Here is a 62289-nt window from a genome sequence, read left to right as displayed (position 1 = left end):
TTTTTTTTTTTAAGCAATCGGGGTTAAGTAACTTGCTCAAGGTTACACGGACAGTTATTTCTGGGTGTGGTGCTGAGTATCTGAGCCCAGGATTCGATCTCCAGGTCATCCCGACACTGGAGCCGGAGCTCTTACTCGCTGAGCCACCTGGCCGCCCCTAAACACTGAAATTCTTATCTCCACTCTCCTAAATATAGGGAAGGTAAAAAAAACAGAAGAGTAACCAAATTAGGTATTGAGAAGGTTCACAGAGTCTCTAAAAACCCTAGCACAGTTCAGAAATCAAGACTGGTGGAGAATTAACCATGTTTCCACCACATCAATGACACTGGAGAACATAGAAGCCTATCAGTTGGGGAGAGATGATGGAACATAACAGCAGGCAATTATTAAAATGATGGAATGGAATCTTGAACTGAGTGAGCTCAGATACTGCAAGCTGACCACTGGAGTTGAAGGGCAGAGAATTATCATGTAGGGTGAAACATAACACAAGTTGGAAAAATTAGTCTCTTGTAAAAGACAGAAATTTCCTTAAAGCCAGAAGGGTCTGCTGTTACAACAAGCAGACAGTCCTTTTCTCCAGAGCAACAACCAAAGTATTTGACATCTCTGACCCTGCAATTGTCTAAATATTGTTCCTGTGAAAACTCTCACCTTCTAAACAATTGATAGGGTGAAGTCTGTAATACACTTACCACAGGAAGAGTATGTTATCTCTGCATCTGGGGTGTTGCAGATCCACATATTTTTCACTGATTCAATGAATATGAAAGTTAACAGGGTGGAGAAAAACACAATCTGAAACATAATTAAGTAGCTTTTAAAGCTTTCAGAATGAAAATATGAGACCAGTGAATTAGTATCTTACTCTTCCGGATCAGTAAGAAGAAAAAGTTTGACTTAGTCATCAGTCATGTGATTTCTGGCTTCCAATTCAGTTTTATTTCCTGTTTTTCTGATTTTCTGTATTTGTACTGCCTTCCAGTAAGCAATTCCTGTAAGATGAGAGGGGAAGAAATAATGCCTACATATTTGCTCTAGTCATTTTTATATATACAAAGAACAGCCACTTAACATTGAATGTGCAAAAAACCTAACCCTAATGCAACAGTTCACTATGCCTAGTAAAACTGAATGTCAGCCATCCACATCCAGAGAAAGAACTAGAAAGTCAGAATGCAGAGCAAAGCAGACTATTTTTTTTGTTTTGTTTTCTTTCCCATATTTTCTCACATTCATTATAATTCTTCTATGCATCCCATATTTTCTCACATTCATTATAATTCTTCTATGCAACATGACTAATTTGAAAATGTATTTAATAGGAATGTACATGTAGAATCTATATCAGATTGCATGCTGTGTTGGGGAGGGGGAAGGGGAAGGAGGAGGAGAAAATTTAAAACTTATGGAAGTGAATGTTGAAAACTAAAAATAAATACATTAATAAGTTGAAAAAGAACTGAATGTCAAAAATAATAGTGATCTGAGCTTTAAAAAAGAAAGAAAAAATAACTGGCCGTGTAACCTTGAGCAAGTTACTTAACCCTGATTGCTTTAAAAAAAAAAAAAGAAAGAAAAATTTTTCCCATTACCAGAAAAAAATCAGTAGTCACATATACATGTAGCAATTTTGTAGAAGAGAGAAATTAGGCCAGGTAAGAATTGGGCAATTTGTTTTGAAGAGACTGTGCCCACTCCCTTGGTTCGCCAATAGGACCAGTTCTCTGAATTGTCAATCACATTAGACAGGCAGGGATAGTTTTCATTTCTCTCTATTCCTTGGACAATTAATTTTACCTCTCTAGGCCTCAGGTTTTTTTGTTTGTTTTGTTTTTTAAGCAATTGGGGTTAAGTAACTTGCTCAAGGTTACATGGCCAGGTGTTTCTAGGTGGGTACTAAGTGTCTGAGCCCGGATTTGATCCCCAGGTCATCCCGACACTGGAGACGGTGCTCTTACTCGCTGTGATACCTGGCCGCCTGCTAGTCCTCAGTTTTTTCATCTTATAAGGGAGGTGGAGTAGAATCACTAGATGATCTTTAAGGTTTCTTCCAGCTCTAAATCCTATGACCTTGGATAGTGGCCGGAGAATGTGGAAAAGAGCAATTCATTCTACTTCAACATGGTTTTTAATCTGCTAAGGATAGATAACATATCTAGCTAGGTATTTATGAGAAAGCCCGGATCTGCTTCTTGTGCCCACCTTCTGGCGTGAGAAAGCATTCAAAACAGCATATTGGGTTAAACACTCTTTTTGAGTCCTAATAATGAAGCAATTATGACTTTTAAATGCCAAAATCCTTACTTTATTTTTAGAAACATAGCAAGGAAAAAAAAATCATAGCTATCTTTTCAAGGAATCAACTACTTAAATAAGAATATTTTGATGAAAAAGTTCTCAAAAAGGAAATAGAATATATAAAGATATGTAGACAGAACTTGATAGGCAGTTTGACATAGTGAATAAAGGGATGGCCTTGAAGTTAGAAAGGCCTAGATTCAATTCCTGCCTTGGACATTCGCTTTAACATGTACTAGCATGTGACCATGGAAGAGTCACTTAAACCCTCAGCTTTCTGTCTGGGGGAAAGCTCCCAGGAAACTTTCCAGGACTACAGATTTAAAATGACTTCCCTATATCATTGCTATGTCACAGGTTTGGAGCAAGCACTCCCCATCTTCTACCCTACATACACATAAACATACACATGCATACATACATACATACATACACACATATAAGATGGGAATTAACTGGAATGTGTCAAAGGAGAAACATGCAAGTGAACTTTTTAAAGAAGAGTTTTGCTCTTCAGGTATACATAGGTTTACATTGTTTTAATTATACACATAGAAAATAGAAAGACATAAAACCTAGGTGTATGAATTACAAGAATAAAAATTTTAAAATAAATATGCTAGCTAGCTAGTCCTCTTGGGAGTCTATACTACATGACACAATAAATACCACACCTCAAAATATTTTTGGAAGTCGTCATCTGGAATTGTTTTCAGAACTTTACAAGCTACACAAGGATATCTTCTAGTTATGCTATATACACACATAAATATATGTATACACATGTACATATACATAGGTGTGTATATATATACCTATATCTAGATATATTATTTAAAGCTAGAAGGGACCTCAGAAGTCAGTCCAATCCCTTTATTTTATAGATGAGGAAACTGAGGCACAATGAGGTTAAGTGACTTACTCAAAGTCACATAGCTAGTGTTTGAGGCATGATTTAAACCCAGATCTTCCTGACTCTATGTCTAACATTCTACCCACTATACCAACTTGCTGCCTCTTACCCATAAATATGAAGTAATGAGGGCCCACATCAAACATGAAAACTGGATGAGATCTATGGGAATTTTCATAATGAACACCTCACCATTAGCCATATTTGGATTCAGTCACAATCTATATGCCCTTAAATGGGACTAAAGAAAGCAAAGAAAGGAAGAGCAACTATGACATACTCAAAGTTGATTGGCACTGGGGTAGATATAATTTTGAGGGCACTGAAGGCTAAATTCTCAAATTTATTTAGATAGCACCAGAGGTGAGGGGAAATAGACCTCATTACCACAAAATATCAATAACTCCTAACCCATAAGTCTATTATTTCATCTCAACATAATTTTTGTGAGTATAATCCCTCGAAGGAATGAGAATATATTCTACAACAAAACAAATCTTTAAAGTTACCCAACTCACCAAAGAGTGTAGAGACTACAAGACCTCATTATCCTTATTGACTATTTTTAAAAGAATTTAATTCAGTAAGGAAAATACCACCTTAAAGACTTCTCCAAGAAGGTCTACGCATATCAGAATCAGATTCTTTGAAAGATGTAACAGCACTAATTTTAGTGACCAACTGATCACTATTGTCAAGAAATGTATAAAACACAAATTATACTTGTCTAAAGTGTTTGCTGCTATCACAGAGAGCATCCAGCAAAGAGTATAAAAGGAAGTGAAATTCCTTATAAATGCTTAAATCCCTCATATACTAAGGTTTCTGTATGATTGTTGCAGCCTTAGGACAGGGGTTCCCAACTTTTTTCAGTCCCTGTACCCCATTCAATATGAAAGGAAATATGCATGTTTTTTTTTAAATAAAGCTTTATTCAGTATATAAATTCTTAACATAAAATTGGTTTGTCAGAAATCATATAACTATTCCTCAGTTCCTTCTTAACATCTTTCCATATTCCCCTGGAGACATGTATGTGTCCCAGGTTAGGAAGTCTTACTTTAGTATGAAATTCAAATTCCTGTTTTCCATTTAAAGTCTTTCACAATCTGGTTCCAACCTTTTTGGCCAAGCTGATTCCACACTACTTTCCCCATACATTTTGTTCTACCACAGGTCTGGCACAAATAGTCCATGTGAACATTAGGGGTGGATTCTCTAAATTTGTGGTTACTTGATGTTCTCCATACTTGATATCCTATCTCCCACCTTCATGTCTTTTAATCCATCCCTCTTACCTGGAATACTCTTCTTCCTGACATGTGTCTCTTGGAACTTAAAACTTCCCTCAAAGCTCAGTTCAAGAAACGGCTCCTTCAGAGAGTCTTTCCTCACTCTATATCCAGTATTTATGAACATGTTGAATTCCCATAGCAGAGTATAAGTTCCCTAAAGGCAAAGACTATCTCTTTTATATTTCTAGTGCCTAGTACATAGTAGGGGCTAAATAAGTGCTTGTTGATTGCTTCAAGCTCATAAACATGTCTAAGCCTCCTAAATGAGCTTATTACTTAAAAATTCAACATCGTTATACACAGAGGGAAAAACAATTGAATGAATGTCTTGTTCAGATTATGACATGCCCATCAAACAGACAACCTGGAGTTGATCTATCATTACATATATTCGACTAGACACTATCCATGGATGGTACCAGGTCCAGAATGAAGCAGAATGGATTGAATTGCCTAGAGGAATTACACAGCACTTCTGATGATTCCTAAGCTTCAACTGAAAACAAAAAGGCAACTTTCTAACATCAATATTCTTTGCTATTGACTGTCACATAACACAAAAGTCTCTGAAGAATTAAAGTTGTGGGTCACCTAAGGATAATTGAGGGGGTACCTGGTGGGTATGAATAGACAACACATTACCATAGAAGAATTGTACATGAGAAACAACATAAAGGATTTCATCAGAAATGTATAAAAAAAGAGTTGAACTGACCTCACAGGGTCATTGTAAGGATCTAAGATGTATATAAAGCACTTTTAAACCTTAAAAATAGTATAATTGATATATGTTGAGAAGATATTTTTAAGCTATCAAACTAATGGAATTATACAAAAATGGATTTGATTATATAAAAATAAAAGAATTTTACATTAAAAAATAGTATAATTGGGGCGGCTAGGTGGAGCAGTGAACAGAGCACCAGCCCTGGAGTCAGGAAGACCTAAGTTCAAATGTGGCCTCTGACACTTAACACCTAACTAACCGTGTGACTTTGGGCAAGTCACTTAAACCCAATTGCCCCTCAAAAAAAAAGGCAAAAAAAATAGTATAATTGAAAGGGTTAGGGAAAGGTTTGAGGAGGCATCACATAATCTATACAGTTCTCATTTTCAGCATATCTGGCTTTGCAAATAACAGTTTATTTAACAACAGTTATGTAACAGTTTCATACATAAATCTCTGCTTTGTAGATAGAAACATTCTTTTTTCTGATTTGTGAAGTTCTGAATTTTTAAAAAAACATATCTAGCTTTCAATAAAAGAACTTCTAACTGACTTATTATAAGTAAGCTAACACTGTATTTTATATGCTCCAAATGTTTCATGTTTTTTTTTTTTAAATAAGCCATTATTTTAAAAGTAAGATTTACTGGGGTGGCTGGGGGCTCAGTGAATGGAGCACCAGCCCTGGAGTCAGGAGGACCTAAGTTTGAGTTCAGCCTCAGACACTTAACAAAAGGACTAGCCACGTGACCTTGGGCAAGTCACTTAACCCCAACTGTCCTCCAAAAAGCAAAAAAAAAAAAAGTAAGATTTACCATCAGTGTGGTAACTGACCTTGATGCCGTGTTTGTCCTCATTGAAGGCATTTAACAACATGGCTGAAAACATCAAGCTAAAAAGCATGGGAGCAAGCACGCAGCCTTGTTTCGCTCCACTAGTGACTGGGAAAGCACAAGAACATCGTTCATTATTTAGAACCTGAGCAAGCATACCATCATGCAATTGATGTACAACTTCTCCAGGTAACCAAATTTTGACATAATTTCCCATAAGGTATCACAACCAACAGTATCAAAGACCTCGGTCAGATCTACAAACATTGTGTACAGACCTCTGTTCTGCTCCTGGCGCTTCTGGAGTAGTCAGGTGGCAAACACCCTATTGATCATTCCTCAGCCCCACTGGCTCTCAGATGACCATCTTCCAGGTGAAGGATCAGCCTATTAAGGATGACTCTGGCAAGAATCTTGTCAGCAATAACTAAAAGAGAGAGGCACCATTGTCACAGGACAATCTATTTCCTTTCCCTTTGCAGAAATGGGCAATGGAGGCACCTTGAACTCCTGGGAGAAAACCTCCTCTTGTCATATAACCCAGAAAATGTCAACTTTTGTAAATGCAATGGACCCCCTACCTTGTAAATCTCAGTTGGAATAGAATCAGCACCAGGTGCTTTGCTACACAGGAGGAGTTTAATGGCATTCAAAACCTCTTCTTCAGTTGGAACTTCAGCTAGGGAAAAGATTGACTTCAACCGGAGGTATTGAGTCAATGACTTCAGCATTGATTGATAATGGTCTGTTAAGAATACTATGGAAGTGTTCTGCCCATATCTCTTGGATCATTCCCTTATCACTAGTCAATGTTGCTCCATTGGCACTGAGTAGTTTAGATGCACCATAGGTCTTTGGTCCATAAAGCCAAAACCAAACTGGAGGGAGTGTTTGTGCATGATTTTCTATTTGCAGATGACTACACTCAGTGCAGCCTCTGAAACTTAGATGCAATAAAGTACTGATCGATTCTTGGCTGCTAGTACTAATTTTGGCCTAACAATTAATACCAAGAAAACATAGGTGCTCCATCAGTTACCACATCATTCATATGTGGAACCATTGGTTACAGCAAATGAAGAAGTTTTGAATGCTGTGGGTAAGTTCACTTACCTTGGTAGTGTATTTTCTAGGAATAAACACATTGATGAGGTTGACACATGCATTGCCAGGGCCAGCTCAGTGTCTGGAAGGCTCCAAAGGAAAGTATGGGAGAGAAGAGGTAATAGACTACCAAACTGAAGGTCTACAGAGCCATTGTGCTGACTTCAATAATGTACACTTGTGAAATGGACAATCTACCAGTGCCATGCCAGGAAACAGAATTGTGGTTTAAACACAGGGATACCAAAAACTGTTGTGGTGGGGGCTCTGCCCACCCAAAAACTATTGGGGTTTCATGATGTGTTGTGGTGGAACTCTCTTAAAGAATTCAGTCAGACCACCTCTAAGCCAAATATGGGCATTTATTGAGATTGATTCCTCTCATGAAGTGGGCTAAGTTCCAAGAGGAACTAGTAGCTTCAGAGAGCAAGATGGATTTTTACAGGGTAAAGATGCAATTACATAACAGAAATTTACATAGAATATAGGAATATGATTAATATTAAAAAGGCAGGAGTTAAGGGATTAGGTAAAGGAGAGGGGCCCACCTATGGTTCAGTGGTTAAAACATTCTGGTCATGCTGCCCTCCAATGGGCTAGCTATTATGGTCCTGTCTGGTCAAGAGAGATAAGTAGATATTGTGGTTTTGTCGTGGGCTAGATGTATGTCATTGTGATTGAATACAAGAACACACCTGTTCCAGTGGGAAAAGGTCTGGGGGCAGTGACTACATAGAGGCAGCAGCTAGGTTCCCATCACATGGACACACCTGCTGTTTCTGTGGGAATTAAGAGTTCAGAGCATATGTCAAATATATGTTCAGGGCAAAAGTCAGATAAATGAGGCATATATGAAGAAGTTAGGACATTGGTGGGGTGGGGGAGCCCTAGATAAGTACAATGGGCTTGCTGTTCAGTGGAGCCAGGTCTATAATGAAGTTAGACTACTGGGGCTATGGGCAGCTTTATTAGGATTCCATCAGAATTGCTTCCATTTAGGGAGGCTAGGGGCACTGGCCGGCCCTGGAGTCAGGAGGACCTGAGTTCGGTTCCAGCCTCAGACACTTAACACCCACACAAAAAACCTAGCTGTGTAACCTTGGGCAAGTTACTTAACCTCAATTGCCCTCCAAAAGGCAAAAAAAAAAAAAAAGAATTAAGATCACCTGGAAGGATAAAGACCAGACACTGAGGTCCTTTCTCAAACTAAACTGCCAAGCATTCAAACTCTGCTTCAGAGAGTGCAACTCCAATGGATTGGGCACATTGTTCAAATGCAAAACATACATTTGCCAAAAAGACTATTTTATGGAGGAACTCACAGACGGCAAGGGTTCACATGGTGGTCAGAAGAAGTGATACAAGGACACTCTTAAGGTCTCTCAAGAACTCTGAAACTGATTGTGTGACATGGGAGATACTGGCACAGGCCTGCTCAGCATGGCATACCTTCATCAGACTAGGTGTTTTGCTCTATGATCAAAGCAGAACTGAAGCAGCTCAAAAGAAATGCAAGATGCACAAATGTAGAGAATCCACCCCAAACGTTCACACGGACTATTTGTGCCAGACCTGTGGTAGAGCACTCTGAGCTCACACTGGTCTGATCGGCCACAGTCAGGCACACTGTAACTTGACTCTAGCATAGCGATATTATTTTGGTCCTCTTCTAGAACAAAGGATAACAACCAACCAACCACATCAAAAGTCAGATACTAACAATAAAAGGATAATTTATTACTTTACGATACAAAAAATATACAGTTGAATAGCCACACAACAGCAAAGAGGGCCACATTTATCTTCTTCATGCTATTTATTTTCATTGGATTCTTCAATGTCAAAAGTAAAAGGCTTGTCATAGCCCATAAGATGGTTATAATCTTGAGGATGTGGAAAAAGCATTGGATTAACAAGCATTGATTTTGTTTTTGCATAAAATGAGGTAAATATACTTTTGATATCTGGAACCTTTACATCATTCTGATGAAACACTGTTCTCTTTTCTAAAAGAACAACATTATAAGTAATGGCTGTATAAGTGTCTGTCTTGGCTTCATGGTACAATCGAACCACATATCCCTTTGTAATAAAGTGAAGCAGCATTGGAGTAATTAATGTAAAAGTTCCCAAAGCGCCATAAAATGCAATTTTCAGAGGCAGACTTCCAAGTTCAATGTTAGTTTGTCCAAATATATATGGGAGCAATGCAAGGCTGAGCAGGCTTGTCGAATAAGAGAAACATTTTACACCTGAATTTTTAAAAAAGAACAAAAAATGGTTAGTGTTTTTATAAGGTACAAAGTAATCACTTTATCAACTCATTTTTTACTGTTCTTATATGACAAAAATTGCTCAAGAGCTTATTCATCACTAAGGTTTTCAAATTTTTATAGGATCTAAGTTAATAATGAAAAATTAAGAAATAAAACTGGTTTTAACATTTTATTGAATGGAATTCTATTAAATAGCACTCATATCTACAGCATCCAAAGTAAAGATCTTAAAACTACTTTGAGGCCTCAAAGTAATTGCCCCCTGGATTATTAGATACTAAAGTATTCCTGACGGTTGTTTTTTTGTGTGTGTATTACAAAGCATATGATTGTTCTTTAGAGGAAAGAGAATACTCAATTCTGCAATCATACTTAACAACAGATAATTACTATAGTTAAACTATAGGATCTTTTGGATTATACACTAGATTATAATTTCACACTTCAATAAGTATAATACTAAATAAAATATCCTATCCATACCAATATTAACGTACTTGTACATTCATCTTAACAGAATGGAGCAAAGAAAGAAAAATAGGCAAATCCATCACAAACTTTGAGGGGAGATTCTCAGTGACAAGACAGGTGAAGCCAAAGTTAAGCCTACCAAACTAAAATGTACCTGAAGCATACATAGTATTTAATGTTTTTTCATTCAAAATAAGGGGTGGGGGGAGGTAGGAGATCTTTGATGAGCAAACTATTACAGCTAGAATTTTATAACTTCTATTAGTTCAAAACCCTTCAACTCATTAACTGTTCATTCAAGTGCTTGACTCCCTAGGGACTATTTTAGATACTCATTTATTTTTATAACCACTCATTATTCTAACAAACAGTGGCTATGGTCAATCTTTCTCTCCAGCTTCAAATGTTTGCTCATTCTATGACAATGTTCTGACACAAATGGATTAAAGAATGCTGGCATGCAAGTTGCTTTAAAGATAAACATTCTTACTAGGTTTACTTCATTTCAGTTAGGATTTCCAGAACTTTACCATACTTGGGCTTCTTTATATCTCTAGAACTGAGATATAAAACACAACTATCTGTCTGGAACTCAGTTTTCATCTTCATAGACAGTTCTAACAGCAAAGACTTCCTAATTGCCAATGTCAATGGTCTTGTTTTCCAGTTCTCACCTTTTTCTAATTTCCTTGTAGTTTATAACACTGGTACATTCTTCTTCCTTGGCTTTAGATACCACATTTTCCCCAGTTCACTTCTTGCCTCTTTAAATCTTTCCCTAGCTCTTTATCTTCTTCTCAACTCATTTATGTTTGCACTTCTTAAGGGTCTGTTCTTGACTCTCTCTCTCCCAAGACATCAACTATCACATGTATACAGAAGACTCCCACCTCTTTACCTCTAATCTTGAGCTCTCTTCTGGGACCCAGATCTGTATCTTCAACTGCCTATAGCACATCTCCACCATTACCTCAAACTCAACATGTCCAAAATTAAGCTAATTTATCTTTGGCCATAACCGTACTTTTCCTTCTTAATCCACTATTTCTATCTATAGCAACAACATTAACTATGTTTCCCATGTACACAACTCTAGTGCTGCTTTTGACTCTTCCCTCTTATATCCCATTAGTTCAACATTTCCTATTGACGATACTCCCAATTCTCTTGAATTCATCTCTACTTTTCCATTCCAAGTACCACCACCCTGGCATAAGCCTTCTTATCAGTCCAAAGGGCTTTTAATAGAGCACAGAGGCCTAAAAAATATATGATACCTTCTCAGTTTTGAATTGTTGTGTGCTTCACAGCCCTTATATCTTCCTGTGTTTACACAACTCAAATAAATATTACCTGATCCTCCTGATATGAATGGTAAGTCTTAATTTTTACCTATGTTGTAATACTTGATCTCTATAGGGCCATTCTCTAGGAGTACTGGACCAGAACTAGAGAACCTGCTGCCTTGAGGCCACCTGCGGCTCTCTAGGTCTTCAAGTATAGCCCTTTGACTGAATCCAAACTTCATAGAACAAATCCCTTTAATAAAAGGATTTGTTCTGTAAAACTTGGACTCAGTCAAAAGGCCACACTCAAGGACCTAGAAGACCACATATGGCCTTGAGGTGGCAGGTTCCCCACCCCCAGATAGACTGATGTATTTGTGCCAACTCATAGTGCTACAAATGCAACATTTATTAAGTATTTATTGCATGCTGAGGATTATGCCCCAAGGAAGAGATATTTAGATTTAGATAAAGCACAATCTCTTCCCTCAGGGAACTTGTAAGGGGATAAGAAACCAACACAGTGAGCTAGACACAGTATTACATGAATGCATTAGAGAGTAACGAAACAAATGGTTATGTGAAATCTAAAAAGGAGGTTCATTTCTAACTGAAATGGAGGTATGGCAGCCTAGAAAAAAACTTCTAGGGAAAGGTGGTATTTGAGTTAGGCCATTTTTTGTTTTCTTTTGTTTTGCAAGGGGGATAGGCCTGGACATATGATTTTTCTAGTGTAGACAACATGCAATGAAGAAACTCCCTCTACCAATATAAATCAACAACTACTATAGAACATGCAATTCTATTAAGTGCCTATAAGCCTTAGAGGTTAAATAAACACATGTTCTTTCATGTATTCTTTGCCCAACAGCTGGCCTAACATGATCCATTAGCACAAAGTACAGTGGTATATTCTACCTGAGACACAATAATACTGGCCTAACTGAAATACACTCTCATTTCTATCTACAATTATTGCAATAGCAGTAACATAGATCTTCCCACCTTCACTCTTTCTCCCCACTATAATCCATGCTACAACCAGAAAAAGCTTTCTTAGGTATATATCTGGTTATGTCATTTCTATGTTCAAAATCTTCAGTGGCTCCCTACTATCTACCAAATAAAGGCTAAGGTTATCTTTCTTGGATTCAAAAACCTCTACAATCTGGCACCAAGCAGATTTTCTAATCTTATCTCATACTGCTTTCTTCCACACTCTAGTCAGATTATATCACACTCTCCGCCCCTAAACACATTGCACTATGCCACATCCATACTTTTGTTCACACTGTTCCTTAAGCTTATAATGTCCTTCTTCCCCATCTTTGCTGAGTTTCTATCCATCCTTTAAAGTTCAAATCAAATACAAGACTTTTTATTTAAATTTTTCCTGGGTACCCACACTCATATCCTTCCCTTTTGCTGACTATAAAAAAGAGGTATATCACCATCTAGCCCTACATTTTGTACAGAAACATGAGAACAAGATAGTAAGTAATACCTGGAAAGATTTTTGAGTTTTGATATTTTGCCCATTTCTATCTCCATGATAAAATATTATCTTAAATCCACCCACCCAAAAAAAGTGATTATTGTTAGCATGTAATTATCTGAAACGTATTTTAAAGGAATGCTTTAAAAAAATGTACTTACAAATGCCCTATTTCCAGCTTATGGATTTAACACACCCACACTATGATCTCCAATCTCTTGACTCTTCAATTCTCTCCTAGGTCATGTCCTCTGCACTAACCACTCTTTCTTCTTTTCCCTATCTTGACCCCTTGGTGAACCTTTCTTGAATTCCTGGCTCCTTAACCTTGGATCACTCTCACCTTTTGCCATCTTCACTCCTACACACATGCTGCTGAACAAAGATGGAGAAAACCACAAAACTATTCCTATTGAGTCCACTACAATTAATGTTACAAAATCTCAACTGACCCCTTGTTGCTACTAAGCAATCCTACTATAACTCCCTCATCAAATCACTATCCCAGTCTGCACTGCAGTTCTTATAAGCCTTTTATTCCCTCCTCAAATTTCCCTTCCTCCCCCCACCCTCTCAGATGGTCTTTCCCACATATTTTACCAAAAAAATTGAGGCCATTTGCCATAAGCTCACTCTTCTCCCTTCTTTCTCATCTCATATCACACAGATATCTCCTTCTGCCACTATTTGTTCCTTCACCCCTTGTCTCACAAGATGAGGTGTCTTTTATAGCTTACCAAAGCTACCTTCTACCTGGTCAATTAACCCTATTCCATCCGTCTCCTCCAACAGATTACTCTGTCATCCTCACTCTATCACTTATTTTTTATTGTTCCCCGTCTACTGGCTTCTTCCCTACTGCCTATAAACATGACCATATCTCCCTATCCTCAAAAAACTCTCACTTAATCCTTCTATCCTTTGCTGGATCCTCATCCACATAATACCCTCTAAGCATAAGTATCCCGTAGGATTCTGTCCTGGGCCCTCTTCTCTTCTACCTCTACACTACTTCATTTGGTGATCTCTTAAGTTCTCAAGGATTTCATCAATATCTGTGTTGATGATTTTCAAATTTAGCTATGCTGCCCTAACCTCCTGCTAACTTCCACTCTTGTATCTCCAACTGCCTTTCAGACATCTCAACCCAGAAATCCAGTAGACATCTTAAATTCAACATCTTCAAAACAGAGCTATTTATCTTTCCCCCTAACCCTACCCCTTCACCCTCACCTTCATTATTGCTGTAGAGGGTAACAACATCCTCCCAGTCCCTCAGGCTCCTCACCGAGGTATCATTCTCAGTTCCTATTTCTGACCCTCTATATCTAATGTGTTGGATTTCACCTTTGTAATATTTCTGTAATACACCCTCTTCTCTCCCCTAACACTGCCACCACTGTGATGCAGACCTTCATTACCTACACAGGAATATGGGTCAGCCTGCCTCAGGTTTCTCTCCACTCCAATCCATTCTCCATTCATCAACTAAGGTAATTTTCCTAAAGTAAAAGTCCAACCACATCACCCCCCTAATCAATAAACTCTAGTGGCTTCCTACTGATTCCAGGATCAAATAAAAAATTTGTTTCACATTCAAAACCCTTCATAACATACCCTGCCCCTCTTCTGCCTTTCCAATCCTTACACTTTATTCCTCACCACAAATTCTTCCCAGTGATATTGGCCTCCTTACTGTTCCTCAAACAAGACAATAGGCTGTCTGCTCCAGGCATTTTCTAACTATCCCTCATGCTCTCCTTCCTCATGTCTACCTGAGTTCCTTTAAGTCCCAACTAAAACCCCATCTTCTACATGAAGCCTTTCCTAAACTCTCTTAATTCTCCTGCCTTCCATCTCTTATTTCCTATTTATCTTGTAAGATAGCTTGTTTGTATATATGTTTGTTGTCTCCCCTATTATTAGCTCCTTGAGGGCAGACAACTGTCTTTTACCTCTTTTTGTATTCCCATAGCTTAGCACAGGGCCTGGCACATAATAAGTGCTTAACAGATGTTTACTAAGAAGCCCCTAATATCTAACCCCAGTTACTGCACTAACCAATAACTGGTCTATCTCCAGTTTTTCCACTCTTTTAATTCTTCCTACATGCAACTGTCAAAGAGATATTATGAAATCACAGGTCTTAGTAACACGTAGCATAGAGTTCAGCACATAACAGCTGCTGTTTCATTGTTGACTGACCACATCACTGCATGACTCAAAAAGCTTCAACTTCAGTTCCCTACTATCATTAGGAGAGAGTACAAACTACTCTGTTTGGCATTTAATGCTTCTGACAATCTAGTTCTAGTTTACCTTTCCAGGCTTATAAGACAATGTTACCCTTCATGCTTTCTACATTCCAGCTAAACTGGTCTGCCTGTCATTCCTCACATACAAAATTCTAATTCTAGTATTCAAGCCTTTTCACAGGCTGTCTCCCTATGTTTGGAATGTAAATGCTCCTCATTTCTGCCTCTTTGAATCCCTAACTCTTTTCAAAGTTCAGTTCAAGTGTCATGCTATACACTGAGGAAACTAAATGGTGTAACAGATAGAGCATCAGACTTGGAATCAGGAAGACCTGAGTTTAAATGAAACCTCAGACCCTTCCTAGCTATGTGATCCTGGACAAATCACATAACTTCTATCTGCCTCAGTTTCCTCATAAATATGTTCAATATTTTAAATTGTAAAGAATCTACCTCAAAGGGTTATTGTGAGGATTAAATGAGATAATATTTGTAAAGTGCTTAGCACAGTGCTAGGCACAGAGAAGGTACTTAATAAATACTTAATTTAATTCCCTTTCCTTGTCCCCTTCCTTTCCTGATCCCTACAGCTATTAGTGCCACATCCCCAAATTGCTTTGTACATACATTTACTCGTGTACCTGTTTCCCTTGATAGAATATAAGTTCTTTCAGACTGTTTTCATTTTTGGTTTTACATATCCTGAACCTAACATCGTGCTTGACATACAAAATAAGATGCTTATTATCTGATTAAAAAAAAAACCCAAACTTTATAAATATTAAAAAAATATATATATATAATGGGGCAGCTAGGTGGTAGGTGGTACAGTGAGTGAAGCCCCGGCCAGGAGTCAGGAGGACCTGAGTTTGGTTCCGGTCTCAAGACACTTAATACCCCCACAAAAAAACTGGGGGAAAAAAAAATATATATATATATATTATATATGTGTGTGTGTGTGTATATATATATATTTAAACCATCACCTTATTCCATTCCTATCAACAGTCTTCTATAAGCAATGGAATAAAGAGACAGTACTTATATAATCGATATCCCGATCTAATCACATACCAAATACTGCTCTTGCCATATTCCCTGTATAAATCAGTCTTCCATCTTCTGATTGCTCAGGATGGGTACGAGTATGAACACATCGAACACATTCACCAGGAGAAAAAGCTGTCTAATGGATTAGAACACATTGCAATGTTACACAATCAAAAAAAAAAAACTGTTCACAGTGTATAGTGTAGTATCTAGTTATTTTGGAAGAGCTTTCAATTATTTAATTATCTCAAAACTCTCCCCAAAAATTTGCTTAATCACTACAAGAAATAGCTGTAAGAAACAGAATTTGAGGTGAATTTTCAAAAACAGAAAGAGGGAAGTTCAACACCTACAAAGACATCCAGGAATAAGGGTACCTACAAAACCCAGATTATGATCAGAAAATCAAAAGGGACATGAAATCATCATCCGTTAAATTCTAATTGTAAATAGTTATATCTTCCTTATTTGTAAGCCAAAAAAGGCAAAATTAGAAATATGTCAAACTACTAAAAATAACTATGTTTTACTGGTATTGAAAAGGAGGGCAATAACTTTCCTAAAAGCCTTGTAAGTACAACAGTTGGATCCCCTATGTTTTATAATCATTTTATCATCTCTTTTATTTGATACTGTTTGAAATTTCAGGAAAACTGGAGGCTGCAGCACATTACGGCAATGACTTCTCTTGCTAAAAAAAAAGCTGAAATATAATCAGGAAAGCCTGTTTCCTATGAGTATAGGATTAATTTTAAAATCTCTCCAAAACGTAAATCTTGTCCTATTTCCCTATTTAACCGGTCACTTCCCAGTCCCATTTAGAGTCATTTCCTTTCAAATACAATCATAAATCCAACTGCAGCACCTTGGGACAGGCAAGTGATGAACTTTCATACAATGTAATTCCTGGAAATGGAAATCAGTAATTAGAAAACAGAGCCAATGTCTGAAAACCAGAGATGGGGAGCTGTACTCTGCCTAGTTCAGGGTTCCAAATTGCTTTTACATTGCCTTTCTGGGCCTGTGCAGGAGGGAGGGGGAGGGGCACGGGCATAGATCTGAAAAGGTCTTTGGGCCACCTTAAGAAAACAATTTCTATGTCCCACGTGGGTCCCGTGGGCAAAACGGAAAACGAACGAACAGTCCCCGCCTCCAAGATCAGCCTCAAAACTAATCAGTTGGATTTTGCCGACACGTGTCTGGTCGGAATCAAGACCTGGGGCCCCAAGAGACCTTCCACGCCCATAAAATGGACTCACGTTTGCAGCTCCCACGGCCTCATTATTTATTTATTTATTTATTTTTAGGGTTGACCCAGCGGATAATGCGAACAACCATAGGCCCCAGTCAACCCCAGAACCTCCTCCCCCCCCCCCAGCCGGTCCTGGAGGCCGGAGGCGGCACCTGTTCTCGGCGGGGCGCCCAGAGGGCGAGGCCTCGCGCCACTCCCGGGGGTGCTGCGCGTGCGCTCCGATCGCTGCCTGCGCGCTCAGGGTGGAAGCCAGAAGCCTCCCAGGGATCTCGGGCGGACCAGCGACTCCGTAGCGCCGCCGCAGCCCACGGTCTAATTCTCGTCCCGCCGCCGAGCCTCAACTGCCCACTGACGGCCAGGAGCAACATGTCCCTTGCGCTAAAGTGACAGTGGACAACTTCCGAACTATGGCCCCACAGCGGCCTTGTCTCACCAGCAGAAACACCCCCTCGGGCCCGCGCTTTCCCTCCGCCCCCTGACCACTCAGCCTAGCGATTGGTTTCCTGGCTGGTATCTTACTTTCCTGTCCTCTCGGAAACTGATCCCAAAACAAAAGTTCCCAAGTCCAGAGAGGAGAGCTGCAGCCTGGGAACAGAAAAGCCAAGGCGCAAATGTAGCAGAAAGAGAAACTAGGAGCTACTGTTGCTAGTACCTGTGCTTGAACTAAACGCCTGGAGCCTGGAGAAGAGAAGAGTTCAAAGAACCAGAGCCCGGAGGCAAAAGAAAAAAAAAAAGCCGCCTTCTTTGAGGATTTGAAGAGTTGTCTTATGGATGCAACAATTCTACTTGGTCCAGAGGCCAGAACTAAGAACAATGGGTGGAAATAGCAAAAAACCAAATCTAGGCTTGATGTCAGGGGGAAAAAATACATCCTAGCAAAATCAGAACTGTCCTATGAGTGAAACGGAATGCCTTGAAAAGTAGTGGGTTTCTTTCTCACTTGATAACCTTAGAACAGCTGCAGTATCTCAATTTTGCCCCCAAACTAATCTGTTTGTGGAAACCTCGATTATTTTTGTTTATTCCTCCCACTTTCCTAATCCCCACAGTTTAGAGACAACTGGTCAGGGAGAATAAGGCAAAGGCTTCTGTCACATTGCCCTTGCAGCACTGAGTTCATCTAACAGGAGCATGACGTCAACCTAGACCTCAATGTAAAGCCTTTGATTATATTTTCCTTGTATTAGTGTGTCCATTAATTCAAAAGGAGAAACTACCTGTTCTAGGTGGGCTTTTCAAAAGTTAGTCTTTTCTTTACACCCTCAGCTTGTAAATTTCTGTAATTTCTTGTCATCTTTTCCCTTATGTTCTTGTGTCGTTTTTACTGGGTAATTTTGCACCTCTTCTGACATTTAATAGTCCTCAAATCTGGCTCCAGCCAACTCCTTGCAGGGTGCTTATTACTTTAGACTACATATTATTCTCCTTCACACACTCTACTTTCTAGCCACATTGGTCCACTAGCAATTTCCAATACATCTTCAAAGTGCCTTGGTGCAGGCAATATCCATTTTTTTAAAGACCTCCTCCTCAACTCTCTCTGAGTATCCATGGTAGTTTATTCCAAGGATAATGGAAACTCATACAAGACAGTCAGTCAAAAAACACTTATTAAGTGCTTACTATGTGCCCTACACTGTGCTAAGCATTGTGAGTGCAAATAAAAGCAAAAAGAAAGCTAGTCCTTGCCCTTAAGGAGCTTACATTCTAAGGTGGGAAGACAACACAAAAGATGGCTGAAAAAAAGATTGGCATGCAGTTACCCTGCACCTGGGTATAGTAAGGAAAGTCCTGTGGGAATGAGTCAGTAGTGCAGCCCGGAAAATAATGAAGATTTTCAGTCCTAGGCCTCATGCCTTACGTTGGAGATTTCAGGAGGAACCATCAAATCAGGAGATTCTGCAGGAGTGGAGGAGATTTCCAATGTAAGCAGTAGTCCAGTAGATATTATTGCATATTTTAGAAATGTATATATCCCTAACCCTGAATCTCAAGGAATAAATTATGATTACTACTATGATTATTGACTTGTTGCTAAAGAAGCCAAAATTAAACTGACTTTCACCATTGGTTATCCAGTACAAGTAGTTTAGGGGCCAAGTTTATTTACATTGAAAAAGAAGAGTCTGCAAGGAAATTGTAATTTGAAATGACAGTCCCTTTCATTCAGCTCCATTATTTTGTTTTTACTGTATGCCTAAAATATCAAAGCAAAGCTAAAACTTTCAGTTTTGGCACCTACAACAAGTAAAAGTACTCTCAAATCAACCACAGTGGGGAAAAAATCTCTATTCTGGTCCCAGAAATCCCAACAACCCTATGGGGAGATGCCCTGGAACACCATGAGACTTCTGCCTGAAGGAAAAAAAAAAACAGCAGGACCTTTAAACATTTTGCCTGTTACTATCTGGTAGCTTCTTAGTATAACTAATTATTCTTTCTTACTAATTTATATCCTCTCAAAGGACTGAAAATACAAGTAAAGTAAGGTCAGCAAGCATTTATTAAACCCTTACTATGTGCCAAGGCACTATGCTAAGAGCTGGAAGATATAAATAAATATGAAAACATTCCCTGCCCTCATAGAACTCATAATCTAATGGAAATACTGTCAAAATATAAATGTTAATCTTTTTTAAAAAATTGTACAGCCTTTAATTTTCAGTGCCCTCTACTAAGTTCTGATTGTCATACTTGATTGTGATTCTGCAGCAAAATAGATGAAAATTCTTTGTGTTATCTCATGTTCCTAAATTCTTCTAATTCCTTTTTGAACGCTATCCTTTGTTAAAATTTTTTGATAAAATACAACATTAAAAAAACTTCATTATTTCATTAACATAATTCAAAATTTTGTCATTTTGTGTTCAATAGTGTTTTGCTTCTTTTAAAAGCCTCATTACATAGTAAAAGATCTAGGAAGAGCCTAGGGGGCCTAGTTTCAAGTCTTGCCTTTAACAGTACAGGAAGTGTGGCTCAGGGCAAGTCCCTAAATTTCTCAGTACTCTAGGCAACTCTCTTAAGACTATAAATTGCAGAAAAAAACCTCTTTTGGTAGGAGTTTCCTTATGTGGGAGTTAGTTCAATCAGAGAAATCACAGATCCAGTCCCATTTCCTTTTAATACATTACTTATATTAATTCTGTTAACTAGGTGTGTGTAAAGCATTGCATGCCTTAAATGGTTAAATGTTAATGACCGTTGTTAAGTATTCTTGATATCACATTTGTTGAGCACCCACTAGGCACTAGGCATTTATAGCTGCAGCAGGGAAATATACTTAATATTTCCTTGCAGACTCTTCTTTTTCAATGTAAATAAACTTGGCCCCTAAACTACTTGTACTGGATAACCAATGGTGAAAGTCAGTTTAATTTTGGCTTCTTTAGCAACAAGTCAATAATCATAGTAGTAATCATAATTTATTCCTTGAGATTCAGGGTTAGGAATATATACACTTCTAAAGAGAATAATTAAATGAAACATGTTTTCTCTGCCCTTAAGGCCAAAGAACTTATATTCCAAGATGGACAACAGTCTCCGTCTCCCTCAATAGCATAATCACAACATTCTGAGTAGCAAAATAGGTATCTTAAAATGTGCTTTTGGAAAAAATACACGCTGCCAATGCCACATTTTCACCGAATCTCAAGCTGGTGAGGTCACCTAGTCCAATTCTGTGTTGTGTTTATCCTTTTTAAGGTTTCACTTATTTCCATTCACAACTCTGCTTGGAAATGGATTTCAGAATTGGTGGAATTAAGGGAGGAAAGGAGAAAGAAGAGAAAAAAAGCAGACGCTGATAATAGAATGAGAAACAAGGAAGAAATCAGCAGTAGCAGCTGAGATGGGGTGGGAGGGAGGAACTGAAAGAAGTCTCACTATTTGTGCCCATCCCCCAGTCATCTATTCCTAACGGTATATTAAGCAGTTGGGTTGTTGCAGTTAAAAGACTTATTTTACAACCAGTGTTTCAAGCCAGTGGTTTGATCCTGAACCTCAATCATTTTCAAGAAAACTTTGTATTCAATTGAAATGGACACAACGACTGCTTGCATGGAGTTCAGAAAAAAAAATTTCATTCTTCCTAATTACATAAATATTATTTTCCACCAGGATAAATGCCCATTCCCCGCGCATTTTGATTGAGAACGTCTGGGGAACAAACCTCCACAGGCCTTTAAAAAAAAATGGAGGGTGGGAGAGAAAGCAATTTAAAAGAAATGGGGCAGGTCCTGCTAAGGAGTGCAAAGCACAGTACTAGGAAAAGCAAACTAAATGTGCCAGTCTGATTTAAGTAGCTTTATCACAATCAGTAAATGAACGACCAGTACCGGGAAGAAAGAATCCAAAGAAGCTACAGAATCACTCTTGTAGAGTATGTTGCAACATTCCCCAAAGGACAGAAGCTGCTAGTTTGAGAGCAGGATGTTCTCATTAGCACCAAAACCGCGCCCCACGCTTTGCAATCTGTCCTCTTCTCTGAAAGTACGTGACTCCAGCTGCCCCAGCGCCCGTTAAAGGAAACTACAAATTCCAGCATGCAATGCGGCCCTCGACCCTGCCATCCTGTTGTCGGTCTTTTCCTCCCCACCCCCGGACTGAAAAATTGGGTCGTCTTGTTGCATGCTGGGAATTGTAGGAACACATGAATTGGACTCCAATTGGTCACCAGTCCTGCCCGTGCTCCTCCTCCGAGGATAGAGAGTGTTTGTGTGGAAAGTAGAGAGAAGGAAAAACTGGGAAGGGGGCGGGTTTTAGCCTCGTCCAGAGTGGATGGTGATTGGGAAGGGTACGCAGCGCGTGTCCAATTGGTAGAAGACGTCGAGAGGCTAGGTGGATCGGTGCTGGCCTGCTTATACCCTCTCTTTGGAGACGCTTCGCTGACCCGCCGGAAGTGGTTACTTTCGTTGCCCCGGAAGAGACGGCGGCGGGCGGCTGGGGCCCGCGGGGGGGGGGACGGCCCTGGGAGCAGGGGCTGTGGCGGTGAGCGGGGACCGAGCTGCGGCCGCTGCAGAACTGACAAGTGAGTCATGGGTCTGGGTTCGGGGTGAGAGTTCGCTTCTGGGCCCAGGCGGGTAGGCAAGGGAGGCAGAGAGAGAGTGCTCGTCTTCCCTTCCCGGCCTCGGATTTGGGCGGGGAACGAACGGAAACCATTCCCCCCCCGCCGGCGACCCCTTCCCTTGGGGCTGTCGCTGGGCGCGGGGAGAGGAGGGCGGCGGGGCCTCTCCGAGGCTCCCTTCGCCGGGCTTTCGACGTCTGAGAGGTTCCCGTAGCGGCCCCTGTGACCGGGCCGGACGCCCCGCCGCCTTGGTGGGTGGAGTTGGGAGGGGGTCCTTCTTTTCTCTTGGCGTTGCTGTATCTGACCCTGGCTGGCTTTCCCAGGGGTGTCTGGACGTAAACCAGGCTCTCTCGGTGCCGTGTCCCTGGAAGTTTGGGTAAACTTAGGGGATCTCTAGGGTTTGGGATGGGTGAAGACTGGCATGGGGCTGGTTCAGCAGACGGGGACTTTTGTGCACTCGTTTGAGTTTTTCTCCACCACCAGCTCTCTGTATATAAATGGTGGTGCCAAGTAACACACTTATGGTGTTGCTGGAGTTTCCCTTAAGGTGCAAAAAAAAAAAAAAAACAAGCAAATGCCAAAACCTTATTTAAAATGCGTATTATTTATTACTTTAGAGGTTGTGTTTATGTATGTATACGTATCTCATATCCTTCGTGAATGTTTTTAAAATCCTCAATTCCAATTTTCTAATTCACTTGTTTGTAGCACATACTCAATTAGGTAGAAAATCGAAGGTTTACTTAGGATGCCTAAGATTATTAGGTCTTCTATATGCATTCTTAACTGACCCCTAGATAATTGTTGTTTAAGTGGTCTGCAGTGTGAGAACTTCATTTTGAACTATCTTGTACTTTGGTACTCAGAATTAGAGCCTGAATACTTATTCAGTATTAAGTACTTTTTATACTTGTCAGGCTGCTATTGCTTTTTTGCTCGGTATTTTTTAAACCATTTGTGTTTGTGTATTATCTCCCCTAATAGACAATGGCCTATTTTTGTGCCTGCCTACCACCATGCCTTATACACAATGGGCTTGGAATAAAGGACTGGTACTTTTTATTAACACTGACAGCAGATTTGAGTGGCATTGGGTTTTAAATGTGGCACTTAGCAGTTTTCCCTCCATATTTATCCAAAGGCATGTTTTAACCAGGAACACACATTACTAGGAAAGAAGTGAATACATATATTTAAATAAAATGGAGGCAAGCAGCTTCATTACTGGTAATTTAAGGGTGGAATACAACTAGGCAATAAGCTGTAGTTGGGAGGACTTCTGGTCGGGGCTACTGACTGTTCTAAAGTAGTCTTTAATCCCTTCCAGTGATAAAGCAACCTATGCCTGAACAGTCAATTCTCCAAATGTATGACCGAGTTTCAGATAAAACCTGTTTCTGAATGTTACTTACAAAGTGTATTTCACAGTTGAAGGATTAAAAGGAATGAATGCCAGTATTAGTAGCAACTGAATATCTCCATTTTGAATACCAAAATAAACTTGGAACTTTGTTTGAATTATTTAAAATGTCCTCTTTTTTGTGAACAAGTAATACTGATCTTCACCTAAGCTTTTGTCATTAATCTGAATAATTTTTTTCACTCTTTATTTTACTCTTCATCCAGCTCTTAGCATGACCTTGTTAAAAAATGCTACAGATTGCTTTTTTTTTTGGTGGTACCTAACCATTTCCACTGAAACAAAACTCCTTTAAAAAAAAAAAAGTAGAACTTGCAGTCAGGTTTGGGCATAATTAGCACAACTGTTTTGTTCCTTGATCTTCTTTTGAATACTGTTCTAAAGTTTATGTTTTATCTATTATGCCATTTGTGAATAATATATGGCCTAAATTGATCTCTTTCTCCATTTGTTCTAAGTATTTTGTGCGGCATGCTCTGCTTAAAACACATACAAAATTGTTAAATTATGAAATGAATTAAGGATATTTGCTTTTAAAATATTAACTAGAAAATTTATTTGCTGTTTTTTGGAAAGTTTTCCAGTAGATGATAAGATGCTATTTTGTAGTACCAAAATTCAGAATTAAAGCAATTCATGGGGTGTTTCTTGACTGGGGCCCATGGGGAGAGAAACCCCAGACAAGTTACCATTTGATGAAAAATGAATTCTCCTCTATAAAAGTACACTGCACTTAATCTTTTGTTTAATGTCCTGCCTCCAGAAACTTAGTTCGCTTGAAATAGTACCATATTTGTAGTCAGAGGACCCAGCTTCCAAAATAAGGTTCTCTACTTAGTATTGTGTTGTCTTGGGCCTCAGTTTTGGTATTTCACAAAAGAAGAGAATGAACAAGTTGGCCTCTGAGGCCCTTTCCAGCTCTGAATTATATAGTGAGAGGTAAGGGATAAAGAGTATCTAGTTTCAGATACTTTGTATACATATATATGCATATACATACACACAAGGTGGTATAATGGATAGATAGTTGGTCACCAAGCCAAGAAGATTTCCAGTTCAAGTCCCACATCTGACATACTGGTTCTAGGACCCTGGGCAAATCACTTAACCTCTCACTGCCCTAAGATAACTCGGACAATAAATTGTAGAAAGGCTATTCTGTGCACTCCTAGGAATTTCTTCAACAGGGAATTCCCTATGTGAATAAAATTGCAGGCCCATACCTAATCTCTATTTTTAACTCTAGCATCACCATTCACCTATGTCCTAAGTGCCTTCTCTCTACCTTTTGATACTGATAATCACCCTCATCTGGTTACTCTCTTCTCTTGGGTTTTCAGGACACAGCTTTCTGCTATTTATCTTCTCTTTCTCCTCCCTCCAATTTCTCCAGACTGACCATTCCTTCTCAGTCTCCTTCGCTAAATATTCATCTAGGTCATACCCACTACTGTGTACTCTTCTATCTTTCTTTGTGGTCTCATCCGCTCAAAATTATTATTTCTGTGCAGATGGTTTCTAGATTTATGCGTTCAGCTCCAGTCTCTCATTATCAGCCGCCTTTTAGACATTTCAAAGTCAGTGTGTCCAAAAGATAATCCATCTTTCACCCCAAATTCTGCCTTCCCAATTTTCCTACCATGTTTTGTCTTAACATCGTTTATAATAAGAATATATTTGTTCTTTCTCTCCTGCTCTTAGAGCCATTCCATTGAACAGAGTAAAAAAGAAACACTAGAGAAGCTGTTGAGCAAAGCTAACCAGTACATCAGCCAAGCTTATACAATGTTTCACTGCCATAGACTCACACCTCTGAAGACAAAGAAGAAAGGGAGGGTCCTTGTTTCTTATTGTTTTTAGGGCCAGTCTTGGTCATATTTTTTTGCTGTTCTTTCCATATGTTATTGTAGTTGAGTGTATGTTTTTTCCTAATTATGATTACTTTGCTTCAGTTTATAGAAGATGCTTCTGAATTCTTAATATTCATCATTCTTTTATGGGGCATAAAAGTTGTTATTGTGTGACCATGAGCAAGTCACTTATCTTCATATTGTACCCTTATAAACTTCAGTTTCCTTTCTCTATAAAAGGAGATTAATACTACTACTCAAGATCACTAGGAGCAAGCAAGATAATGTTAGTATACATGTTATTTCTGTGTAACTCACTTGTTATCCAATCATTTACCATTCCTGTACCTTTCAAATCTTTATTTTACTCATCTGACCCCTCCTGAACTAGTATAATATGGTTTTTTCTTTTTAAAAACTCAGAATTTAACACAAAGAAAAGAGTATTCTATAAGAGTAGTTAAACAGAAAAAGAGGATTGTACATGATCATCAATCTCTGTTTTTGTATAGAGTTTGCTTTTCTTTTTTAAAGATATGACAATCATTTAGCTTTCAAAGCTGTCCAGCTTTTGTTTGCTTCTTTCTGGCCTCCCTTTTGCTCTGTGCTTTTTTTTTTCTCCCAGAAGATTACCTCCACTAGCCAATTAGGTGGTGCAGTAAATAGAGCAGGGTCCCTGGAGTCAGGAGGACCTGAGTTCAAATGTTACTTCTGACACTTGACACTTACTAGCTATGTGACCTCGGGTAAATCACTTAAACCTAATTGCCCTGTCTTCCCCCCTCCAAAGACAAAAAAAAAAAAAAAAGATACGTCCACGACTTGCTTTTATTTTCTTTGTTTTTTAGCTTCCTTAGCCCTGTGCTTCCTTGTCTTCCCATTCCACAATTGGGTAAAAAGGAAAAGAAAAAAAGTCCTCAACACATATACATAGTCAGCTCCCACATTGGCTCTGACTGAAAATGTTTGTCTTGTTCTGCATCTTGAATCTATCACTGCTATGTCACTAAGTATTATACTTCAGTGTCAGTCCTGGAATTATATGATTATTTCCTACATTAAGCTTCTAATAAGTCTTCCTTCCTCTGCTAACTTGCTTGTTAGATCATCCTTCATAGGGTTGCAGGACACAGTCCATAGAAACAGATCTAGGAATTCTGGCCATATCGTAAAGAGCGGTACACTTGGGAGTCCCAGGACCTGGGGTTTTTATTGTTGTTTTCATTCTGATTATAAGTGAAATGTAAAGATTCCTACTTTGTTTAGCTCAAAGGATATTTAGAGCAGTTGAGATTGATGCTAATTCTATTAACATAAGCTATTTTGTATGCTCTTGTTTCTTGAATTACCTTGCTTTACCTGAATATGATCTCCTTAAGAGCAAGAACACTTGGGGGATATCAAGTCTAGCACCTACTATAGCCCCTTGCCCCTGAGCACTTAATATTTATTGAATTGAATCTCTTAAACACGGATCATGAATTTTGTATTATAGGTATGTTTTCATGTGCTGCATCCTTTTATTAGGCTGGAAGTTCTATGAGAGCAGGGGCTAATGAAGGGAGGGGCTCGGAAAAAGGATATGCCCCACAATATACCTGACAAGTGGTCAGCCTTAGCCTAGGAGTGGGGAACCTGCAGCTTCCAGTCCTCAACTGTGGCCCTTTGAATCCAGACTTCAAAGAATAAATCCCTTTAATAAAAAGTTTTGTTCTGTTAAACTTGGACTGAGTCAAAAAGCCCAAGGGCCTATTAGGCCGTATGTGGCCTCAAGGCTGAAGGCTACCCATCCCTAGCTAGCCTTTCTTAAAAGATGAGTGAGAAGTGCCTGAGGCAAGCCATTCCACTTTAGATATTCAGTTAAGAAATTTTTCTTTATCTCTAGCTTCTTTTGCATCTCTACCCTCTGAAGACTAGCAGAATAAGTCTAATCTCTCTTCTACAGGAGGGGGTACTTTGAAACCCCCTATCAGGCCCACCTTTAGTTTTTTTTTACTCCCAACTAAATATCCCCAGTTCCTTCATTTATAGATTAAATTCAAGGCTCCTCACTATACTTTTTGCCTTCCTGGATGTTCTCTAGCTTATCAGTTTCTTTACTAAAATTCACCCTGAATTGAACATAATAACTCCAATTGTGGTATGACCAAGTAAAGGATCCAATAGGACTCTCAACTCCATATTCTTGGACACAGTGCTTCTCAGTGCATTTCATTAGCTTTCTTGACTGCTCTATCAAATTGTTGACTCATTATGAGTTTACAATCCACTAAAATTCCTGTATCTTTTTTTCTTGATAGTCTACTTTTTGGTTTATTTTTATTTAAAATAAAATTTTATTGATAACTTTTATTTGTGTATTTCCCAGTGTATTCCTCCATCAAAGAATAAAAAGGTGAGGGAAAAGCCAACCAGCATATTCCAAAAGTCTGACAATTTGCAGTGTTTCATACCCACTTTCCCTTAGTTATGCAAGGAAATGAAGGAATTACTTTCTTATAGGTTTCTTTAGGTCCTGACTTGTTCGTTATGTTTTTGCAGTTTCGATTATTTTTTCTCTACTTAAGTTAATATTATTTAGAGTTTTCTTGGTTCTGCTTATTTTATGTCAGTTTATATGTCCTTCCATGTTTTTAAATGTTCATTATTTCTCACAGAATATGAGAATATTGCCCTCACAGTAATATTCTACCCCTCATATCTTTTTCAGATGAGTGGTTGGCTAGACATGCTTCCCCATCTCGTACTTGTGGAATTGGTTGTTTTTTTTTTTTACCCCAGCTTCAGTATAGTGTTTTTCTTGTTAAGACTTTTTTGAATCCTGACTCATCCAGTGTATCTGCCATTTTTGTGCTATCTGCAAATTTGATAGTGTCTTAAAGAAACTTTGTATTTTACTCCAGTTTCTGGTAGGTACACTGTGGACCTTAAATGTTTTATTTCATCGGGAGAAGAACCAAATATGTCTTTTTTTTTGTTTAGTGTTTCTGTTTCTAGGGTCTTGTACAAAGTAGACAGTTCATGAATTCGTGTTGAATTGTTTCATAGAGGGGATTTGTGAAGGGAGGATGTTAATGGGAAGGGAGAAATGATAAGCTTAGTTTTGGTCACAGAATTTGGAGACTGTAGCAGTGGAAAATATTGAGTTGGGGGACATGGCCAGGAAGACCTGAGTTCAAATCAAGATTCAGACATTTACTAGCTGTGTGACCCTGGCTAAGGCACTTAAATTCTGTTTGCTTTTGTTTCCTCATCTGTAAAGTGTTGATAGAATGATCACATTTCTGGGATGAGAGAAAGGAAGGAGATAGACTAAAGAGGTAAAAGGGAGAACCAGGGTAATAATAGTATAATTGTAAAATTCAGGGAAAGAAATAGAACTATCACAGTATTAGGTGCTATACCTGTGGCCATACATTCTAGATTTTCCAGAACAGTTTTAATTTCAAGGGGAAAGAACCACAATTTTAATAAGATTTTGAAAAAGCAGATGTTTTGTAAACTTAAATCAAATTTTGTTTGGCAAATGATGTTGCCCTAACTATATATACTTAATTCAGACATGGATGACCTTCCTGCCTTTCCATCCTTTTCTTTCCTTCTTTCTTGTTTCTGCCCACAATGTACCATAGACCTGAAATTCATCTTTCCCATTCATTTTCTAAGCAGCCTTCAAGGCACAACTCCAGACACTTGCGTGAAAGCTGTCCCTTGTGTTTTCTGGCTTGTGAAATGCTTTATTCTAACTCTACTTACTATAAGCTTCTTACAATCAGGGATTGTGCTCTATATCTCGTAGCACCTACTTTAGGTGCCTTGCCATCATTGATGCTTGATAATTACTGAATTAATAGATACATGAATTTGCTTACCTTTCATTCTAGTCTTAGAATATTAACCAGTATTTAAACTTTCTTTGTATTTAGTAGACAATTAGAAATCTACATGACAGATTGACTTTGACATGTTGATCAGGAATCATAGGATGCCTCTTAGTTTTCTGAATTCCCTGATATTGTGTAGTGTTCTTATCACCATGGACTGCTGACTTGTTACACTAAAGATTACCCAGAAAATCTACAAGTAATGGGAAGAGGAGCATTCTAGTTAGTTGAAGGGATTTGTATTAACGGAGAACCTTTTCATCATTGGCATCTTTTATACATCTCTACCAATTAAAATATTCACTGTATAACCAGTACTTTGAGGACTCGATTTTCAGTAACCTCAGTCTAGTGGGCTCCTGAATACCATCAATAACAGGTAGGTTTGCCATAGAGGTTGATTTCCTCAGGAAGTGCTTTAGAGGTCAGGGTGGGGGTGCTATGATGTACTGAGCTGTAATTTTCTCCCTAAAGGGTTTAATAAACCATTAACAGAGCTGTGAATGGTGGTCAATTTCAAAATGATATTTTAGTTGCTTCAACTATAGTGATCAGCTAGGTACTCTAATAATTATTTTGGCCTCTCCTGCTGTAGCAGTCCTGGAACAATATAGATTCTGAGGGACCTTGAGACAGTGGAGAGTTGCAGATAGGCTAAATTGTGTTATCCCTGTAGTGTAAGATTATCATCCACTGATTGGAAAAATATGTGGTCTGGTTATATAATAAGAGCAAGGACAGTGTGAGTACTGCTTTGGTACTTAAGAAATGTTAAAACCTGTTGGGTAGATTCTCTGAAGAACTCACTGGAGCTCAATAATAACTAACTTTGATATAATTCTTCAGAGATTGTAACGTTCTTGAAATATTTGCTTATTTGAGCCTCCCAACAACATAGTGTGATATATAATACAGAATTAATTCCCATTTTACAGATAAGGAAAGCACAGAGAGTCTTGCCCATGGTCACTCAGCTTGTTAGTGCCGCAGGAAGGCAGTTGAGAGGAATGAAAAATGGTACCATCCCTCCTCCATCAAAGATCCATTGAAATGTATGACTAACTCAAAAAGTTGAGTAAGCATATTTGTACTTTCCCTTGCTCAATCTCTCTGCCTTACCCTTTTGCCCTTTCCTCCCTTTCTTGCTTATTCCTTTCTATATAACCATGTATACAATGGAAAGGAATCTGTGTTTTTAAAAATTAATCATATCTATTGCTTGAAGGTCATTCCCCTGTTTAAGAGTAGGTGAATTAAATGTAATATTTTATAATAGGAGATTGGTTTCCATTGTTGACTTTACTCACAGGAGTCCTCAGCTATTATGTCTTCAGGAAAAGTAAAATAATTTTTTTAACCTAGTCAGTATCATTTGGAAGGTAAATGTGAATAGAGCACCAGCCCTGGAGTTAGGGGGAACTGAGTTCAAATCCAGCCTCAGACACTTATAAAAAAAACTAGCCATGTGACTTTGGGCAAGTCATTTAACCCCGATTAATCCCCACCTCAACCCCCACAAAAATTAAACTAGAAGGTAAATGTGGTCTACAAATTTATAGCTAGTGTATTCTGGATGCAAATATAAATAGTTTTAAAACTGCTTTATTCACACTGTTCATTTGCACAAAATAGACTGTTGAAAGCCAAAGAATTGATATTTTAAGATTTATAAACATATAAGTCGTACTTATTTTTATGTGTGATGAAATTGAAAAGTATTGATGATTACTAGTACGTGATTTTTTTCAAATTCTGAAGTCTAAGTGAATAGGCAAAAATTGAATTTTTTCTTGTGCTCTTATCTCACCTCAGAGAAGACTACAATTAAAACACACATGTACACATACATATATGTAAAACCAAAATGTACATACTTCTTATTATGAGTTCTTTGTCTGGAGGTGGATAGCATCTTCCTTCACAAGTTCAAGTCTCCACATTTTTCTAAAATCAATCACCTCATCATTTCTTATAGTGCAGTGGCATTCCATCACAAATGCCACAACTTATTTAGCCATTCCCCAGTTGAAGGAAATCTGTTTTAACCAATCTGATAGATCTTTGATGATATCTCATAGTTGTGTTAATTTGTATTTCTTTCATCAGCAATGATTTAAATCATTTTTTCATATGACTATATATATATGTAGTTTTGATTTCTTCATTGAAAAGGAACCTCTTCATATCCTTTGACCGTTTATCAGTTGGGAAATGACTCCATACATACATACATACATACATCCATATCTCTCTCTCTCTCTCTCTCTCTCTCTCTCTCTCTCTCTCTCACCCCTTTAAATCAGGTGGGGGAGGGTTTCATCTTGATTACCTGAAAGATTTAGGATTTATTTATACAAGATTTATAAATAGCTAAAAGATGATTAATAAGAAGTTAAACCCACCCCCCTGCCATGGCCACCTTCAGTATCCAACCCGAAGCCCAAGCCAAGGTAGATTTGTTCAGAAAGGAGTTATGTGCTCAGGCAGAGATCCTACTTGGAACTTATTTCCCTGAGAAGATTTCAGAGCTGGATGAGTTCTTGAAGGATCCATTTCTGAATGAGGCTGATTTGAGTCTCTTAAAGGCCCCCCTGGATATCCCAATCCCTGACCCAGCCAAAGAAAAAGAGAAGGAAGAGCGTCGGAAACAACAAGAGAAGGATGATAAGAATGAAAAGAAAAAAGAGGAAGACGAAGATAAGGTCCTCCTTGTGGGCCTGTAAGCTGCAATGAGAAGATTGTGGCCCTTCTGGGGCAGTTGAAGCCTGAGATCAAAGATGTGAAAGAACAGTTAAATATGGTTTCCATGTGGCTACAGCTACAGGTGCCCCGAATAGAGGATGGAAACAACTTTGGAGTAGCTGTCCAGGAGAAGGTATTTGAGCTGATGACTACACTCAGAACTAAGTTGGATGGCTTCCAAACCCAGATCTCAAAGTACTTCTCTGAAAGGGGTGATGCAGTGGCTAAAGCAGCAAAGCAGCCACATGTGGGTGACTACCGACAGCTGGTTCATGAATTGGATGAAGCACAGTATGGAGAGACAAGACTGATGGTCATGGAGATCCGAAATACTTATGCTGTATTATATGATATCATCCTGAAGAATTTTGAGAAGATCAAGAAGCCCAGGGGAGACACAAAAGGAATGATCTACTGAAAAAATGGAGCCTGTCTTCCTTCTCCATCACCACTTAACTAAGATTATCTGTCTTGCCACAGTCCAGCTTCCATTTAGAACTTCCCCTCTTATCCATACCTTGCCTTCTAGGCACCAATAAATTTTGTCACACCAAAAAAAAAAAAGAAGTTAAACCCAGCAAACAAAATGTGTACTACATTGAATTACTTGCAGTTCAGTTACATTTATTATTTTGGTAAAACTGGACTGTTTCAGAAAAAAGTTGGAATAAAATACCCCAATTTTGACCGTGGAAACAAAATAAAAACTTGCTATATACTTGCCTTTTCTTTATTACCTAATAAATGACTTTTCTCTCCTATGCATTCAGCTTATGTGCTGAAGTCAAAATAGTTCCAATCTTCATTTTTTTAAAAAGTAGATTTTTTTCCCCCAGCATGCTACTTTGCTTTGTTTTTACTACAAAAACATTTACTTTAATTAAGATTTTACAGAATCTAGTGGAAACAACAGCAAATAATACAGTGTCATGTTCAGAATCAAAGGTGTATAGTCATGGCAGAATTGTGCACGTTTTGGTGAATTATATAGGCAAGTAGTGCATATTTATGTACTTTGGCTATGAGGTTTATTGTGAATCTCTTAAATTTTCACGTAGACTACGGTGTTGCTGACGAAATTTAATAGTTTTTTTTTAATACTCAAAATTATATCCAAAGTTTAAAAATATGGCATATTATTTCATGTATGCCCAATAATCATGCACTACTATTAGATAAATCATAATGCTAAATGCCAAAATAAAATGTTTTGATTTATCAAGTTTCTGAACTGTATAAGGTCTATTTTATTTCATTCACCTCAAAAAATGGTCAAGGATCCCTAAATCTAAAATTTACAATAATATTGATGTAGATGTCAATCAAAAAAGTAATAAACAAACTCAAGTCAAGGAAAGAGGCCTATTTTTCCTCCCTTTCACATTTTTATTACTTTATCAACTGGTACAATCATTTCTGTCAGTTATACACCATCAGGGCAGTATTTTATTTATTAAGTTATGAAATAAAAGGCTGAACTTAGGCTAGCCTGAAAATGGTTTAGAATATAATTAACAATGCTGTCAGTTCATAGAACTAAGCAACAAAAAGCATTACACAGTTGCCTGACCTCATATGCCATTAGGTTCACAGAATAAAGATTCTCACAGGTAGCATATATCAAGTAATATAGTCTCCTAAAAATAATGGCAGAGTGAATATTGTTGCCACCTTATTTTCCAATGACAAACTACTATGTTTCATTCTTCTGCTAATGAGTAACATTTAAAATTTAGAAAATAATTTTTCTGCAGCTGGAAAAGCGTAAACCCTTTTGTTTCCAAGAACTCTCTTTAACATATATACCTGTCCCTTTATAAAAGATTGAAACAAGCCACAGGAATTAAGTGTAATTGCCCATAATAAGCAAGGATTCACCCCCTCCCCCCCCAGCAGATTAGAAGTTTTTGTCTGTAGTTAAGAGATCCTGAAGTAACATTCCTAAAAAGAAACTGATTAAAGATTACTGTGCTAAGACAATAAAAATGTATTATTTTCAGGTCAAATTAGACTTTGAGCAGTAGCTTACAGAGAACTGATTATCTGGCTTACTTAAACCAACAAAATTATTCATAGTTTTCAAAGAAGCTTACTTTAAGTTTTCTTTCCTTACACAATACTTTCAATACTAAAAAAAAAAAAATGTCTGCGATCAAATCCACCCATTTTTTAATTGATTCATTCATTCATTTATTTATTGGACTTTTTGGATAGGGGAAGGCAGGGCAATTGGGATTAAGTGACTTGCCCAAGGTCACACTACTACTAAGTGTTAAGTGTCTGAGGGCAGATTTCAACTAAGATACTCCTGGCTCCAGGGCAGGTGCTCTATTTATTCGCTTTGCCACCTACCTGCCCCCAATCTACCTATTTATAATAAAACTAAATACCACTGTCCATTGTCAAATAATTCTATAAAAATTAGAAATTGCATTTGGAAAAGAAAGTTTAGTGCACATTTTCACCCCTTATGTATAAGGGTCCAGTGGTGGAGCAAAATTTAATTTTAAGTTATTGGTTCCACTGTGTCATTATTAAACACATTTCTGACTTTGGCAGGCAAAGGTGTGGGCTTAAGGGCACTTATTCACTTGGTTAAAAAATTGAAGGTCTAATACTCAAAAACTTTAGGACTCTTACCCGCTTACAAATCCCGACAGAATATGCTTCAAAAAGTTGCCTGCTATATGCATATTTAGTACTCTTAGACATATGCACTTTTTTTTTTTTCTTTAAGGAGAGGGAAATGTATACATCTGTGTCTTGGTTGCAAATTGGCTTGTTTTTTGTTTGTTTTAAGAATAAGAAAACTCTTGGACCAACTAAACAAAGAAATGGTTGGGAATCAGAGAGAAGGCATCTGTCCAAGTCTACCAGAGAAGTTCCCTTATTTCAATTGCATGCTACTTTAGAACATTTGTTTTGTTTTTAAGGTAGATCCACCAAAAAAAAAAAAGTTAAGGATAGTTACTGTAAGTCTTTTTTAAAAGAATAATTTAACCGCAAGCTTCCATTAACCTGGGTACTATCTACTTAGCAAAATAATTTGCAGGTCACTGAAATGGAAAATTCTACTCTACATAGAAAAATTCCAAAATTATTAGAGAAACATCCTTATGTATATTCCCATTGATTCTTTTAATAGGTGCCAAATTGTGATATTGAAAAGTGTTGCCAGTTTTACTCCAGTGCTACTTATCTTAATTAACAAAAAAATGATTACTTTTAGAAATACCCAATTAATTAATTCCTCAAATTTGTTTTAAGCACTTAAGGCACTAAGCTAGGAATTCAAAAGATGGAAAAATATTCGGTAAAGAGACTTATTTGTAATGATGTGGGGGAGGGGGTAGGAGTTAAGATTTGAAACACAGGTTTAGTTTTGCAAGGGACCTTAATGGTCATTTAGTCCATTGTCCTCATTTTATAGATGAGAACTGAAGCCCAAGTTAAGTGACTTACTTAGAATCACACAGATTCTATGCAGAGCCAAGATTCTAATCAAAGTGGAATGTGCTTCTTATTGGATGGCCATTTGTCAGGTATGTTGTAGAAGGGATTCTTTTGGAGGCATGGATTAGATGAGATAATATTCTTAACCTTTTTTTGTGTCATGCAGCTCTATAAGTTTGGCAAAGCTTGTTCTCAGAATAATTTGTTTAAATGCATAAGATAAAATACATAGGATTACAATGGAAACCTATTATATTGAAATAGTTATCAAAATATTTTTAGACAAGTTCACATTTGCCAGTTTAAGAACAAATGAATTAGATGGTTGATGAAAAGGACCATTTTGATTGTATGAATTTGGGTCCTTCCATCTCAGAATTTGATTAAGGCACAAGAGGGATCTTACCTCAAGTCTTCCTCAGCTCTTCCCTCTCTTTTATCTACCATATCCAGAATAGGTTGCTGGATCTTGCTAATTCTTCCTCTCCACTTATGTCCAATAAAAAATCCATCTCTACTAATGCTGCCACCACACCTAGTTGAAGGCATTATATCACATTTCACTTGGACTATTTCAGGAACTTAATTGGTCTCTGTGTCACTAAGTCTCTCCCTCTTTCTAATCCACCCTTCACTCGTCTACCAAAATAATATTCCCATAGCACAGTTCTGACTGTGGAACTCCCTATTCCCATAGCATAGTTCTGACTGGAGACTGTGGTAGCTTCCTTCTGCCTGTAGGGTAATCTAAAACCTCTTCTGTTTAACATTTAAAGCCCTTCACAGCCTGGCTCCAATTTTTCTGGGTTGATTTCACATTACTCCCCTGATGTGTCTGCTTCCTAACCAAACTAACCTGCTTGTTATTGTGTGTGTGTGTGTGTGTGTGTGTGTGTGTGTGTGTGTGTCCGTCCATGTGTCCGTCCGTCCGTCCATCCATCTGTCCATCTTTGGTCTCTGGAACTTTTTGCACAGGCTGTTTCCCATGTGCATTCACTCTTCATACCTCTTAACATTTCAAACTCCATTCAAAGCTCAGCTAAAGTGCCATCTCTTCCTACATTGTACCTTTCCCAATTTTCCATTTTCTCAGTCTTTTCCCCCCTTCTCTTCTGAAATTACTCTCTATTTCCCTTGTGAAGCATATAGTTTGTATTTATATGTGTGTATGTTTTCTCAAAGATCCTTGGGAAAGGGAATATTTCCTTTTTGTCTTTGTATCCCTACCATCTAACATACATAGGGTGTGGTGCATAGTAGGTGCTTACTAAGTATTTGTTGTTTGAAACTGTTGCTGTGGGGGCTCTGCCCTCCCCGAAACTGTTGGGGTTTCATGATATGTTGTGGTAGAACCTTCTCAAAGAATTCCAAGTCAGACCATTTCTAATCCAAGTATAGAAATTTATTGAGATTGATGCCTCTCCTAAAGGGGCTAAATTCTGAGAGGAACCAGCAACTTCAGAGAAAGCAAAGATGGATTTTTATAGGGTAAAGATGCAATTACATAACAGAAATCATTAAAAAGGCAGGAGGGGTCCCATCTATGAATTCAGTGGTTAAGCATTCTGGTCCTACTGCCCTCCTAATGGTTAGCTATTTCTGATCCTGTGTGGTCAAGGTAGGTGGTCGAGTCCTGGCTTGGGTTAGATGAATGGTGTGATTGTGATTGAATACAATAACACACCTGTTTCTGTGGGAATGGATCTGGGGACACTGACTAGGTAGAGGCAGTATCTGGGTTCCCATCACATGGACACACCTGCTTTTTCTGTGGGAACTTAAAGAGTTCAGGGATACACCTCAGCCTGTTGTTCCAGTGAGCAGTGAGGCATATATGAAGAAGTTAGGACATCGGGGGATAGGTAGGTAGGTAGGTACACTAGGCCTGCTGTTCAGTGGGGCCAGGCCTATAATGAAGTTAGAATATTGGGGCTAGGGGCAGCGTTATTAGGATTCCATCAAAAGTGCTGTAAAAAGAGCTACATTTCCATATTATGTGTATATATGCACATACTTATATTTATATCCTCAGGTATGAAGCTTGGAAAATGACTCAGCATGGCTGAATTTGTGGGGTGCCGAGTAGTGGTCATTAATATACTTAATCTATTGAAGACAGTGTACCAAAAGAAAGAGCCCACAAAGATGGTAGATGTTTGTTAGATTAAAATGTATAACAAATCCCCATTCTCTGGAAGCTCTAAAGTTTGCATATATGTACATTTCAGTGTGAGTGATTGGAAAGTGTCTTGGTATAGGTGTGGTACTAGCTCTGGGAAACCCCCTGAACTCTAATTTCCACTTGTTGAAGCATTTGCCTGATGCCCTAAGCCTTTCTTTATAGTTAGGCCCAAATCTTGTTAATCTTAACCTAGCTATAGCCCTGCATTGTCCAACTACATTACGCCCTTGATCCTATCAGAATATCTATACCCAAATCTGTTACCCTTAAACTAGCTTAGCCCTCTATTGTCTGTCATCTCCTGGTAGCCTTCAGCTATTTCCCACCCTTAATCTCATTGCTGGAATCTGACCTCAGTTCCATCAAAGAGCCTATTTAGACTCCTCCTCAAGACCCTCCCCAAACTCCTCCTCTAGACCATCCCTAAATCCTGCCTTTATGAAGGGGCTGAGAATAATCTAGTGCTGACTCACTCTGTGTCAGATTATTCTGGACCTTGTCAACACAAAGCATTATAAATACTTAGGCTCCTTAAGAGTCTACCCATTATGTTGAATCATTAATAAACTTTGCTTTTCTTTGAGAGAAGGCTTGAGTTGAATTTATTCATCAGGATTGGACATGTTGGTATCTTGGGGTCTTGAGCACCCTTAAAACCCTAAACCTCAACAGTATGACCTCCATTTTACCATTAGGTGCCCATCAAGTTTAAAATAGCTTCCTCTTGAAGTTCAGAAGTAACTATTACTGGACTACATTAGGCCATGGGGAGATACAAAGATGTTTTTGCCTGCTAGAGACTTAAAATATAGTTGAGGAGATTGGAATTCCGTGGTTAACTTCTTTTTAAAATGTAAATGGGGGTTAATTTAAAATTTAACAGTAAGCAAGTATGAACATTTCCATATTCACAGAAGAGGAAAAAAAGATTATACATGAAACTATGATTTCAGTAGTACATTTTGGGTTTTTTAAACAGTATCATAAATATGACATGTTAGCTTCAAAGCTTTCCTGTATCTCCTCCTTAGCTTCCTTTGCTGTCTTTTTAAATGCTACAATGACTTTTCTTTTTGCATCAATATCACTATTTCTCATATACACATTTGAAAAACAAAACCTTCCATATAACAAACATAGTAAAGCAAAATAAGTCCATGTATTGGTCATGATTTTTAAAAAATGTGCATCACTCTCGGGAAACCCAGGAATTTCTAGGTATGAATCTAATAAGAAAGAAACTCCACTTGTGAATTCCTTAGTAAAGGGAGCTATTAATTTGAGAAATTTGTTGAAATTTTAAGTTGTTTATTCCGTCAAGGTTCAGTAGAGTTACAGCATTTCTTTTGGGGAGCTTGATTAAATGAAACAGACAATTCCTTCTGTTGCTTTCAAATAGGTTCTGACCTTTCTTATTCTTAATATTAAAGGCAGTACTATAAATTGTCTAATGCTTCTTTTGATGTCTTTTTTTAATTTTTTTCCTTGCTTTTTGGAGGGCAGTTGGGGTTAAGTGACTTGCCCAAGGTGACACTGTTAGTTTTTTGTGTTAATTGTCTGAGTTCTGATTTGAACTCAAGTCCTCCTGACTCCAGGGCCAGTGCTCTGCCCACTGCCTCACCTAGCTGCCCCCTTGATGTCTTTTTTTTTTTTTAATCCATAGCCTTTGTTATTTTTATTAGCTTTTAAATGATCTTAAATTCCTCATGTTCTTAAGTTTCTAGAAAACACCCAGTTGTTTATTTAACAATGGAGTCTACTTTTTTCCTTTAAGTTACTCTCTTTGTTAAGCTTAGTGAGGAATTAGACAGTAGGATAACCATCTATTTTATATTTTTATTGCCATCTTCTAGATATTCCAGGGAATGGAGCTCAGGCTCTCTGGATCCCAAATTCAAAACTGACAGCCTTAAATTAACATGTACAACTTTTCATAATGACTATCATATGTATGTATACATATGGGTGTGCCTGCATATGTAAGCACTTTGTTTCTCCTTTGCCCCTTACCAGACTCTACCTGGTAAGATATTTATATACATGTGTCTCCCCCTCATAGATTATAAGTACCTCCAAGACTCCAGTACTTTTATATTCACCCAGAGCTAGCACTGTTCTCTGTGTATAGGAAATAAATGTTTTAGTTATTAAAGATTGTTATTATAATACATTTTCCTTGCATTTTCTCATTTGATCCTTACCAACAACTTTTAAAGTAAGTCATATACATAGCCTGGTTTTCAGGTAAAGACATTAAATCTTAGGGTAAATTCGTAAAGGGCAGAATGGACACTTGAAACTAAGTCTTGTGACTTCAGAACCATTGTACTTCATTTATATACTTGTATTTTATCCTATTTATACTGGGGGAAAAAACTTGAATTTGAACTTAAACATTTTTCAAATATTCCAACTTTACTTCCTAGGCTATTTGTAACTATTAAAATTTTGCTTTAGTTCTATTCTTTCCATTAAAATATATTAAAGAGTGGTATTGTTATGAACTGCAAAGAAAGGGCTGCTGTCATATGGTGTTTCCAAGGTATGATTTGGACAGTTGTTTGGTTACTAGCTAAGTTAGGTATAATTTAGTTTTTACCCTAAGGAATTACTCCAGATAGCATCATAGATATAGAGAAAGAGAAGATTTTAGAGGCCATCTAGTATAGTTCCTTTGTTTTACAGTTAAGGGAAATGAAGCTCAGAGAAGTCAGATAATAAGTGACAGCTAGGATTTTGACTCAGGGTTTCTGCTCAGAATTCAGCATTTTTTGCATTCTACCTTATTTATTTTTAGGAAAGTACTCATTTAAAACTTCAAAAGTCCTTGCTATTTTTAATTTTTACATTATATTTTGCTTTTACATTATCTTACTAGAGTCATCTCTTACAATTTATAAAAAAATGAGGGTGGGGAATAGTTTAAATCTTGACTTGACCACTTGATACCCATGTGTCCTTGGGCAAGTCATTTACTCTAAGCCTCAACTTCCCCATCTATAATATGAGGGGGTTAGACTTGACATCTGAAGTCCTTTTCAATTCTAAATTAATCCCAAGGACAGTACATACAGTGTTCTGTACCCATTGATCTTCCCCACTGCAAAGAAGGGAGATGAATAGATGAATTTTCATATCGCTTTGAGGCCAAGCTTGCTGACTATAATTACAACATTTGGTTTCAATTCTTATTGTTCCTTCTTCCCATTGGTGCATATGAGGCTCACAAGTCCTCACTATGTGAGAAACCTACATTGTTTTCTATTTGTATGTTCTCTATTTATATCTTTTATGCTACTTTCACATAAATTAATGTAATGCAGCCTGATTGAAAATACCTACTCTGTCTTTCCATTGCCCTTTAGATTACCAGTGATTTTGAGTCTTCTGAGAGCATGGTATTCTATGATTTCCAACTTTATGACATCACTGGGAAAATAGGTTTTTGCATCAGGGAGCAGCTTTGGATTATTGAAAAAGCCATGCAGTTTATCAAATGTAACAAATTCCTTTTTCTTCTTCCTGTCAGTACTATGTAGTGCACCTCCTGCCTATGTAGCTTCCTGTCATAGGACCAGTGTGCATTCTTCATTCACTTGGTAGATCAAAGCAGAATTTGGCCCTGAATCTTGTTAATTTCTTATAGGAATATCAAGGAATTGATACATTCAAGATGACACTATCTGCAAAACAGTATAAACACAAACTCACCAAGTTAAATTCTTCCTCATCCTTTAAAGCCTTAGGTAATTTTTTTTCTTCTGTGAGACTCTTCCTGATCTCCACCCTCCTCCCCCCCCCAAAAAAAAAAGCATAAATAATTTGTTTTGCACCTCACCATTGTTGTTATTGTGTTAAATTATGATGCATGTTTTTTTTCTAGTGCAAGAATGGGGGACCCTGCCTCAAGGCCACAGGTGGCCTTCTAGGTCTTTGGGTATGGCCCTCAGAATAAATCCAAGCTTCACAGAACAAATACCTTTAATAAAAGGATTTGTTCTGTAAAACTTGGACTGGGTGAAAAGACCACACCCAAACACCCTCACTCCTCCTCTAGTGGATGAACTCCTCAATAGTAGGGACCTCCCTATACCTAATACTGTTTTCCCTTTCCCAACATTTTGCACACAATCACTTAGTAAAATGTTTTTTGACTTGAAAACAAATCTTATTTTGGAACATAGTGAGATTTAGTCTGTTAGTAATAAAGATTTTTTTTAAAAAATACTTTGATATGCTTTTTTGCTTAATATTCAGATAAAGGTTCTAGTTTTCATTTTCTCCCCCTCTTGCAGGACTTTGGGCAAGTTAGAGATTGAGCTTTTCTTTCTCTGGCCACCATTTTCTTATATGTGTTGTCTCCCCCTACTGGAATATAAGCTCCCTCAGGTCAGAGACAGTATTGCATTTGTATCCACATCCCCAGCACTTAGCGCAATGCCTACCACATAACTTTAATGCTTTTCCTTTCTTTCCACAGTCCTTTCCAACCCTAACATTCTCTTCAGTGGTTTATTTACATTTCAGTATTAAAGCAGAAAATTTGAAGTCTTCCTGCTTACTTTGAGGTCAAGGGAAAGCCTTGAGAAACTATTGCAGGAGAACTGTCTTGCTGAGAGAGTACCAGAGGACATTTTTAGACATTAATTATGCTTTCATGCTTTCTTCAGTAATTGACATACATTTTCATATGTACATGTTGTCTCCCCAATTGAAGAAGGTAAGCTCCTTGAGGGGCAGGAACTGTTTTACTTTTTGTCTTTGTATCCCCATCACCTATTACTTGACGTGTAATCAAGGATTATTGATTGACATAGGAACATAATTGTTTTATTTTTATTTGATTTGACAAAATATGAACTTTTCACTAGCATATTAATCGGTGATATTGTAGGTAGAGGACCCCTTTGCCCTCAAAGCCAGGAAGACCTGTCTTCAGATCTTGCTTCTGATCCATACCTGAGTAACCCTAGGCAGGTCTTTTTAAGTTCTCAATGCAATAGCCAGGTTTAAGACTGTAAGTTGCAGGAAGGTATCAGCCTGCTAGAAATAGTTTCCCCTTCTGGGAGTTCCTATATCAATGAAATCATAGGCTTTTATCACTTATTTGGCGCTGAAACATTCATTATCTACTTAGAGTTCAAAAGGTGAGAGATGGGAAGAATGTATGGTTGTGTAATAGAGTTTCACAAGAAGTGGGCAAGATTAGTCCCTTAACCTGCTTTTTTCCTTCTGATATAGTCTCCTTGGGTAAGACTGTATATATGTTCTTTGCAATGGAGACCCTGGTCCTTTTTAGCTAAGGTCTTTTCAGGTTCTTATTTTGAGTAAGGTAAAGCCTATTCACTGAATAGGGATGGTCCCTTTATGACTTGACTTGCAATTGACTTTGATTTTAGTGGTGGGGGGACGGCGACTCTGCAGGGTCACCAGCCTCACTTTCTCCCCCTGAGCCATCTGGGTCCAGTGGCCAGATACTGATCAGGACAACTGTAGATGATCCAGAATGCAATGGGAGAACCTGGCCCTTTTCAGGTTCTCACTTTGAGGTAAAGTAGTCTTCTTTACTCCTAGTCCAGCATTCTATCCACTGTGCCATTGGTACATCTATAGTAACTGTTTTCTCTTTTGGCCAGAAACCCTGAAGTTTGAAGAATCCCTTCCTAGTTTGATTTTTTTTTTTAATTAAGGGGTCTCTTATTGCGTCCTGGGAGCTCGGGAGGAGGAGAAAGTGAGGCTGGTGACCTTGCACAGTACTCCTCATTCAAATCAAAGTCAGCTGTAAGTCATTTCATCATCTCCCTAATAATCATGGTCTTCTTCAAGAACTAAAGACAAACACACTATATGTTTTCTTGTTTTTGACCTCTTCTGCCAACTGGTCTGGTAAAAAACTATAAACCTGTTTACTCTATAGAAAAAGTTTCCTGTAATTCTGTGTAAAGTGAAAACAACAAATAGATAATGAAGGCCCTAATGTCTTACTGTGAGTTGGAAGTTGGAGGGAGGAAGGAAATTAATAAATTGTTTTTGTTTGAAAATTAGAATATTTCAAGATTTATATTTTTTAATAAATGTATTTTTTATCGTGACAATTTTAAAGATATATTCCTTTTGTGTGTAGCAAATGTCATAACCCCTACCAAAAAAAAAACATTTTTGGAGGAGGTGTTTAGGAAGCAAGGAGAAAGGATGCTTGATTACATAGTATCTTTACTTTGAAGATCATAATACAAATAAATTTAATATTATGATAATGATGTCCAACCGTCTTCCTGTTTCCTCTTCTTCCCACTCCCAGCCACCACTAGAATAAAAATTGGGAGAGTGTCTGTGTGTGTATGTCTGTCTATTTATATATATATAATAGCTAATCATCCTAAATAGTCTAGAGTTTGTTTTTGTTATTGCTGTTTTTTGTTTTTAGCTTCTGGTCTTTTTTCCCCAGATATTTTTGTTGGACCTTCAGAGATGCAACCAGTTTTGTGGTACATATTCAGTATGAGGCTTTTTAGTGGCCAGTATTAACTACTCTAGAATTGTTCTCTATATTTCACAGCAGTCCCCATCTATCACATTTGAGTTACCATCACCCTAGTTCAAGTCCATATTGCCCCTTTTCTGAATCACTATAACTGCTTCCCTTCATCACTCCATCTTCCATACAAGGTCAGTCTTAATAAAGCACAGATAGACCATATTAATCTCCTATTTAAAAGTCTTCAGTAGCTCCCTATTGACACTAGGATAAAATACTAACTCCTTAGCCTGACATTTAGGTCCCTTTGCAACCTAGCTGCAATCTACCTTTTTTAAAGTTGTTTGACCACAAGCAAAGGTGATTTTTAAAATATCCATTATTTATCTTTTTATTTTTGTTTTCCTATAACTTTCATTTCCAAATATATCTCTGGTTGAGTGTCTTCTGATTGGTCAGACTTCATAATTTTTAGCCTGACCCAAACTTACTTTATGACTCCTTGGCCATCTTCCTGTTATACAGTTTGGGGTGCATCTCCACCACTCCCTGGCCACCATCTTTCTGTATAGTGTTGTCTTCTCTTATTAGAATGTAAGTTCCTTGAAGGGAAGAACCAGTTTGCTTGTTTTATTTGTATCTTATTTGTATAACACAGTTCTGATACATAATAAGCTTTTAATAATTTTTTAAAAATTCATTTATGTATTATCTGTGTACATGTTTGTATCTGCCAAGTAGAACATAAACTCCTTTGGGGCAGGTACTATCTCATTTTCTGCCTTTGTATTCCTACTAGTTGTACATAATATAGGCTTAATTAATTGATTTGAATGTCCATCAGATCCATAAAAGTAGCTTCTCTGGCATCCAGAAATGCGATTAGGTAGTCCATGTTTCCAAAGTGTGTATTATGGGATTAGTGATATTTTAATTCATAATATTATTATTAATGATAATTGTGGAAGTACTGATCTCTGATATTAACTTTAAAACTCTTGATTTTTTAGGAAGGTGTTTTGTTAAAATTCCTGTGGAAACAAAATATAATTTCATAAGGAGATAATGGGTAAGTTTTATAAAGGTAATGGAACTTTTAAACTCTTAATGATAGCTCATAATAATTCACATTTATATAGTACTTCAGGCTTTACAAAGCATAAGAATAATCTTTTTTCTTTCAATTTTTTTTTTCAAAATAGATGAAATCAAGTAGGAAGAGGATAAGCAGAATAATAGCAGATCAAAAAAAAAAACTTTTTAAAAGGAGAACTAACATTTGTTTTTCCACAATCCAGACAGGATAGACAAGTAATGTGCTTAAAAATAAATGTAAATTCTTATTTTAACTTTAGGGGGAGAGATTAATGAAAGTGGTTTTTTTTAGGCATGTATGAGTTTGAGCAAAGGCTGCTGCTAAAAGTGTAGAAGTGATTCACCTATAGCTAAGCACCTTTTTTAACCTTGCCTCTTAAGTACCCTGACCTGAACTAATAAGTGTTAGCATAGTTGAATGCGAATGTTTGCTTCAAGTTACTACAGCTGTTTTTACCTTTGTTTAAATAAAACTTCAGGTTTTTAATGTTTATGCTTCCATGAATTTCACACAGTTCTTTTTAAGGCTTACTCCACAATGTAGAAAGAGCATCTTTATCTTATGGGACTCTTCCAATTCTGAGGTTCTTTGATTCTAAGTTTCAAGGCTAAATCACAATTTTAAATAACTTTCTTTCGAAACATTCTTAGTTCTAGAAATAAACATTCTACCACAGTGTTCACTTCAAGGGTCTGGAATTGCTGCATAACTTTGAGCGCTTTTCCCTTGACAAAATAAAATTCAGATCCTCTGTAAACTTAATCATGAAATAATGATTACTAGCAATTTTATCATTATTTTTCTTTTCAAGAGTTTAATGATATAAACTTAGATTTTTCTACAAGTGGCAAAATCAAGAAAAATTTAACTCTACATTATAATCAAATGCATTTGTAATGGATCTACCATCAATCTAACAAATATGTATTTACACATTTAAAATTGAATATGTCTGAGGTTTTGTTTTCCTTTGTTGTTGTTGTTGTTTTCCTTTTCTTTTTTTGTCCAGAGCTATGATTTCATTGTTGTAAGTAATTCCTAGTGATTAAACTTCCCCTACCAGTACAGGTCAGCAACTATGGTTCTTCTGAGGCACTGAGAGGTTAAGGCAGGGATGGGAAACCTTTGGCTTTAAGACCTCACTCATGTGGCCTTCTAGGTCCTTGGGTTTGACCTTTTGACTGTGTCCAAGTTTTACAGAACAAATCCTTTTATTTAAGGGGTTTTGTTCTGTGAAAGGGTCACGCTTGAGAATCTTAGAGGGCCACATCGTATCCTTGAGACCAAAGGTTTCCCAACCCTGGACTTGCCCAGGTCGCACAACCAGTATGTGTCTGAGGCTGACTTGAACTTTGGTTTTCCTGAGTTCAAGACTGACCTTCTTTTATACCACACTGCCTCTTGCTTAGAATAAAATAATATTGGAAAAATTATGTCTTTGGAAGAGTATTGATACTCTGTAAGGTTGTGTGATATAATGGAAAAACTGCCAGATTTGATGTCAAATCACCTTAGTGTGACCTTGGGCAGATAACTGTTTGGACCTCAGTTTCTTCATCTGTAAAATGAGGAGGCAGGCTCAATGATCTCTTAAGATTTTTTTCTAATTCTAAATCTGTGATCCTAATATGATAGGGACAATGCTAATTTTTAGGTTTAGGAGTTTAAATCTCTATAACTTGAATGAAAAAAAATGCCAGCTAACCTTGAATATTAAAAAAGCACCCATGTTCCACCTTCACACATGCCACCCATGTAGTACCAAACTTGGAGAGGCATTAGCAGGAATAAAATAATACCAACCCAGTGCTGTCTACCACTTGGGATTAACCAATTGCCTGGTGTTTTTCTGGAAGATATTTATGTGTCTTTTTAAAATTTTTTTATCTATAATATCCTGAGTTAGAGTGGAAATAATGTCATCTGTTTAAAGTAGATCATTTTTAAGTTATTGTATTTACCTTAAAATGACCAACAGCAAACCTATGTATTAAAACAAGGTTAAGAGTCCTAATTATATAATAAGACTTAAAAGTAAACAGGCAAGGTTATTAGTATTAACTCTTTCCAGAGATTTTTTTATTTTTGTGGGAAAAAACCCAAACTTAACACTGTTTATAAGGTACTAGTTTGTTTTAATATGAGTTTTGCCTTTGAAAACCTACATTCACTTCGTTAGAAACTTCGTAAAAAGAGATGACTTAAGCAGAATATCAAATTTTTTAAATGAAAGATATTACTATCCCACTATAAATCTATAGGTAGATTTTTTGTAAAATCTCCATAGATTATGTCCAGGTTGTTGTGCCCCACATTTTAAATAGTGTTTTAGTTTTTTTCAAACAATAATGAATAAAATATGACATGTCTATTTCTATTTAATAAGTCTGTAGTTATAAAGATTTTTTAACATTGGTTTTATTTTAGATGGAGAAGAGAAAACATACGGCGGGTGTGAGGGCCCAGATGCTATGTATGTGAAATTGATATCTTCTGATGGTCATGAATTTATTGTAAAAAGGGAGCATGCTTTAACATCAGGAACAATAAAAGCCATGTTAAGTGGCCCAGGTATGTATTGAAATATATATTAGCCCTTGATAGTTCTTTAAAAAAATTTTTTTAAGTATTGACAGAAGTACTGTGCTTTTGTTTTGTCAGATGATTTGTGAAATTTTTAAAATACTGATTTTTTTTAAGTGTCTCTCCCAACGTCAGCATGAAAATTTGGGGATTAAAAAAAGTCCAATGTAAGTTTTTTTTAAGTTTATAAAAGGGGAAAGAAAGCATTATATTTATGCTGATCCTCAGTTTAAGACTGAAGATTCATTCATTCATTAAGCATTAATGTGCTTATGTAAAATACATGCAAGACACTGCATGCTATGTGCTGGGGATGCAAAGGCAAGATTCAGATGGTTCTTGCCCTGTAGGAGTTTACATTCTGCAGGTGGTGAGGCTAGAGGATACAACTTAAACCGAGATAAATATGTGAAATATTTGTGAGTGGTTGACAGAGAGTCCAGTTAATTGTGAGCATCAGAAAATATCTAATTAGAAAGTAGACCCAGAACTGAGTCTTGAAGGAGAGCTTGGTATTACAAAGGTAAAGAGAGAGAACCTTGCAGGCATAAGGGAAAAGCCTGTGTAAAAGCAGAAGCTGGAGGATCAGACCCAAAAAGTATAACAAATGGGCAGATTTGGCTGTAACATTGATTGGATTTGGGGGATTAGGAAGGAGTTGATATCAAGTCAGTAAGCATTTATTAAATGCCTCTTATGTGCCAGGCACTATCAAAGATACAAAAAAATGGGGAGAACATGCAAACAACTGTGTTTAAACTAGATATATACAAGATTAATTGGAGATCATCTCAGAGAGAAGTGATTAGCATAAATTGGGAAGAAGAGGGTAGGGGGAATTGAAAAAATGCTTTCTGCAGAAGGTGGGATTTTAAATGACCTGCCAAGGGCCACCAAGTTAGTAAGTGGCAGAGCCTGGATTTGAACCCAGGCCTCCTGGCTCCCAAACCTGATATTTATCCACTGTACCACTTTGTCCAGCCATCCCATTCTGGTATATAAACATGGTAGAATATTGTCTTTGTGGTGTTGATTACCTTCTCTAACTTGAATTATATGAATACTTTAGTTTGATGTTGGCTAACTCTAAGTCCTAACTGTGTTATTTTTTTTTTTTAGGTCAGTTCGCTGAAAATGAAACCAATGAGGTTAATTTTAGAGAAATTCCATCACATGTGCTATCAAAAGTATGCATGTATTTTACCTACAAGGTTCGCTACACTAACAGCTCTACAGAGATTCCTGAATTCCCAATTGCACCTGAAATTGCACTGGAATTGCTGATGGCTGCGAACTTCCTAGATTGTTAAATAAAATAAATTATAATAAACTGTTAACTTTTTCAGTATTTAATACCTGTAGTTCAGTTAGTAACTTTTTTCATATAGCATGTTGTGTGTTGGGGTGAGGGGGGTGTGGTTGAGAACTGTAAAGTTCATTGCAAAGCAGATACCTTCAGTCCTTTCTTTTGCATAGCAATCAGAGTTGAAATTTGTTTTTGCAACTTAAAATAAGGACATTTTCACTAAATGAAAAATAAACAAATATGCCAATTAGTAGATGGCTATGCCTTATCCTTTAGATGTGATTTTAAATATTAGAACGATGATTATACTTACCAAGTACTGAAATTTAGGCAAATACTACAGGTTTATACTGGTTCAGTATTTAGGGGTTTTATTTTTTTGTTATTTTTGGACAGGTGGGGTTAACTTGAACCTACCAAATCTTAGCTGTCTAGCATTATTAGTTATACAACTATTTTGCATTGTCAACTTGTGTTTATAAATATGGCTTGGCCAAAACATTAATTTTTTAATAACTCTTGAATATATAAGAACTGATCTTATGTGTCTTTTGATAAATTGCAGTCGTGTTAGCATATCAGTGTATCTGCATATCTGTTTTTGTCATACAACTTAAGTGGTACTTTTCTTTTAAATCATTATGGAAATTGTTAAGTATAGCTTTTGCAGTAGTGAATTTTTAAGAACTTTAACCAAGCTGTCAATAAGTAACCACAGTACTAGATAGCTTTGGCTCTGAAAACTTAGAATAGTCATACAATATCCTTTTTGAACAATCCAAAGTACTGTACTTAATCATCTAGCTAAGAAAGCTTCCTTTGCAATTTACTTTTCACTTACTACATTAATAAATCATTATTTAAATGTATTAAAGTAAGATCATGGCAAAATTTATCAGCCCCCTACTCCCACACCCCCACTACCTCCCCCCCACCCCCCAAAAAAAAAAAACTAGAGTTGAACAAGCAATCAAAATCTTTATGGGATTTAATATATGGAATTCATGCTAAGAGCCTGGCATAAAGCGCCTTAATAGTTTGTAGGTTTGGTTTTATTGATGATCAGATCATGTCTTCTTTGTATGTAGTGGGTATATAGAAAATTAAGGAAGCCTGTGTGTAACAGGGGTAATGACTACACCAGTGTAATAAGGCTTTTACTTAGTGAAAATGAACATTACTTTAACCTTTTAGGATTATGAAGGACAAATAAAAACTTCAGGGTATCTCTTTCCTAGGTATGGAGTCAAGAACATGAAGGTTGAGTTTCAGCTTCCTACTTTTCAAATAGCAGAGTTAGTTATACAAATGTAAGTTTACTGGTGACTAGATTTTTTTCATTCACTCCACAAATTACCAAGAAAATTCATCAGCGAACCTAATCACTTTGCTCTTAAACTTGATTGAAGACAGTTGTTACATCTGTTTCAGTAATTCATTGAGACAAACTGGTTCATATACACAGTACTGAAGTTTTTCTAGTGTTTGCTTATCAAGTGCAGGGATTTTTAAATGCTAGATGGTGACAAAAATAATAATTATGTACAGATATGACGATCTTATAGGTCAAGATGGTAGCAGAAACTACATTTCTAATGGGCTCAGTCCTAGTAGGTTACCTTTTTAACTCATGTCTACATTTGAACACATCATAAAATACTAAAATTGATATCCACAGTTTAGTATGGCTAGAATTCAGATATGGAGAAATGTGTTTCAGAAGTGATACTGCATGATAAGTGAGGAAACATTTACTAAAGAATATGAAATATTTTGTATTACATATGTAGTCTTGGCCTTATTTTTAAAAGCATTAAATTCCTCAGTTCATGGTTTTTATTTTCACATAGGCATTTTCAACCATATTCTTGTATACCCAGAATTATTAGATGTCACTTATTTGGTTTAATTTAAAAGATTTTATTAGTGTATATCATCCAAAACTAATTGTTTCTGAAATTGATTAGCTTATTTTTGGAATTCCATTTAAAACCCTACCCTAGTCTTTTTTCTACATTGTAGTATTTGCAGCGTATAGGATTCTATTATTAATAAAATCCTTTACACAACATCTATGTTTCATTGTCCCGATAAATTATCTTAAGTATTTTAGTTTGTGAATTTCGATGTGTTGTGTAGAAAAATCCGTGAATGAGTGTCACATGGGTGGCAGAATCTCTGAATACCAGTACTGCTGAAAAATGTAATTTGTAAGCAGTTCTACTAAAAGGATAGTGGATAGCGAGCTGGCCTCCAAGCCAGGGAAGACTTGGGTTTAAGACCCACCTTGCACACATGACAGTTGTGTGACCTGGGACAAGTTACAATTTGTCAATGACCTAAGCTGTTCTCTAAGACTGTAGGTTGGAGAGAAAGTGCCAGCAGGGAATTTCCTTATGTGGAAGTTCTCTAATAAAATCAGGTCCAGTGCCTACTCCTTAACCCCTAAACAGCTCATGCTATTGGATAGACTGATTCCCCTTAGAGTGTATATATTTTGCCCTGTTAAAGCTTTAACTTTATGATCCTATAAAAAAAGAAAGTCATGTTTCTTTTTAATTGGTTCCAAGACAGGAAGGTCAACTAATTCCAGAAACTTCTGTCCAGAAAGATGTAGGAAATGCTAGAAGCTTAATACAGTCTTAAGTTAACAGGCACAAAGTGTTTCATTTATACCTATATATACACTGATGCTGAGTTCAAATTATCCATAACCAACTTTGAAGTTGGGATTGAAAGTTTTTAATGCTTGATAATCATTATAGAAGGACAGTAGATTATGGAATTTTATTTGACTTGTATAAATCTAGTTTGATTTTAGACCACACAATTTTGTAATTTATAATGCCTAAATTAAACTGATTTATAGAGAACCTAATGGTTTGTTAATTTGAACAAATAAAGATTTGGATCACTTGAGAGGTTAAATGGTATGATGAAGAGAACACTGGAATGGAAATTGGGACACTAGCCTAAGATTTTTTTTTAGGGGCCAATCAGCTGTGTGATGGTTTCTTAACTTGGTAGTAGTATTTGGTAATGTATTAAGGTTACTAGGCCCCTTGTAACTTACATTCTCAAGGTGGTGATGCCCTTCTCCTATAACCTAGTACCCTATGCCTTTATTTCTTCAGTAAATAAGCCATTAGGTTCAATGTGTATATATGTCATGCTATATGTATGTAAATCCAAATTTGAAGTAGTATAATTTCATTTTATTTTGATCACTTGACAGTGGCATAAAGTGGACTCTATTAGTGAAGTTTCATATAGTCAATACACACATCTTGCTGCATCTTCATAATTAGACATTAAAGTTTGAATAGTCCTTACTAGATATATTAAATGTAAAATCCTTAGAACAATTTTGCTTACTATTTTTCCAGTTTCAACTCCATTTGTAACAGTAACTTCATCCTGTTATCATTAATCACTGCATTGTAAAGGAATACTGTTTGCATGCTGTCACACCATTATTTGTAATATCCGTTCAGCTTTAAACTCATTTTTCCTTTTCAATTTAGCAGCTAATCTCTATGCATTTGTAACAAATTGGACTGCTGCATTTCCTCCCTTTCTTGTGTGTGCCTCTAATTGAAAGCAAAAAGAAAGTGTATCCTTCTAGATCCCCACTTTTACCTCCAACCACCTACTTCTTCCCCTTAATGCCACCCCGCCCTTAATTGAGAAATATTAAAATGTGCTTAGAATTAGAACCTTCTAAATTATCCCACTATAACCAAGAGTTTTGTATATCAAAAATAATGTTTATCAGGATTTTCTTTTATAGGAACAAATAAGCCACAAGTACATCTAAATTAGATTTTTCTCCTGAAAAACATCCTATTTGATGACAACCCATACTAATCTGTGAACTTGTGTTACACTTGACTTAAATATTTTGTATGCTGAAGACCTCTCTATGGCAGGGTGTTAATTCTAAGTTATGATTTATAATTATTTAGAGAAGCTTGTGTGGATGGTCTGGTTAAGATAGCCAAGAGAAAATTCAAATGCAGGTAACTTTTTATTCAATAAAGATCTTTTAAAACCTTACAGTATTAATCAGAGTCTACTTACACATCTTGGAATAAATGTAGATTCACTTGGACAAATATTGAGCCCCCAACATATGCAAGACACCATTTTAAATGAGTGTCCTTAAGGATCTTAGTGTTAAGTGAACACTAGCGTAACTGCCAAAGTGTAGCATGTGATAAATGTCAGAAGAGACCTACAGCTTCTAGGTTATTTAGCAATTTAGATTTTTTTTTTTTTTATGCCAGTGCTATTTGTATTAGCAAGATTGTAACTTGATAGGTTATAAAGCTCAGTCAATAGTTGTGTGACTGGGCAAGTCACTTAACTTCTGTTTGCTTTAATTAGATGGAGAAGGAAATAGCAAGACTCCAGTATCTTTGCCAAGGAGACCCCATGGATGGCATGGTCCATCGGGTCACAAAGAACTGGATGCTATTGAAAGACTGAACAACAGCATAAAATGCTGCTTGATGTAAGACTTAGCAGATATTTTTTTTAGAATTCTTTTTTGTTGCCTTTTTTTTTTTTGGAGGGGGGAAGGCAGGGCAATTGGGGTTAAGTGACTTGCCTGAGGTCACATGGCTAGTAAGGGTCAAGTGTCTGGGGCCAGATTTGAATTCGGGTCCTTCTGACTCCAGGGCCAGTGCTCTATTCATGGCTCCACCTAGCTGCCCCTTAGCAGATATTTTAAATTGAACTTGAAAAGGTTAAGGAAATTTTGCTTCTTTTTCTTACTAATGTCATCTGTGTTGAGTAATTTAAAGCATTAAGGAAATGAAAATTTTGCAATAATTTTCGTAGAACAGCCTGTTAAATATTTTGAGAATTTCTTGTGGCAGTCTTAAACCAGTTTTCCACGTTTTCTTGCTGACAAATTGTCAGAGAAAAATTACCCAAGATTATCAAATTGAAGTAGTAAGGGAGCAAATATATGAGGTTGGGAATGTAAAGATTTTTGCTTGCTTTCTGTTTTAGTTCAGACCTATAATTTCATTGGTATAAAGAATTCCTAGTGAAACTCCTACTGATGCAAATCACAATATTTTTTTAATGATGCTAAAAATACATATATTTTAGGAATTTAAAATCTTTATTTTCTGTTTCAAATTCCCTCCCTCAAACCACTCTTCTATCCATTGAGAAAACAAGCAATATGATAACCCATTATACGTGTGATTTCATACAAAACCTATTTCCATATTAGCCATGTTGCCCCCTCCCCCCAAAAAAAGTGAAAAAATGCTTCAATCTGTACCCAGAGTGCATCAGTTCTTTGGAGGTGGATAGCATTTTTCATCATGAGTACTTTTGATTTGTTGGTCAAAGTTACTGTCATTTTTAGGTTTTTAATTTTTCTTTTGATAACATTTTTCCCAACTGCATGCAAAAACCAATTTTTAGCATTTAAAAAAAATTTTTGAGTTCCAAATTCTCTCCTGTAGATCACAATTTCTCTTTCTTAAGAGTTTTAGCTGCTTGGTGCACTGAGAGGATACGTGATCTGCCCTGGGTCACATAGCCCCATACATGTCAGAGATGATCATATTTTCTTGACTGAGGCTTTCCAAACAAAGCACCAGAGCTAAGATTACCGAATCAGAATCACCAAAATTTCCAAATAGAATTACCTTAAAGTCAAGTATTTATTCAGAACTTGCTAGGTTCTAGCAAGTCAAGCACAATGTTAGACACTTAAGATACAAATATGAATGAAATTTCCATCTGCTATCCATCCTCTTTGGGAATTCCCTTTAGAATTATTGGTACATCTTCAATAGTGGGGAAGCTATTATCCTTTTCCCCCTCTAGGTACTGAGATAATTGATTAGTTCTGAATTTTTTAGTTTTAATTATGAAATCACTTAAATTTTTTTTTAAGCAATCGGGGTTAAATAACTTGCTCAAGTTTACATGGCCGGTTGTTTCTGGGTGTGATGCTAAGTGTCTGAGCCCGGATTCGATCCCCAGGTCATCCTGACACAGGAGCCGGTGCTCTTACTCGCTGTGCTACCTGGCCGTCCCTTTAAACTAAATTTTTAAAAGACCAACATGCAGCTTATTAGTTCTTCCCACTGTTCCCTTCCATTGAATTTGTACATTGAATCCTGTTTGGTAAATGTAGTTTCATTTTATATAGTCATGATCTATGTGTATACCTATATGATTCTATTTTCATTTGTTATTGTGTTTCCATATAGCTTTGGCCTTTTTATAATGTAACACTTCATTTATATTGATGTAACTGAGTTTGTAGAACCATACCCAATTATGGAGCGTTTTAACTTTCTCATAGCATTTTAAAGAAGTAATTGATATAGGATTTTTTTTTTTGTAACCTAAATCATTGTTCTAAAAACTCTACAGCTCAGCAACCATACCAAAATTCTTGTGCTTCAAGAAAATCGGTAAAATGTAGTGATTCAGACATTTCACATGAGCCTGTCAAGTTCTAGGAGTCATATTCAAAATAAGTTCAGGTCTTGGAAGCATTCCAGGGGATTCTTTCCTATCCATAATGATCTTAAGTTTTGGTATGAAGCTGATGAGTATATTATGGTAGTCCTAAAGACCCTACCTAGAAAGATAGAGTTGAGGTTAGGCTTCCCTGCAGCTATAGGTCAAATTCATGCTATACAATTGTACCCCTTGACAACAAGTTTATGCTTTCATTCTTCCCTAATTGACCCCCTATTTTTACTCCCCACAAAAGCTTTTCAAAACATCTTCCCTCCTCAAGGGTCCTTTTACCTTCCCTTCCCTCCTGACCTGCTTCCCCCCCCCCCCCCCCACTTCCAGCAAAGGATCTTGCTTCTTACTGAGAAAATTGAGGCCACTGGACCTAATCTCTTCCACCCCATCTCAAAACTTAAAGTAATCTCCCATTGCCCAGTCCTTCCCCCCCAGTCTTTGGCAATGAGCTGGTCTTTGTCCTTACCAAGGACAACCTCTATATGTATCCTTAATCCTATCCTCTCTCATGTTTGCAGTTTGTAACCTCAACCATCTTCTCTCTAGTCTTCATCCTCTAAGCATTCCTTTCCTACTGACTTCAAACTTGCCCAAGTGTCCTCAATCCTTAAAAAAAAAACCTTTACTATCAGCTCAAGCTATCACCCTGTGTTTCACATATATATATGTATATATACACATATATAATTTCCTAATTAGATTTTTTAATTTAACATTTTTTTTTTTTTTAGCAATTGGGGTTAAGTAACTTGCTCAAGATTACAGGGCCAGTTATTTCTGGGTGTAGTGCTTAAGTATCAGAGCCCAGATTCAATCCCAGGTCATCCCAATTCTGGGTCCAGTGCTCTTGCTCGCTGTGCTACCTGGCCGCCCCTTTAACATTCATTTAAAAAATTTTTGAGTTCCAAATTCTCCCTCCTTCCTCCCCTACCCCTTGAGAAGACAAGCAACATATTGGTTATACATGTGAAGGTATGCAAAACATTTCTGTATTAGCCATGTTACAAAAGAAAACACACACACACAGGATTTTGGTGGTAAGACCTTTCCTTATTAAAGTGATGGTTTCTGAGCACTAAATGCAGTGGTAATCACTACAAGCTGGGATGGCTCATCAAGAATAAGCCATGCCAAAGTAACCTCATTTTCTTCTTTAACAAGATAACTATTTTGGTAAATCAGAATTTGTAAAGGAACACATACAAAATTTTGTAGACATAATATTCCTAAATTTCAGCAAAGCATTTGACAAAGTAGCTTATGCAATTATTCTGGTAGAAAAAATGGAGAGATGAGGGCTGAAGGATGGTACAGTTCAGAACGGGTTGAATGATTTAACCCACAGAATGGTTACTCTTTAATCAATCAATATCAATTTGAAAGGAAGTCTGTAGTGGAATACCCTGGGAATCAGTCCTTGGCTCAGGGTTATTTAACATTGTTATCAATTACTTGGATGAAGCCAATCTGGTCAGATTACATCTAGAATATCATTTTCAATTCTGGATACCACATTGCTTGCAAGGCCCTTCCTTCACTGTCCCCTTGCCCCATTGTCACCTCCTGAATCTGCCACCATGAGGTGAAAGCAATCCAGGCTAGGAGGAAGAGAACTGGGTGGGAATGAAGAAGAAGGAGAAAGTTATCTAATATCGGATATGAAAACAATCAGATTAGTGCTGACTTTGGCGAAAGTGAGCAGAAACACTGGGAGAGACAGGATAATCAATCACCTGGGATCACCACTTTATTAGCAAGGTCACCTCCCTTTTTGTCCAAAGGCCAGACCTAGGGGCTGGTTTAGCCTGAGCTAAACTAAGCACTGAGATAGAGGTGGAAAAAGAATCACCCTGAGAAGGACATTAGCCATTGATCCAGATTCCACATTGCCTATTACCAAGAGCCCAAGCCTCAAAGGAAGATTGACAGATTTTTGAGTTCTTGAGCCATCTCCACTGGCTAAATAATGACCTTTGGGGAACTTTTGATATATTTGTGAAAATCTCAGTGTTAATGATTGCTAATTCCCTGTAGGAGTAACAGGGGAAAGGAACTGAGCTCTTGGGTTTTGGCTTGCTCATACACAACCTGGTTTTTTGACTTCTTGGTCTGGAAGGGATGTGTGGGCTCCCAGATCATATTAGTTGCTTTAGTGTATTTGATTTTATCCTTTTCTTATTGTTTCCATTAAAGAGCTGTATTCAGCTATTCCATGCTTTTTGTAAGTAAACTCTCCATTAAAAGAGATGGGGTAATTTTTTCCACTGTTATGCTAGGACACCACAAGCCAAATATCTGAATGGAGTGTATGCACCCTAACTTCTTAATCTAGCAAGATGAATATTGACACAAATGAGCAAAGCCAGGGGGAAAGAGATGTAGCCAGTTTTTTTTGAGAACTAGGGTGGGGTTGTCATTATCACCAGAAAGCTCTCTAATTTGGGGCTCAGGGCACTTAGCTGCTGGGAATAATCTTTCCATAAACACCACTAGTTGGTCAGTAACACACTCTGGTGGTTAAATGAGGAAAGGCCCTGAAATGGTAGAGCAGGTCCAGAAGAGGGTAATCAGGGCAGTCCAGGAAGATGGATTATAAAACAAATAGTTGAAAGAATTAAAACTACTTTAAGGTGGAGAAGAGAAGCTCCTTTATTGGAGGAGACACAATAGCAATCTTCAAGTATGTGAAGGGCTATTTTGTAGGCGAAGGATTAGATTTATTGTGCTTGATTTCTCCAGCAAGACAGAGCTAGAAGCAATGGAAAACTGAAAGGAAGCAGACTTTTCAAAGAAGTTTGATATTAGGACAAAAATCACAAGAGTTAAAGTGATCCCAAAGTGGGATGGGTTATTTTAGAAGATAGTGAACTCACCCTTGTTTGAAGCCTTTAAGTACAGCCCAAAAGAACAACTCTTGGGGATGTTATAAAAGGGATTCTTGGCCAGACACAGGTGGTGCTGGATTGGCCTTAGAGGTCCCATCTAATTCTTAGGTTCTAGTACTATAGAGGTGCAAAACAAGACATTCCAAGAGTTCTGAAGGGCTTTAAAAGATCATTAACATTGGGGAAGGCTCTACACAGGTAGCATTTGAGCTTTAATTTCAAGGATACATGGGAATTTCACAGGCAAAGAGAGGGGGGAGAAGATATTCCCAGCATAGAGAATAGCATGAAAGAAAGCATGGACCACAGTCCCACACTACATGTGGTCAGGAGTCAGAAAAGAGTTCCATTTAGCCAAAGCAGAGTGTGGTGGGGAGTGATAGAAGATAAGGCTGGAAAAATGGGGTGACCCTAGATTGTACAAAACCTTTATTTTGGGGGCGGCTAGGTGGTGCAGTGAGTAAAGCGCCGGCCCCAGAGACAGGAGCACCCGAGTTTGGTTCCAGCCTCAGACACTCAACACCCACACAAAAAAACTAGCCATGTAACCTTGGGCAAGTTACTTAACCCCAAATGCCCTCCAAAAGGCAAAAAACAACAACAACAAAAAAACCTTTATTTAATGACAGGCAAAAAGGAGTCTTAAATTGATACAGGAATCAATAGGAATGACTGAAGATCTCTGAGCAAAAGAGTAAGATAATAATATCTATGTATAAAGTACATTAGTCTGGCAGCAGTATAAATGATGTTTTAGAGAGAAGAGAGAGTAAAGGCAGAAAAATCTGTTAAATAGTTATTGCAATAGCCCAAATAGATGCTAAAATGAGGGCCTATACTAAGGAGGGTATTGTGAAAATAGAGAGGGAGAAGTGAATGTGAAAGATATTGGGGAGTCCAGAACTGACAGAACTTGCTAAATAACTGAATGTATGGTACAAGGGAGGGGAGTAAAAACAAACAAACCACTGTGTGATTCTTAGTACCCTCAAACCACTTTTCTCCTACTTTATCACCAGCATTGCAAAAACTGAAAGAAAAAAAAAGGTGACACACAGGAATGACTGTTTCTCAGTTGTTTATTTTCCATTGTGAGTGTTTTGGAGTTGTCTTAGATCCTTGCATTGCTGGGAATAACTGAGTCTATCAAAGTCAGTCATCGCACACTGTAGCTGTTACTGTGTACAATATTCTCCTGGTTCTGCTCCCCTCACTCAGCATCAGTTCATATAAGTCTTTCCAGGCTTCTCTAAAGTCTGCCTGCTCATCATTTCTTATAGCACAATAGCATCCCACTACATTCATATACCACAACTTGTTCAGTCATTTGCCAATTAATGAACATCCCCTCAATTTCCAGTTCTTTGCCACCACAAAAAGCTGCTATAAATATTTTTGTACATGTGGATCCTTTTCCCATTTGTATGAGCTCTTTGGGATACAGACCTAGAAGTGGTATTGCTGGGCCAAAGGGTATGAACAATTTTATAGCCTGTTGGGCATAGTTCCAAATTGTTCTCCAGAATGTTTGGATCAACTCACAGCTGCAGGATGGTGTTAGCTTTAGCAGTTTTCAAGAAGTTCAGAAGATGGGAGGGTTGGAGTAAAAAATGTTTTGTTTTGGACAGACAAAGCCTGAGAAGTCTATAGGACATTTACTTGAAAGTATCCAGGAGGGAGTTTGTTATATGAGACTGGAGGTCAGGAGAGAGATTAGAGTTGGATATATAGATCAGAGAATCACCTACACAGAAATGATAACTGAACTTATGGCAGTCAATGAGATCATCAAGTAAAATATTATAGAGGGAGAAGAAAAGAGGACTCAACATGGAGTACCTATCATTAGTAGGCATGACCTGGAACAAGGTCTAGCAAAGGAGACTGAGCAGTGGTCAGACAGGTAGAATGAGAATTAGGAGTGAGCAGTATCACAAAAGCCCAGAGACAAGACAGTGTCTAGGAGAACAGAGTGACTGGCATTAAAAAAGTTCATAGAGAAATCAAGAAAGATGAGGATTAAGAAAAGGCTTTTAGATTTGGAAGTTAAGGAATTACTGGGAACTTTAAAGAAAGTCATTTCAGTTGAATGACAAAGTTGGAAAATAGACTGCAAAAGGTTTGGAATCACAGAGTTATCACCCAGAAAAACAGAAAAGGAGTTGGGCTGGTGAATAAAAATACAGGTTAACAGATAGAAAGCATTAGTGCTCATGTAATGTTAAGGGGCCTAGGCAAAGACCTGCAGTGTGTAGGATAGGAACTCTCTTGAGGGATTATGAGAAAACATTGACAAAAATTGCATAGAATGAGAAAAGATGGATACATTGCCATCCACTCCAATGGAGGAAGGACCAACAACAATGGCATTGGAGGTTGTAGAAGTATCTGTTTTATAGATCATCACAGCCAAGGAATTAGTCACTTCATGATCAGTCTTCTAGTGTTTGACTATTCAGGACTTTGGTGATGTGGTTTGTGACTGAGTCCATAGATGATGCCTTTCCGGTTTGGTAGGGCTTTCCTGAGCCTGTGCTCTGATGATAGAACCTTTATGTTTCTCTCTCTGAAACGAGGCAATGCAGTAGGATTGTTGTGAAAATGCAGGTGCTTAAAGATACCCATTATATAGGCACTAAAGATATATCAGACAAATTGTTGAGGTCCATGCAGGAAGGTAGGGAATCATGGAAGGCTTCATGGAGGAGGTGCAATATGAGTTGGATTTTAAAGGAGGGTAGGAATTCAGCCAGTTAAGAGCAAGAAAGAGGAAATAAAAGGTCTAGAAAATGGTGTGAGGAAAGACTTAGAGGAAGGATTAATCATGATAATGACTCACATTTATATAGAACTCTGAAGTTTACAGAAAAAAACCAACTTTCCTTATACTGACTGTTAGACAATGATAAATGCACATTGTCCCTACCCAGAAGGTAAACTGAAGATCCAAAGTTAAGTGACTTACTTGTGATCATTCAGCTAACAATGTCTGCATACAAGCACTTGTTAAGTGCCAACTGTGTGCACAGCACTTTGCTAAGTACTTGGGAGATTCGTAGTTCAGACAATACCTAAAACACCTAAACAGCTATAACAGATTATACGATAATGATTAACTCTCCAAGGCTAATGATATTTTAATTGCTAGATCTGATTGCATTTTCTCAGTTCTGTTTGACCTCCCCTGTAGCTTTTGATACCCCTGAACACCACCTCTTCCTGGACAATCAATCTGCCTTACCTTAGCTTTTATAACGCCGCTGTCTCCTGGTTTTCTTCCTACCTGTTGCACTGATCTTTTCCAGCCCAACCTCCTTTGCTGGATCATCATGCACATTCTACCTTCTTAACATAAGTCTCCCTCAGGGCTCTTTCAGAGGCCCTCTTATGTTTCCCATGAACATTCACACCCTGTTTGGTGATCTTATCATCTGCTCCTATGGGTTCAAATATCACCTCCATTCAGCTGTCTACCAAATTAATATCACCCCTCATCATTTCCCCCAACTCCCATCCTGCATCACCAAACTCACTATTGCACATCTCTGACAAGATAGCTAATCAGCATCTCAGATTC

The 62289-nt window shown here is 37.4% G+C and overlaps 3 protein-coding genes and 1 pseudogene across 4 annotated transcripts in view; 2 read left to right on the top strand and 2 right to left on the bottom strand.

The window, feature by feature from the left end:
* The window catches only part of LY96 (lymphocyte antigen 96), a 20436-nt gene extending 19501 nt beyond the window's left edge, over positions 1 to 935 (bottom strand). The window contains exon 1 of the mRNA XM_069100135.1: positions 699 to 935. Coding sequence (XP_068956236.1) covers positions 699 to 810 — 112 coding nt within the window. The 5' untranslated portion in view covers positions 811 to 935. The remainder of the gene's footprint in view (positions 1 to 698) is intronic.
* Positions 936 to 8884: 7949 nt separating this feature from the next.
* On the bottom strand, positions 8885 to 17769 carry TMEM70 (transmembrane protein 70). The gene is made up of 3 exons (XM_069100134.1): positions 17414 to 17769; positions 16034 to 16145; positions 8885 to 9428 (listed from the first exon to the last, which is right to left on the bottom strand). The coding sequence occupies exons 1-3, from the start codon at positions 17627 to 17629 to the stop codon at positions 8989 to 8991; spliced, it is 768 nt and encodes a 255-aa protein (XP_068956235.1). The 5' UTR covers positions 17630 to 17769; the 3' UTR covers positions 8885 to 8988.
* A 4364-nt stretch (positions 17770 to 22133) lies between these two features.
* On the top strand, positions 22134 to 49364 carry ELOC (elongin C). 2 transcript variants are annotated; one of them, XM_069100132.1, is made up of 4 exons: positions 22134 to 22287; positions 45343 to 45401; positions 47856 to 47999; positions 49131 to 49364. In XM_069100132.1, exons 2-4 carry the CDS (start codon positions 45398 to 45400, stop codon positions 49319 to 49321), a joined length of 339 nt encoding a protein of 112 aa, XP_068956233.1. In that variant the 5' UTR covers positions 22134 to 22287; positions 45343 to 45397; the 3' UTR covers positions 49322 to 49364. The 2 variants fall into 2 exon arrangements, with proteins under 2 accessions (XP_068956233.1, XP_068956234.1); XM_069100133.1 differs by lacking the exon at positions 22134 to 22287 and adding an exon at positions 35644 to 35761.
* Positions 31155 to 32786, top strand: LOC138170651 (proteasome activator complex subunit 1 pseudogene; annotated as a pseudogene).
* Positions 49365 to 62289: the final 12925 nt, after the last annotated feature.

Source organism: Petaurus breviceps, unplaced genomic scaffold, assembly GCF_028583685.1.
Source record: "Petaurus breviceps papuanus isolate PSGF00001 unplaced genomic scaffold, PetGlider_PUasm1.0 38, whole genome shotgun sequence".
NCBI lineage: Eukaryota > Metazoa > Chordata > Mammalia > Diprotodontia > Petauridae > Petaurus > Petaurus breviceps.
The sequence above is the reverse complement of the archived record's forward strand: the minus strand, read 5'-3'. Positions and strand labels throughout refer to the sequence as shown.

Bases quoted from the DNA above. Each gene is read 5' to 3' on its own strand.
- TMEM70 (XM_069100134.1), bottom strand. From the start codon at position 17,629: ATGTTGCTCCTGGCCGTCAGTGGGCAGTTGAGGCTCGGCGGCGGGACG. The intron at 16,146-17,413 runs GTGCCGCCTCCG...CTAATCCATTAG, and splicing joins GGGCGCCCCGCCGAGAACAG to ACAGCTTTTTCTCCTGGTGA. The intron at 9,429-16,033 runs GTATGTGATTAG...TTAAAAATTCAG, and splicing joins TATGGCAAGAGCAGTATTTG to GTGTAAAATGTTTCTCTTAT.
- ELOC (XM_069100132.1), top strand. The intron at 48,000-49,130 runs GTATGTATTGAA...TTTTTTTTTTAG, and splicing joins AGCCATGTTAAGTGGCCCAG to GTCAGTTCGCTGAAAATGAA.